General features: G+C 46.9%; 1 protein-coding gene and 1 long non-coding RNA gene across 5 annotated transcripts; both read right to left on the bottom strand.

Annotated features, from left to right (window-relative positions):
* Positions 1 to 13,292: 13,292 nt before the first annotated feature.
* Positions 13,293 to 16,318, bottom strand: LOC105513363 (prohibitin-2). 4 transcript variants are annotated; one of them, XM_011944235.1, is made up of 5 exons: positions 16,078 to 16,318; positions 15,843 to 15,927; positions 15,159 to 15,238; positions 13,931 to 14,241; positions 13,293 to 13,825 (listed from the first exon to the last, which is right to left on the bottom strand). In XM_011944235.1, the coding sequence occupies exons 1-5, from the start codon at positions 16,202 to 16,204 to the stop codon at positions 13,634 to 13,636; spliced, it is 795 nt and encodes a 264-aa protein (XP_011799625.1). In that variant the 5' UTR covers positions 16,205 to 16,318; the 3' UTR covers positions 13,293 to 13,633. The 4 variants fall into 4 exon arrangements, with proteins under 4 accessions (XP_011799625.1, XP_011799622.1, XP_011799606.1 ...); XM_011944232.1 differs by having other exon boundaries at positions 13,293 to 14,241; XM_011944216.1 differs by having other exon boundaries at positions 13,293 to 14,241; positions 15,843 to 16,306.
* Positions 16,319 to 45,910: 29,592 nt separating this feature from the next.
* On the bottom strand, positions 45,911 to 57,488 carry LOC105513357. The gene is made up of 3 exons (XR_001002004.1): positions 54,915 to 57,488; positions 47,538 to 47,679; positions 45,911 to 46,314 (listed from the first exon to the last, which is right to left on the bottom strand). It is a non-coding gene; the product is annotated as an uncharacterized LOC105513357 (long non-coding RNA).
* Between the last annotated feature and the right edge of the window lie 14,228 nt (positions 57,489 to 71,716).

Below are 71,716 nucleotides of genomic sequence, written 5' to 3'. Positions count from 1 at the left end.
TGTAGAGAGAAGTGGTGCTGCTGAGGCAAGGTGCTGTGAGAGGACACCGCATGTGGCTGATTCTGCAGCAATGGTCACAGTGAAAGGTCGGGCTGAGAGGCTGTGAGGCAGGACATATGAGTGTCAGATTCACAATGCAGTCGTAACAGGACAAGAAAGCACAACCACCAAGGACTGTGCTCAGCATCAACTGGCGGAATACCCAACTCCACTGCCCCCAAAAGAGAGGCTTATTTTTCTCCTATAAGAAGAAATCCAGAAATAGGCAGCTGCTGACATAAGTTCAAGGATGTCAGTACCAAAATCTGAGACTTCGTTAGTCTTTCCCTTGTGAGTGCAACATGGCTGGTGCGGTTCCAGCCATCACATATACACTTCCAGCAACAAGGTGGAAGCATAGTGGAGGTGGGGACAGGGTAGCACCTTTATCAGGTCAGTCAAAGCTGTCTCCAGGAATACTCCAGTGAACTTCCACTACAGTATATTGGCCAGAACAGTCATAAAGCAACACGTCTAAGGAGGAGAGGACAGTGGGACAAGGGACGGGCAGCAGGCAGCCAGCAGTCTACCACACAGACATAGCCTCATTTTCTTTTTCCTTTGTAGAGGAGTTGACTCCTGTCCCTGCCCATGCTACACACTTTCTTTGTTGTTCCTAACTCATGGCTGGCTTGCATGGTCCTGGTCTTTGGGACCATTTAGGGTGAATATCGGGCTTCTCCACTGAGACCAAATGGATGCAGAGGGATGGAAAACAATCAGGAACTCTCCCATTTTATCCCCTCCACTAATTTCTCCTTTGAAAGAAGTCTCTCTTGCAGGTGAAACAGGCGTTATCTGATTTCATCAGTAACTGAGTGCCATGCATAATGAGAATGATGTATTTTGATGTGTTTGTTTTTCTCTCCTGGCCAGTGAGCAGTTTCACCAGGTGATGGGCCTGCAGAAGGGTGCCAGGGAGAGAGATGGTATCCAAGGGTCCCACAGCTGTCCTGTGTCTGTGTGGGACACTGGGAAGCCAGCAGCCAGGAGTTCCTGCTATCTGCATGTCCTGACCCAGCCTCCACCCATCCCAGTTTGGTTAGGTTCACAGTGCCTACCTGTCATTCAGGGTCTCTCCAACCTCCCCAGGCAGGAAAAGGCACATCTTCCCAGTCTCACCAGATGGCCCAGCTGTCATTCATGGTCACCATCTTAGTCTGAACTCCCTGAAAAATCGACCCCGAGTCAAGGATTTCAGTGAAGATGGGGGAGGTGGGAAACGAGGCAAGGAAGGGCAGGAAGCTTACGCATTAGGGTCCTATCCTAGGTTCCACTGTGAGCAACTGTGGCTCAGTCCCACTACAGGCCTTTGGGAGACCATGTGGGACATGCCTCAGAGTGGCCCCTGAAGGAATGGGGAGCTAGGACATTTATACACCAACTCCATCAGCTGTTGGTTGAGGGCTGCGCTCAGGGGCTGTAATCCCCCAGTGTTCTGGATGCCACATGGCAGGAAGAACAGGATGCAATTGCCAGAAAAAGGCCCCAGGCACAGACATGCAGGCAGTTCCCAAGGACAGTGAATCTGAGAGTGGCTACAATGGCGAGACCAGGGGCATGTGAGTGGAGCTCCAACAGTGATTACCACAGACACAAGGACTGTCCCAGCTGGAGGAATTAGAAGGGACCATCCCAATGGGGTGCTATCAGCATGGGTTGGAATGACTTTCCTTGTGTGGGACAATAGCTCTTTGCAGTATGTTGGCATCCCTTGTCTCACCCACTCAATGCCCATCATACCTCCTAGTCACTATGACAACCAAAAGTGCCCCCACAGATTTCTAAACACCTCTTGCCTCCAGTTAAGAACTCCCAATACAATCAATCCCTTCATTTTTCAGGTAAAGGACTGTGACTCATCCAGCAACTCACAGCTAGTTGTGAGAGACCAAGGTAAGTCTGAAACGTGGGTTTCCTGAGTTGTTATACTTGATTTAAAAAAAAAAAAAATGGGAAGGCTTAGTACTCACTTATTCATTAATTCATGTATCACAATTTATTTAGATGTCCTGTCTGAGCTCTAGACCCTTCTCTCCCCTCACTCATGTCTAACCTGGTGCCTTTCTGCTATGGCCTCAGGCCTGTGCCCAAGGATTTCAGCAGCATTAGTACCCTGTTGCCAATGGGCTCTGTGTGAGGGGAGGGCTGCAAAGTGGCCTAGCACGGGCTGTGGCTAGATGGGAACTTCACTCTCCAACATGGCTGCCCTAAGCCTCTCCTGTAGCTGACCAAGGTTGCACAGCCGCAGTGATGGTAATGAGGCCCTAAGTCTCTAACATCATGCTCCCGGGAGGGAGACGCTACCCAGCAGCCCTCTCCCTGCCACCTCCACACCATCCATCTGCCACCCACTTGCAGCCAGGCCCGGGGCCACTCTCCACCCTCCAGGCCCAGGCTTCTCTGTGACTGGCAGTCCATTCAGGCCTGGCACAAGCTCCTGGCATCAGGTGCAGCATGAGTGCTGTGCCAGCCTCGGAAATGATGGAGCATCTCTGGCTGCCACCCCAGGGCCCTGGTTACCCAACCCACCTCCAGCCAGAATCCACCTGGCTCCCTCTGCTCTCTGCTAAGGGCTGGAACCAGATGGCGAATTATTGGGGCTGATTTACAGTGATAGCTAAGTTGGCTGAGGATGAGATGTGGATGCCAACAGGCACTGAGCAAGGGGCCTGCTAGGTGCGGGTGGGGTAGGGATGGGGACAGAAGCAGGGAAAGGAGGGGTGATCCCAAAAGAGAAAGTGATGCAAAGAGGAAAGAAAAAGCCCAGGGCCATGAGAGGAGAGAGGAGAGGGAGAACAGAGGCTGGGAGAAGAGGAAGAGGGAGGAAATGAGTGTAGCCGCCATTAATTGAGCTCTTACCATATGCCAGGCATGAATGTTCTCATGGCCCTGTCTAATATGATAGCCACTAGCCACATGTGGCATTTTAAATTAAATTAAAATTAATTATAACAACTATAATTACAAATGTAGTTACTTGGTCACGTTAACCACATTTTGAGGGCTCGATAGGCGCATGTGTCTAGTGCACTGGACAGTACAGATAGAGAACCTTTCCATCGTCCTAGAATGTGCTAGCGGGCGGGCAGTAGAGGGGAGGCAGATATTAAGTAACAACAATGCATGTTGCTGATACGCACGTATATCTCTATCCATCTATCTATCTCTACCTGCATATATATCAGGCACTGTTATAAAAACTCGACATAGATTTATTCACTTATATCCACCGTAGATGGCAGGTTTTTCTATCAGAGGTCGGCAAACATTTTCTGTAAAGAACCAGATAGTGTATATTTTAGGTTTTGTGGGCCAGATAATCTCTGTCACCACTGCTCAACTCCACCATTGCGGTGTGAAAGCAGCTGTAGACAAAGCGTAAATGAATGGGCATGGCTGTGCCCCAGTAAAACTTTATGGGCACCATGATGTTTAATTTTCGTGTGTCACAAAATATTTTTCTTTTGATTTTTCAACCAATTAAAAATGTAAAAACCTTTCTTAACTTGAGGGTAGACCAAAAACAGGCATCGGGCTGGATTTGGTTCATCGGCCATTGGGTGCCAACCCCTGATTTACATCATCCCCATCTCACAGATGTGGAAAGTGGGATATAGAGAGACCAGCTAGGTCACTGGAGGTCCCACAGCCACAAATAGCAAAGCTGAGATTTGTACCCACGCACTTGGGCTCCAGAATCTAGGCCCTCAGCCTCCCCACACACCAATGAACAATGTAATTTCTGGTAGTGATCATTGCTTTGCAGAAACTAAGAGTGTGATAATGATAGCAAGCAGGGGAGAGGGATCGTCTAGATCAGGTGAACAGGAAGACTGTACTGAAATGAGTGAGCTTTCAGCCTAAGGCAGAGTAACAAGAAGGATGCAGCCATGGTATGACCCAGGTGACAACGTCTCAGGCACAAAAGGGACAGTGGGTGTCATACTCTACAGCAGGGTCATGGGTCAGCATGGCCGGGACATGGAGTGAAGGGCAATGGTTGACTCCAAGGACAGGGAGTTGGGGATGGAGTGAGGCTCACAAACTCTGATAAAACAGACACTATTTTAAGTGCAATGGGTAGTCACTGGGGAATTTTAGCAGGAAAATAGCCAATAAAATTCATGGTAAAACCAAACGTCACCCTAGGTACATAAGAGAAGAGACAGGAAGCCAGTTAGGAAGCTGCTACAATTGGTTACAGAAGCAATGGTGGCAGTGTGGAGTGGGGCAGAGGCTGTGGAGATGTAGATATGAGAACAGATTTCAGTTATCTTTTGAATTGGAGCCAACAGAATTTATTTTTCATTCGGATGTGATATGTGAAGGACAGGGAAAAAGTGGAATGACTCCTAGTATGGGGGCCTTTAGCAATGGGTGGAAGTCAATGCCATGTAGAGACTGGGAGGACAGGGAGAAGTACAGGTCTGGGGTGAGGAAATCAAGATTTCTGCTTTGGGACATGCTAAGTCTGAGGTGCCATTGGACACCCAAGCAACAATGGCAAGTGGATGGTTCTATATTGGAGTCTGGAGGCCACTGAAGAAGCCAGGGCTAGAGATATAAATTTGGGGAGAAGCAGCAGGTAGGGGGTTGTTAAAATCATGGAATCAAAGGAAGGTACAGGTAGGGAAGAATAGAGTGCTTGGAACTGCACCCAGTATTGGAGGAAGGGCTGAGGTGGAGGCTCCAGTAAACGACAGTGAAAAGAAAATGCTGACGTCAAGCTGAGAGAAGAGAAGCAAAGACTCAGATAAAATGTTTATACTATATTTAACAAAATATTGACATTTGTAATATAGAATTTTTATAAATAATTATAAAGGCAAGTCTACAGAAAATGGGTGAAGAATATGAACAGGCAATTTATAGAAAAAAAAAAGGCTAATGTGTTAGATAAGACCCAGGCAGAACACAGAATTTGCACCCTGATGGTTCAAATGATGGCAATTAAATAAAGCATCAGCTTGTAAAGACATGGACAGAGTTAAAGGAATAGGCAAGGGATAATGAAGTGCCCAAGGCTGGCAGCAGCAGGAAGCTGTTATCACTCCTATGGGTAAAGAGACAGAAGAGGCCAAAGAGGTAGAAGTTGGCAGAGAGGCCACCCCATAGGAGCTGAAGTTTTAGAACAATGCCAATACCAGAGGCATGGGGATGGAGCAGGAAAGGAACACCCTGACCTCTCTCTTCTCTCCTCCCATGCTTCAACCTCCTGTCCCCCAGCATTCCGGGAATCTATCCCATAGACAAAGTATCAGCAGAAAAATCTTCATGCTAGCATTGTTTAGAATGGAAAAAACTGGGAATGGTATTAACATTTATCAATAATAGTGATGATGATGTTGATAAAGATTATGAAAGCCAATAGGTGTATGATGTGTGTGCATGTGCACTTACTATGTGTCAGGCTTAATTCTAAGCAATTTCCATGCATCATCTTGTTTAACAATAATCCTATGTGGCAGGTACTATTATTTCAGTTTACATAAGAGTAAATCAGACATCAATAAGGTTCTGGTGAAATTATGGTATGGGCATTCTGTGGAACACTGTGCAGACATTTAAGAAAGGAAACAAGTTCAGATACATGAATCTGGAAAAGAAACACATTGTTAAGAAAAAAGTAGCAGAAATATTTGTATAGTGTGATCCCTTTTATATTTTTAAAATAGCAACTCTGTATGTATTTCTATGTGTACAGAAAAGATCTAGAAGGATATACTCAACAAATAATGGTGGTCACCTAAGCAGAGAGGGTAGGACCAATGGGAGTTGAAGAGGAGTGGCATTTTTATTTTACATATACTCAGTAAATACTGACATATTACTTATGGATGAAAAAATGAAAGGATAAACTGAAGAAGTAAAAGAAAACAGAGGACAAGAACAAGTCCCACTGTTGAAACTGGGATTTCAACCAAGCAGGCTCTTTCCCAGTACTGCTGCATTTTAGCTGCATGTTACTGGGCGAACACATTGCTTCTCCAAGCTCAGTTTCTCCATCTATGAAAGGGGAATATTAATCACGGTACCCACCTCCTCCAGCTGGCATGAGGTGCACATGAGAGACACGTCAGAGAGTATACAGGAGTCTTGCAGCCTGGTGAAGAACGCCCTGCAGATGCTCTACAGGGCATGTCTAGCGTGTGCTGTGCTTCCAGCCCCTGGGAGGCTTGAGGAAAGTGCAGGTGGCAAGTGGAGAGGGATTGGAGGGCTCACTTCTGTGATTCTGTGGCTGGGACTCTAGTCCCTAGAATTTCCAGGGCACTTTCTTCCCTGCTCACACAGAGCTCAAAACCCAGCACTCGAGGTTGACTCCACCTGCATGCAGCCAGCATGTCCTCTCTGTAGAGCAGGAAATGAATCATGTCTAGAGGCTCTACAGCCACATCCCCTGATCCGAACTGGGAATAGAGGCCACAGTCATTCAGTAGAAAAGTGAGTTAGAGAATCATACACGTACGCCTCTTTGACCTTCTAGGAATTAATACTAATGTTTTATAAAGTGTTGCCAAGACACTTTCTGAGGGCCTTTTAAAATAAAGTTCATTTGCAATTCACACATTGAGGTTGATAAGGAACTAAGTGCTGCCAAGAGAAAGAGTTGTGTCTACACACTCCCCAGTAAGCTTGTTCAGAGGGTTATCTCCACCTGATGCTCACTGACATGGAACTAAGCTTTACAGCCCCAGGAACTGTATTGGTGAAACAAAAGTCTGGAAAGATAAATACCAAACTTATACCAGTAGTTAACTCTAGGGTACGTGTGTGTGTATGTCTGTGTGTTTATGAGGGGGTGAGACATTCCTATTTTACTTCCAATATTGATGCAGTGCTTGACTCTGTTGTGATGAAGTTTTTTTTCAGATATTTTATGTGAAAAAATTAATAAAATAAGAAAAAAGGAATGCACCAAATAGGACTGTTCTGTGGAATACACAACATTATAGATGTATGAAGAAGGACTTGCACTTCCTACACATGAAAGCAGTTACCATTTATAGAGTCCTGATTTGGTGCCAGGTGCTGTTGTAAGTGCTAAGTTATTGAGTCATGCAGATGACTCCACAAGGTAGGCGTTATTCACCCCAGTTGCAGAAGAGGAACGTCGGGGCAGGGGCAGAGGGACACCCTAATTCATCAGTCCGTGCATTTGCAGATTAGTGTGATATCACAGAGCAATGAGAAATGGATTTCCTCCTCCCAGACAGAGTCAAAGAACCTCACCAGGAGGCTCTCCCTCCCTACCCAGCTAAGAGTCTTCAGACAAAGCCCAACAGCGTCTGTTCACATGACACCAGGGAGCAACACGCCAGCAAAATTAGAAACCCCACCATTCTGCCTTGCTGGAACGAGCCAGGGAGGATCATCAATCCTCAAGATGAAGCTGCGAAGCAGAGCAAGCCAGGTTTGGCCCTTTTCAGGGAGGACCCCAAACAGGGGGTCTGGGCTGTTATCCCCTGGACGCTGGTCTTGTAGCCAGCGTCCAGGGGATAACAGGGGCGGCAGCCCAACAGGGTCCCCTTCTCCCCACGGGGGCAGGCAGCAGGCTCACAGCTGCCCTCTCCCAACATTAAGACGAATTTATAGGAGCGCCAGCAGGGTGTAAAACACACGAGGCTGGGCTGTTCCTCACTCCAGCCTGGCTACGCTGAGCTGTAGCTCAGCTTTTACATTCAGCCCCCTCATTCCCTCTCCAATTCTGCTTCCTCACCTGCTTCCCACAGCTGAAGCCAGAAGAATGCCTTAAGGACCCTTCAGTCACCGACAGAACAAGTCTGGCCTGGAGCCGCTCTCTTGGTGGCCATGCCCACCGCAGCCCCAGGACCCCTGGACCCTGTGCCGGTGGCTGTGTGCCCTTCCCTGGCTCGGCTTCCCCAGATGTTCTTTGCGGCTCTGCCTCCCCTTCCTCACGCCTCACTGGTGGCAAAGAGCCAAAGCTCCCACACACAGTCAAGTTGGCAACCCAACTACATGGGATTCCTATGGCTGCAGATGGCCTGAGACTACTCTCAACCTTGACAGGATTTGGGGACTTGAGATTAGTCAACCAACGCTCAGCCCCTGGACGGGGTTAGAGTCACTCCTCCACCTCGTGGTCATTGTTGGAACTACACCCTGGGAAAGCCTGTCCTGAGAGGCGCTTACTCCAAGGGATGATGGAGGAGGTTTGATGACGATGATGATGATGATGATGATGATGATGATGATGATGATGATGGTGAAAGTGATGATGGTGATGATGTGACGATGATGGGTCAGGAGTGTAATCACTTACCTCTTGCCAGTTTCTGCTTATATCACCTCAAAAGGGCTTTTCCCTGACCACCCTGTGTAAAACAGCACCACCAAACACTCTCCTTAAACCTGCCTTACTTTTTTTGTAGCACTTATCATCTAAAATATTATTAATTTGTTTATTTGTTGTTCGTGTAAGCTCCAGGAAGGCAGGGGCTGTGTTTTTTTTTCACTGATGTATCCTGCGTAGCTAGGATTACCTAGCATGCAGCAAGTGTTCAATAAGTATTTGTGAAGTGAAGGGGCTGGTAAATGACTCCCCAGTCTCCCCCTGCGCCCAGTAGTCCTCCCAGCTCCTGGCAGGGCTGCAGATCCCTCTCCCACAGATCCAGTTTGCCTGTAATACTGGGAACAATCCCCATGCTCGTCTGGGAGATGTAAGGACCCTGTGTTAGTCTGTTTTGCATTGCTAAAGGAACACCTGAAGCTTGGTACTTTATAAAGAAAGGAGATTTATTTAGTTCATGGTTCTGCAGGCTGTACAAGAATGGCACAGGCATCTGCTCAGCTTCTGGTGAGGCCTCAGGAGGCTTTTATTAATGGCAGAAGGCAAAGGAGGAGCAGGTGTGTCATATGGAGAGAGAGGGAGCAAGACAGAGGCGAGGAGGTGCCAGCCCCCTTTTAACAACCAGCTCTCGGAGTGAACTAATAAAATGGGAACTCATTCATTACTGCAAGGATGACACCAAGCCATTTATAAGGGATCCTCCCCCGTGACCCAAACACCTCCCACTAGGTCCCATCACGTTTCAGTGTGAGATTTGGAGGGGACACACATCCAAACCATATCAGACCCCTAGGTCTCAAATCTGCTGGTTTGGCCCCTGCCAGCCTGTGGTGGTCTTGTCCTTGGTGGTCAAGCTCCTACCCTTGGTCCTCACCTTTAGTGTCTGCATCCCTTGGTGTCATTTGCTGCATCTGCATCCTCCCTGCCTCATCCCAGTGGCCATGTGTGTTGCCCGCCCACTGAGTGTCAGGCCCTGGGCTGGGTGTTTTGTGTTCACTACCTCTGATCTTCATAGCACCCTGCACAGTGGGCATTGATTATCCTCATTTTTAGATGAGAAATTAGTTCAAAGAGATTGCACAACTTTGCACATGTGATTTATGCCACCCCTGTGTTTTCCAGAGATGGTTTCAATGATGCTAATGGGTGAAACAAATGAATAAAAATATACATAAAATAAAGTTTCCACAGTGAGAAATTTTAGAAAACAGTGGGTTCAACAAAGCAGAATTCTTTCTATCAGGACTTCTTAGACTCTTTAAAATGACCATGTGCATGGCAGCCCCCCAGTGGGGAGGGGTATTTGCAGGGCACAATATTTCCCAAACCTATCTGAGTTTGGAACCACTTTTCCAAGGAGCATCTCACAGGACATGGCTTGAACAACAAGTGCAAGATCGGTTTCAGTCCTTCTGGTCAGGAATCAAGATCAGTGCATCAGGATCGGTTTCAATCCTCCTAGGCGGGAATGTCAGGGATGCAAGAGGGTGACTGTCAGGCCACTCCTGCATATCTTATCTGATCTCCACAACAGCTCCATGAAGAAGAAATCCTTATCTTCACTTTCCAGATGGGGAAGCTGAGGCTCAGGGAACTAAAATAATTTTTCTATGCTGCCCATAAATATCTGAAGCTAGTGGAGTGTGACTATTCACCGGGTGCTCTTGAATGATGGCGAGGGGGAAAAGGATTAAGACAGTTCCCTGTGAACCAGGAGGCAGACATGGGGTCTACAGGAAAGAAGTTCTGGGAGGAGGACGTGACTGTGTCCAGTCTCTGGGGGTCACCCCAGCCCTGACACAGGATGACTGCCACCACACCTTCCACGCTCTTCGGTCCATGTTCTCAGGATGCTCCTGCAGTTTTAATTAAACGCTGCTTATGGCGGCTCATTAAGTAGAAAAGAGTTGTTCTGTATCTAAGTAGCCTCAGGTCTCTTCACCGCTTTTACTGCTCAAACAACATTGCAGAGAATTTTATAGTGTTTGGACTTGGTATTGCCTCTAAGCCTGGCAGGACCTCCAGGCCAGGGCTGTGTAGCAAATCACTCTGCTCCAAGGACACTGTCCTCACTTCAACAAGGATTCCTGGTCAGGCCCTGCCTCCCTTCTCTCTTCAGACCCCCTCCCACCCCAGGGAGGGGCTCGGCCTGCCCTAATGTTGCTGCCAGAATCCATGATGATGGGAGGTAGGAAGGCTTTGAGGGGTTAAGCTGTGTGTACCAGTTCCCATGACTGGAAGGTTGTCTCATTTCTGAGCTCTGATATACACCATTTGGCAACTTGGTCCCTTGTTAGGTTATTTCATAGGGAAGGATCAGGAGCCTATTAACAATATTAGTTTATCCTCCCACAGCCCTTGCCACAAGCCAGGTGTTGTTCTGAGCTCTTTACCTCTAGTAACTTGCCAAATTCTCACAATAACCCTGTAGGATAGGTATGGTTGTTATCACATTTAATAGATGGGGGAACTGAGGCAAAGAGGGTTTTAAGTTTCTTGCCCAAGATTACAAACTACTAATTGGTGAAGCCAGGATTCAAATACAGGCTCTGGCCCTGAGTCTCTGGTCTTGCCCACTGTGTTATACCATCTGCTAAAAACCCGACTTCCAGGTTTGGCCTTGCTCTTTGTCAACTGCCCTGAGTAGGGACTGTAATTCTGCCACTGATTCCCAACTCAGGGATGACAGCTTGATTGACTGCTTATCTAGGTCTCCAACCATCACTTAATCCTGGATTGGCATCACCTTTAGCAAATTGTGTTTTCCAAAGATGGCACAGCAATATCTTTAGAACGTTCACATTCACCCTCTGAATCTGGACAGATCTTTGTGACTCCCTCTCCCAGAAAATGTAGCCAAAGTGACAAAATGTAGCTTCTGAAGCTAATACAAGTGTCATGCACTTCTGCCTTTCTCTTTGGGGAGTTGGATGCCATGTTGTGAGGAAGCCCAATTAGCCTTTGGAGAGACCCATGTGGAAATAAACTGAGGGCCCATCAAGCTCCAAGTTGACAGCCAGCAATGACTTGCCAGTTGAGTGAGTCACATTGAACATGATCTTCCAGCCCCAAGTTGAGTCACTCAGCTAATGCTATGTAAAACAGAGGCAAGTTGTCCCCACCAAGTCCTGCCCAAACTGCAGATTCCCGAGCAAAATAAATAATTATTGTTGTTTTAAGCCCCTATGTTTTGGGGCGGCTTGTTACATAAACAGCAGTAGATAAACAGAACACCAGCTGTGTCTGCCTTTGGGGACATTTTGTGATTCTGAGTTATCTTCCCTGACACACCCTATTTTACTGCTGGGCTCTATCGGCCAGGCCAGACCTCTCCCAACTTCTCTGTCCCCACAATTCCTGCCCTCTCTGAAACAGAAAGCAGAATGGCTGGTGCTTTTCCATCTGCCCATCTCCCTGCAGGTCACAAGGCGCTGCTGGCCTGGGCCCAACTGCCAGCCATCTTCCCAGCAACACTCAACCTCCAGACTGACTCTGAATGCCAGGGACCAGTTTCCTAGGCAGTGGGGCCATTTTTTCACACATTTTTTTCACACATTTTTTTGCCTTACCAAGAAAGTTACTATTTCTCCTTTTCATTGAGTGTATTACATCAATTATTTTTTGTTGTAAAAGTTATAGTTAGTTATTTTGCAAATTATCCAGTCTATTTTTATTGTTTTTCATGGATCTGGTACATCTTGAGTCCCCTTTTAATTTTAAAACATATAAAACATACTACTTTCATACTGGGTGTGATGGTTAATTTTATGCATCAACTTGACTGGGTTAAGGGCTGCCCAGATAGCTGGTAAACTTTCTTTCTTTCTGTGTCTGCGAGGGTGTTTCCAGAATACATTAGCACTTGAATCTACAGACGGAGTAAAGAAGATCTGCCCTCACCATTTTGTGGGGGCATCAGTTAATCCATTGAAGGCCCAAAATAGAACAAAAAGGTGGAGGAAAGGCAAACTCCCCCAGGCCTACCCCCACTTCTTGAGCTGAGACATCCATCTTCTGCTCACAGAAATTGAAGATCCTGGTTCTGGTCCTTTAGACTCAAGGATTAACCCCCCTCCTCCCCATCCCACCCCATCTCGAGTCCTTCAGCCTTGTGGTAAATTACATTACCTCTTTCCTGGTTCTCCAGCTTGCAGATGTCTTTATAGGACTTCTCGGCCTCCACAATCGCATGAGTCAATTCTCGTAATAAATCTCCTCTTGTATATCTATATATATCCTTTTGGTTTTGTTTAGATAACCGTAATATGCTGGGTAACGAACTATTACAATACTTCCTATTTTTTAAACATTTTTGTTGTTGTTACTCTTACTCATGGTGGCTTGTTTCCCCGTGGGTTTGGGGATTTTAAACTGTGAGCTTGTGTCCTATCAGCATTTTATCCGTGAAAATTCTTTGAGATCTGCATTTAGAGTGTATTCCTCAGAAAAGATTTGTGTTTGCTTCTGCAAGGCTCCTGGTGACATCACCAAGGCAGAATCACTGGCAAGTTTCACAATGGTTTATTAGATTAAATATGAATCTTTAAGGACATGCCACCATGACCAGCATAGATTCTTTCCAGTTCCCCTGAGGCCCACTTTTCCTTTCCTTTACTATTGCAAGTATTTTAGGACCCCGTCTCTACAAAAATTTTTAAAAATTAGCAAGCTAAGCATGATGGCATGTGCCTGTAGTCCCAGCTACTTGGGAGGCTGGGGTGGGAGGATCACTTGAGCCTGGGAGTTCCAGGCTGCAGCGAGCTATGATTGTGCCACTGCACTCCAGCCTGGGCAACAGAATTAGTCCTTATCTTAAAAAAAAAAAAAAAAAATAGATTTTGGAAGAAGCATTTGCTCTATATTCTACTCTGGTTCCAGTGTTCCAATGTGTAAAAGTTTGCCACATTTTAACCTGAGTTAATTTTCTTAACTACCTTGTTTCTTTTTTTTTTTTCAGGTTAAGTAATAAAAATTTATTGAGAGTTCTGGGTTGGTGGTTATCTCCTCCCTGCCTTGAGGGAGGGAACAACACTGTAGGAAATCACTGAGAAATCACACAATGTCCCAACAGCCCCAGTCAACACAGGGAGGAGGAAAGTAATTCCCCAGAAAAGGGGCTGGTCTTCAGTCTTCCTTAATCCAAGAGGGGTTCAGGGGATTGGTGTGGGGGACCATCGCATGATACTGGGGCAGGGTAGGGCTGTGCTGGACCCCTGGCTGGCTCCTCAAAAACTGGAGAAGCAGATCCACTTCCTCTGGGGGTGGAGTTCTTGGTGACTAGGCTCATTTCTTACCCTTGATGAGGCTGTCACTTCCTCTGGTGAAACTTTCATCCTGTAGGTTCAGCACGAGGTTGTCAGCCGTGAGATAAATGCGATTCTGTGATGTGGCGATCGTCTTGGAGATATTCTGGGCTGCTCGGATCTTGCGCAGTTTGATGTAGCCAGGGTTCTTGCTCAGTGCTTCTCCAAGCATCTTGGCAGCCTCGGCCTCACCCTCGGCCTGCACAATCTTCTGCCGCTGCTCCTGCTTCGCTTTTTCTACCAAGAATTGGGCCCGCTGGGCCTCCTGCTGGGCCACTTGTTTGGCTTCTACAGCAGCTGTGTACTCTCGGCTAAAGCTCAGCTCTGTGATGGCCACATCATCCAGGATGAGGCTGAAGTCCTTGGCCCTCTCTGTCAGCTCCCGGCGGATCAGCAGGGATACCTGGGCCTGCTGGGTGATCAGCTGTGAGGCATTGAACTTGGCCACCACACTCTTGAGCACCTCGTTGACAATGGACGGCAACACTCGTTCCTCGTAGTCTAGCCCTAGGCGCTGGTACATGCTAGGAAGCTCCTGCGCATTGGGTCGAGACAGCACTCGCAGGGAGATGTTCACCATCTGTAGGTCTGAGATTGAGGTCAGCAGTGGCTGGTCAAGGCCAAACACACTTTCCCAAGCATTTTCTCCTTCATGTTCCTCCCTATATGCCCTGTGCAATGATGTACAGCCTGGCACTGCCCTGGGGGGAGGAGAGTTAATCAGGCTGACAAGGAAGACATGAGGCAGCACAGGTGAAATGCACCCTCATCCACTGTGACGCCTGGAACTGCAACCCCGTCACCAGCAGAGCCGACTGCTCTTTCCCCCTCTGTACTCCAGCAACCTCTAACGTGGGTGCTCTCACGCTGTACCATAATCACGTCTCCTGTAAGGACTTGGGGGACAAGAATGTGTTTAATGAATCTTTTATTCCAGGGCCCAGCAGTCTAGTAAATGAATAAGCCACCTGCACTAGGTATAGTACAAAGAAGTACATTACAGGTTACAGGTGAGCTATCTCACCCAGGGTGTATGCGTGTGTGTGAGTGTGTGTGGGTGGGTGGGGAGGAGGAAGAGGTCTGGAGAACTCAAAGGCATGGCTTTTATGTATGGTCTAGAAGGAGAGAACAGGTGAACTAGTCAAGGGTAGGGACAAACTTCTCCAGAACAGAGTATACTAGTGGATGTGACTGTAGATATAGTAAGTCACGCAGTTAGAAAAAAAGGCTTTAAAACAAGGCTTTGATCTAGGCAGTGAATAAAACAAGGGACAAACAATACTCTTATTGAATATGTGTCAGGGAGGAGACAGTAGAAAGCACGCAAACACAAGGTGTTCAGAATGTGCTGCTTTGACCCCGGGAGGCAGGTATTTTTGTTACAGCTCTTGCAGAAGTGGAAACTTGAGGCCTAAAGGCCTGACACTACCATCTTCCCCTGGGGTTTCTTGCCAGCTCCCTTGATCATCCCACCTGCCATGTGATTACCAAGTGCTCAGACCTACCTTTGGAGCCTGTAGGGGAGGAGATTTTTCGAGGTCTGGCCCGAATGTCATAGATAATGGGGTACTGGAACCAGGGGATCCTGCAGGGGACAAGGATAGGTATTAAGAGGCCGCAGTTTCGGCCAGGCGCGGTGGCTCAAGCCTGGAATCCCAGCACTTTGGGCAGCCGAATCATTTGAGGTCAGAAGTTCGAGACCAGCTTGACCTATACAGTGAAACCCTGTCTCTACTAAAATACAAAAATTAGCCAGGCGTGGTGGCGGGCGCCTGTAATCCCAGCTAATGGTGAGGCTGAGGCAGGAGAATCGCTTGAACCCAGGAGGCGGAGGTTGCAGCGAGCCGAGATAGTGCCACTGCACTCCAGCCTGGGCGACACAACAAAACTCCCGCGGCCCCCTCCCCAAAAAAGCCGCAGTTTCACTAGCTTTGCCCGGTTTTCCCTCACCACGCGTTTTTTGGCCTGCTCCTCCCCATGACCACCGACAAGGAGAGATTCTCTTGTCCCTTTGGAAAACAACAGTTCATATGCTGCTGGAGGTTCGCGCAGCACCCACTATCCTAGGAGCAGAGATGAGGAGGAGGGAAAAGAGCAGCGTTGAATCCTGTTGCACGTCCCACTATAGCCACCGCTGGGTCGGCGTCAAGGGTGAAAGGTCAGGGTCAGTAAGCTCTGCCCGCCATTACCTGAAGTGAAGGCCCTCGGCCAGGATAGTGTCCTGCTGCACTCCACCGATCCGATTGAAGAAGATGGCTCTGTGCCCGCCTTCCACTGTGGGGAGAGGGGTGGTGATCAGGCCAGGCCGCTGCTCACAGTAAATGCTAGCTAGGCTCGTGGTGGGGCGCGGGGAGCGGTGAGACATGGCAAGGGGTTTGGGGGAGGGACTGGAAGCGTCCGGCGAGCGGGCGAAGGTTTGCTCACCAGTGAACACGGATTCGCGGACACCGTAGGCCACGGCGCCGGCCCCCAGCAACAGCTTCAGCGCCGTGCCCATGCCCCGGGGCCCGGCGGGCAGCCGTCCCGCCAAGTCCTTCAAGTTCTGGGCCATGTCTGATCTTGAGGCCGGCGGCACCAGAGGTCAGAAGGGGGTGCCGACCCGCCTCTACCCCGCTGCAGCTTAGGTACTGCACCCTTCACACGAGGGTTCGGGCCCGTAATGCTCTACCTTGTTTCTTATGCAAGGTACCCCAGGCAGCCTTAAAACAGTGGGTACCTATGGAGGAGAATGTGTTCAAAGAGGGAGGTAAATAAACCAAAGGAAACAAAAAAAGAAAAACTGTGCCTGGGTTTATACCTGTTGGCAAGAAAAATATTCCATATGACTACAACTAAAGCTCTTTCCTAAACCATTTAGTAACTCTTGGCGCCATCTCCATAAGCAAATTACAAATTTATTTTATCTTTTTTCTTAAAGTAAGTACGTTCCTCAACCTGAAAATGGCTTAACATCTACCTTAAGTTATTATAGGCCTTAAGAAGCAATTCTCCAAAAATCTATTTCCTGGAAATTATGAACTCAGCTCTCTCAGTAGTTCAGCATTCTTTTCTACCTGGTTAGTTTGCAAATGTGTGGTTTGACAATCTCTACATTAGAGCTGGTGTATTTGCTAACTATTGTCACAATAATGCTATCTAATAAACCATCCCAAAACTCAGTGGCTTTAAACCGTGAACATTTACACAGTAGGTCGGTGATTTAGGTGATGCTTAGCTGTGTGGTTCTTTTGGTCTCAGCCAGGTTTGCTCGTATGCCAGGAGCCTGGAGGTGGGCTAGCAATTGGCTGCTGTAAGCTACCCTTGGCCAGGAGGACTGAGAAACATGGCTCTGCTCCATGCTCTCTCATCCAACAGGCTGTACTGGGCATATTCTCAGGGCAAGGTCAGTGGTTCAAGAGAGCACCTTTTCAAGCCTCTGTTGTATTTTACCCACATATACCTCATTGAGCAAAGCCAGTCACATGGCAAATCCAGAGTTGAGAGATGGAGTGTATCACCCCATCAGGGGATATACTGGTGGCAAAGTTACATAGCAAAGGGCATGAATACCAGGAGAAGCAAAGGATTGGAGCCCAGTGATGTAATCCATCACAGCTGGTGTTCAGGCAGCCCTCTCACAGGAGCCATGCCAGGCAGCTGGTCTAATGGTCCATTAGGGTGTCCTTTGGTGACCGGAGCAGGAATGAACAGAACCCTCCTCCCTTCTTCCTCAATCCTATTTGGGCCTTAGCATCGGAGTCAATGTGTCTGACTGCCTCTCTCACTCCTCGCCTGCCCTGGATTAAAACTGCTAGTAACACAATTTTATAGTTTTCAAGGACCGCGTAGGAAGGCAGCAGTCAAACAGGGCTGATCTCCCTGCATCGAACACGTCCACTTCCAAGCTCAGGCCAGGATGGCTGCTTAGGTCTCTGGGCATGTTACTGAAAATAAAATGTGGCTGGAGTTCAATCACTTGAAAACAACACCATTTCTTTCCTGAATTACCTGAGGGCATGTTAATAGATGGCTTGTAGAGAATCTTTCAAATCTTCCATTCATCAATACCATGCCAAGGAAGGAAGCATAAATCAGAAAGCAGTTATGAGAAATTGTATACGGATGCAGCAAAGCTCAAGGTCAGTAGCCAGACCATGCACCTGCCTTCCATACACCCAGAGCCCACACCAGGGCTGGGTGCACAACTGTGTGCCTAATAGGCGACCCCTGGCCTCTACTTCATAAGCAGAGAGCTGTTACACTTGTAGCTTGAGAACGGTGCAGATAATACCTGCGAGGGCTTCCGTTTAAACCCTCGGTATAGAATATATTTGTCAGAACTGTCACGGGAGCAGCTGACAGAAATCTAACTCAAGGTAGCTTAAATAGAATGAGAGATTTACTGTCTCGTGAGACCAAATAACGATTAAGGCCAGCAAAGAATACCTGGAGCCACAGACACAGCTGTCAGAAGCTTTGCCTCTTTCCTTCTCTCTCCTCTGCTTCTCAGCTTTTCTCTGTGTGAAGTCTCATCTCACCATTTTTCTCCACATTGTAGGTAGATGTGTCGGGAGTTGTTGAGAAACTGATCACTGACCAGCTCTGAACCCACATCCATCTGGAAACTTTCTGGCCAGGCAGGAGAGGGCTCTCTCTTCTGAGCTCATGCTTGAAAATTCTAGGGAAAGGGTCTGATTGGCCAGGGCTGCATCATGTGAACCATCCTGGGCTGATTGCTGTGGCTGGAGTTGGGGTTTGCAACAGGGGTGGGGCACCAGTGGTTAGCAGCTCTCATCAGAACCACATGTGTTTAGGAAGATGCGGAATACTGTTCTGGGCAGAATGAGCCACGCATGTCCACCTCAGAGGGCTGATCATTCTAGCACAGGGGTAGCTCTGAAGGTCCTCACCATGAGGCTCCTCACCTACAGAGCCTTACCAGCTTATGGGTGACGAGCACAGATATAGATTTTAAGCCACCCTTTTCTTGAGAAGAGGCTGGGCTTGGTGAAGTGAAATATGAATGAAGAAGGAAAGTAGACAGGGACTATCATTTTCTTAAGAGTGCCAGATACTGTCCAAGGCACTCAACAAGGCTTATCTCTCCTGCTGATCACCTGAGAGATATTATTCTTTTTTGTTGTTGTTTGAAACAGGGTCTCTCTCTGTGACCCAGGTTGGAGTGCAGTGGCACAGTCTCAGCTTACTGCAGCCTCAAGCTCTCAGACTCAAGCAATTCTCCCGCTTCAGCCTCCTGAGTAGCTGGAACTGCATGCAAGCACCATCACACGCAGCTAACTTTTGTATTTTTAGTAGAGACAAGGTTTCACCATATTGGCCAGGCTGGTCTCAAATTCCTAGGTTCAAGTGATCCACCTGCCTTGGCCTCCCAAAGGGCTGATATTACAGGCACGAGCCACCACACACAGCCGAGAGATATATTCTTGGACCCATTTTACTAGTGAAGAATACTGAGGCTCAGAAGGGGAAAGTGAATTACCCAAGGTTACACAGTGATGGAGTGGGCACTTGAAATAAGCCTTCTTGACCACTCCACATCTGCTCAGCTCTATAAATAATCTAACCACAGTGTCAAACTCTTTCTAAGCATCAGCAATTCCACTGCTGTGTATTTACTCTAAAGAAATGATGGCTTATGGCCATTCAAAAACATGCAGGAGAATGTTCCAGCAACTTTATTCCTAATGGCCCCAAACTGGAAACAAACCACTATCTATCCACAATAGAATGAATAATTTGTGGCATATTCATACATGGAATACCACACAGCAAGGAAAAAGAACACACTATTTTGGGAGGCAGAGGCAGAGGTGGGTGGATCGCCTGAGGTCAGGAGTTCGAGACCATGCCTGGCCGACATGGCAAAATCCCATCTCTACTAAAAATACAAAAATTAGCTGAGTGTGGTGGTGCATGCCTGTAATCCCAGCTACTCGGGAGGCTGAGGCAGGAGAATTGCTTGAATCTGGGAGGCGGAGGTTGCAGTGAGCCAAGATCATGCCATTGCACTCCAGTCTGGGAGACAAGAGCAAAACTCCATCTCAAAAAAAAAAAAAAAAAAAAAAAAAGAATGGACTATTGTTACATGCAACAGTGTGGATGAATCTCACAGATATTTTGTTGAGTGAAAGAAGCCAGGCACAAAAGAGAACATACTATGTACACTCACTTATATGAAGTTCAAGAAGAGGGAAAGCTAATCTTGGTGATGGGGACCAGACTGGTGGTTATCTCTGGGGTGGGTAGAGATTGGAAAGGAGCACCAGGAAGCCTGGGAAGCTCAAAAATTAGATATCTTGATAGGGGTGGTGATTATTGCAGGTCTGTACACAGATAAGAATTCATAAAGTTGTACATTTATGTTCTATATACTTTATGTATATCATACCTTAATTAAAAAAAATTCATTCACAAGTTTGATAGACAAAAGTTCTAAGCCCTTCAAGTCTATGCTGTTCTTTATTTTATTAATTAATTTATGTTTTCCAAAGACAACCGGAGGATTCCCCTACCTGAGCTCCCATTCACTTCTCCGCGTATCTCTGCACAGGTTCTTTAGCTAGACCTTAATTGAGAGACCACTCTGGGGCTCTCCTCTCCCCTCACTCCATCTCCCAGATTCCAACAAGGGAAATCCCCAGGTTCCAAAGGGACCTCCTCCTTTTCTGAGCTCCACCATCAGGATACGTTGGGGCTGGGGATGGCAGCTTTCAGCACACCTTCCTCCTGAGCCAGGTTGTTCTTATGAGGCCAGAAGGAACCAAAGCTCCCAGGGGCACTGAGCTGGGGAGTGGATGCCTGGCACAGCACCATCAGTAGGAACATCTTCATGGAAGGTGATGGAACCAGACACAGGATCCACGCCCACAATGGCCAAAACACAGTGGGAAAGGGCTCCATTTTGCACGTGCACTGCAGGTAGCTAGTTCCTTCCTTATCCACCGAATTACCTTGATCCTGCAGATATCTGTCTCTTCACCAGTAAAATGGACTAGAATACCTAATCACAGAGTTATCTTGAGATAGAATTTCAAAAGGAGACTTTACAGAAGAGCCCATCTAGTTTACACAGTACCTTTGTGTAGATAAGAAAAAAGAAACTCTTCCTCAGGACATTTCATTGCCACCCACTGACTAGTTATCCTAATGTACTGATTTCCCTAGAATAAGACACATTAGAGCCATATGCCATAAAATGGTCATATTAAACTTTCAAATCTACAACATCTCTTATGTGACTGGTAACCACTAGGGTTGTGCAGTACACAACCTGAACAACCATAACATGGCCCTATTTTCAGGACATGATGCACTATGCACAAATAAGGAATCTGCCCTCTTATTGTGGTCAGGAGCCTTAGGTAAGTCCCTTTGTTCTTGTAGGGCATTGTCCTTGATTTGGACTAAATTGTGCTCCCCTTCCAAAATTCATATGCAGAAGCCCTAACCCCCATTGTGGTGGTATTTGGAGATAGGGCCTTAGGGAAATTCGATTTAGGTGAGGTCATGAGGGTGGGGCCCTCATGATGGGATTAGTGCCCTTATGAGAAGAGGAAAAGACACCAGAACTCTCTCTCTGCACTGTGAGCACATAGGAAGAAGACTTCAGCTGCAAGCCAGGAAGAGACCACTTGCTAAACTCTGACCATGCTGGCATCTTGATCTCAGACTTGCAACCTCCAGAACAGTGGGAAAATAAACTCCTGCTTTTCAAACCACTCAGTCAATGGTATTTTCTTATGGAAGCTTAAGCCAAGACAGTTCTCATCATCTGTTAATATAATTTTCCAAGAAGAATGTATTGATAATTACTTAAGTTGTTATCTCTCTCAGGGACATCTGAATTCTAGAGTCTATTCATATCCACGTCCCAAAGAGTGAAGTGCTAATGACAGGCCTTGGAGCAGCATTATAGTCAGTGGGGAGAGATGGATTCAAGGGAGATGGAGGGTGTTGGCACTCTTTGAAACAGCCTCCCTCCTTCAATCACACTGTAGGCAACAGCCTCTTCTGCCCATGCCTGAAGATGGCCAGGGATCTGGGTTCTGAGGCCCAGCTCTATGGGGAAGGAGCCTGATCCTGCAAGATACAAGGGGATTAAAGTCCCCAAGGCAGGAGTTTTCCATCCTTGCAGCCTCCTTCTGGCTATAAAATTAGACTTGCCAATTCCAAAGGAGCCATCTGGCAGGTGGGAAGAGTAGAGAGTGGGCCCTGACCCTCCAGGGACACCTGGCCTAGAGACAATGAAGAAAGTCATCTAGTGAGCTTCCACGTGCCTCCTTCCCCCACAGCTTCTGTTTTAGCATTTTGGGAGGAAAAAGGCGTTCTGGTGATGAAAGTGGGTCCTGCTGGGAGGAGAAGATGGCTGTCGTTGTAGAGTGCTGCATCCCTGGGGGATCCACAGGCCCCCGAGCTCTGTCAGCTTTCCTGGCTAGGGCTCAAGCTGAGCCTCACGCAGTTCCTTGTCCATTGGCATCTCCCATGTGGCCCCCATCTCCCAGTGTGGGCACTGGGGAGACAAAGCTGTGCAGGAACCCCCCGCCCCACCCACCCTGGGGGACCACAGCCCGCCGTGGGAGTTTGGCTCATAGACAAATCATTACCGAAGGTGTGAGAAGTCCTGTGGGAGACGTAGGGAAAAAGTAGGTGCTGGGAGAACACAGAGGAGAAAGTGAGGAAGCCCTCTGGGTGGGGCACTCAGGGAGGAGGTCCCCAAGGAGGTCACCTTTGAGCTGCATCTTGCCAGATAGGCCAGAGTTCAGCAGGCAGAGGGTAGTGTGGGACCAGCCAAGGGGCATGGGGAAGGATTTGGCGATGGACAGACCCTGTGTCCAGAGAGGGGCAACGTCCTAAAGGACAGGTGACTGGACTGAGCTGTCTGGACTTTATCCACAGTAGGCATGGGAGCCATAGAGGATTTTAAACAAAGGCAGCGGTACCTTCCCCAGTGGGGAACGGCATGTTCTTACCTGAAACCTTGGATCTCCCAGGAAGAAGCAGCATGAGTCTGGGCCCTCAGACCATCCTCCTTGGATCCTGCCTTGCTGCTGGCATCTGAAGCCCACTCCTGGGCTGTATGCTATATGAGCTGAGGCCCATTTTTGCTATAGATTCTCACAAGTCTTTCTGAAAACCTGCAGTGCAGCTTCTCCTATCACAGCTGAGGTATAGGATATTTCATCTCAGTTGGGAAGGGAGATGTGGGTCCAGGACAGGGAGCAAGACCCAGCCACCACCAGGGGAGAAGGGAAGAGAGGGAGTGAAGAGGGCAGGACCAGATACATCTCTGGGCATAGGTCCAAAGTAGAGGAAAGTGTTAGAAGCCTGGTAAAGGCCAGTGTTCATTTATCTGGGGCCAAACAGGGGTGTGGGCATAGCTCCAGGGTAATGGCCCTTGATTCTCTGTTTATAAATAAACAGAAATAAAGATAAATCTTGGGAGTTGATTTAGGTATACTGGGTTATGATTGGAGGTGTTAGTGCCTGTTGGGACCACACCCTCCATCCTCAAGGGGAAGGGGTAAGGGTTCTCCTAAAGAGAATGCCCTTACGTCCTTTTCAGTCATACCTAGAAGAGTAGAGTCCTTGGTTAGAGACCCGGAATGCTGAATGCAGTTTCTAGACAGCCAGAAGTAACATCAATCTATCTCCAGGTCTTGTCCTCCTGGGTCTCAGTCATAAAAGGGCTCTTGCCCAGACAGGAGTTCTCTGCAGTAGGGACCAAAGTGGTGCCCACACCACGAGGCAGGCAGGGAGTGGGGATGGAAAGGGGCCAGACCACCCCAGAGGAGGAGAGCCCTGTGAACCAAATGGGCCAGTTGCATGGGATTCTCTGTATTTCTTTTCTTCCTATTATGTCCCTGAGCTTCCCATAAGGCCTTAGCTAACTGTCCCATGGTAATTACTGGGAGGGCCTCAAGGGAGGGTGACTGTGGGGACAAAGGTGAGCACTCCAGCTCTCACTGCACTACCTCTCTGGTGATTCAACCCACCTCCATCCCCACCGCCCCCCGTGGGTGACTTTGAAGGATCCAAGTTGTCTTAATGGGAGATGATGGTCGTTTTGTGATTACAACATTTGGGAATCCAGGAATAGGTGACCTTAGAAAGAAGAAACTATTAGTTCATATTGAGAAAGTAGCAGAACTCCCTACCCACTACCCACCAGTCTGGGGGCAGGGCCAGAACTGGTCCTGGGCAGGGCAGGGATGGGAGGGAGAGGCTGTAGGGTCCCAGCCACAACTGTATCAAGTCAGGGTCTCAGGCTCTGGAACAAGACATTTGTATTCCTCTTTCTCTCCTAAAAATGTCTATACAAGAATACACACGTACCCGCATGAATGAACCCAGGCAGGCAGGTACGCAACATGTGTTTTTAACCAAGGAAACATCCCCTGCTCCACTCCCAACAGACAGAGCTACAGGAAGGGACTCCGACTTCCCAATAATCTTGCAAACTAATGAGCTTGACTTTAACTCCATTACCAGGGCTAATCTGTCCCGACTCCCGCCTGATTTGCACAAGAAATGGGCTCATTCATAATGGATGGTGTGTGCACTTTGCCGAGTCCCCCAGAGGTATCAGTTAAGCAGTTTGCAGTGGCACTTTCCTTCAGCAGAGGGAAGGGGCTGAGACAAGTCTCCCAGGAAAAGGTCAGGCCCGAGGGAAAATGGCTAAAATGACTCCTCCCCTCCCCTTCACCCATTGGGCTGCCCTGCGCCTTTCACTGCTCCACTCTGCCGGCTCTGCACCGGGCTCACAGCCTTCAGCACGTCTCCCCTGGGTAGCTCCACAGCTGCTCCGGCCAGATCCCTTCTGGATTTACAGACAGGAGGACAGGGAGTCTGAGAGAATGACTTTAGAGGGTAATAGTTCTTCTAGGACTGTGGTTCTCAAGCTTCAGGGTCCATGAGAATCCACTGGAGGGCTTGACAAAACTCAAGCTGCTCCCCTACCCGCTACCCACCATTCTAGAGCTTCTGACTTGGAGTTCCAGGTGAGCTTGAGAATTTCATTTCTAGCAAAGCTTCCAGGTGCAGCTGCTGTTGGTCCGAGGACCACACTTTGAGAACCACTGGTCTAGCTCCTGACTTGGCACCAGAATCCCTCTGCCACCTTCCTCATAGGTAAAGTCAGAAATTGCATGTGCTTCCTCTTCTTAGATGCCTCTTCCTACCAGTCCCCACTCTCTCGTGCTTTGTTTTCTTGTCTGTCTGTCCTTCCAGACTGTAAGTCCCTAGAGAACAGGATGTGTCTTAGTTTCCTGTGTGTTCCCAGGACTGTAAACATACCAGGAAAAGCTTCAGCAAGAGGTATATACCACTAGGGGAACACTGGTTACCCACCCCAGGAAGAAGCAGAATCAGGGTGGGATGTTACCACTGAAGGACTGTTACTTTTTAATTCTCGAATCTGCTATATTGTTTGGATTTTAAAAATGGGAATGATTCATGCATAAATGGGTGATTAAAAAGTAATGGAAGAAAACTGATTTTATTGACTAAAGCATCCTCTCTGAAGGTACTAACTCTGCTGTCCCACACTCCCACGGAGTCCTCAAATGTGTTCAGCTAAATAGCATTACTGCCAGGTGCTGCTGACAGAGCTTTAAATATACAGACTTATTTAGTACTTACAACAGCCTCATGAGGTGAGGACTATGTCTTATCCCTGTTCCTCATGTGAGGAAGCTGAGGCCCAGGGACGCTAGTTAGCTTACCCAAGGCCAGGTGTCTCATTTGCAATAGGGTTGCGTTCACCCCTCAACAGGCTAGTTCTGGGAGTTGTGATCTTGACCCCTGGTGGGGCTGTACCACCTAGAAGTTGAGGTTCATCAAAAGATGGAATCTTATTTATTTACACCTAACCCACTTTGCTCTAAAGAGGATTCAAGGAGACTGCTATCTGATTTAGTTATCCAAAGCTTATATTGCCCAGAAATGTTACCTTTAATTAAATTTGTGCTAGAAACACAATACAAAAACACAGGCTCAAGCATGTGAACTTACCAAATTAAATAAAAAAAAAAAGCCATCAAAGTAGACATGATCAATGGCTTCTGAGGTTTTCTGTTCCTATTGTTTTTTCACCAATATACTGGCAAGCATGCAGCAGCAGGTGCCAAAAGGATAGAAAAATTTATAGAGGGAGAACTTTTTTTTTTTTTTGAGACGGAGTCTTGCTCTGTTGCCCCAGGCTGGAGTGCAGTGGCGCGATCTCGGCTCACTGCAAGCTCTGCCTCCCTGGTTCAGGCCATTCTCCTGCCTCAGCCTCCCCGGTAGCTGGGACTACAGGCGCCCGCCACCGCGCCCAGCTAATTTTTTGTATTTTTTTAGTAGAGACGGGGTTTCACAGTGGTCTTGATATCCTGACCTTGTGATCCGCCCGCCTCAGCCTCCCAAAGTGCTGGGATTACAGGCGTGAGCCACCGCGCCCGGTGAGGGAGGACTTTAAATACAGAACATCCTATTCATTAACTTGATTTCTTTTGTGCATTGAAAAAAGAGCTGCAGGATTCAATTTTAGTGGAGGAAACCCTTGACCTTGCTCTTGGAACCCCTGAGTTCCCTAGCAGCAGAGCTTAGAGCGTCTGGCCTGGGGCATATTTTGTAATCATCTGAGGTGCTCAGCCCCCATGCAGCCTAAGGGTGAATTTCTGCAGGGACTGGGAGGGGCGGTGTCTGGCATTGCTCTGTTTAAACAAACTACCTCTGGGGATCGTAATGCACAGTCACGGTCAAGAGCCACTGAGAAGATCCCTTGCAATTTTCAAGTTTTGATTCTCACTCTAAAATCTCAGTTTTCTAATATTTTATGATCGTATCCCTCTCCCCCAGCCCACAGTCCTGGCCCTGCCTTTCCAATGGAAGTTGCTGGGTTGGTCTGGAATTTAATCACCTCCTTGGAAGCAGAGCCCAGCTCCCCAGGGGGCTGCTTGTTCGCCCTGTGTGAGGCCAGCAGGTTTATTTATGGTTTCTGATTTTATTTAATTCCCCACCTCAGAGCTGTTCTTCTGCATACAGAGAACTCAGGCTGTCTGCTACCTGCGCTCCGGGGCTGCCATGAGCTGGGCTTGGATGGATGTGTAGCTTTAGTCCGCAGAGTTGGCTGAGAAGCTGGTCACCTTCCTGGGGGTGATTTATGTGAAGCAGCAAAGCCCTACTCTTCCAAAACATCTCCCCCAAAGCTTTCCCAACACAGGGGGTATGAATGGATAGGGCAACACAGGCCTTGCCTGCAGGAAGTTCTAGAAAAATTCTGTTCTCACTTGGAGGGTTCAACTCTGCCTATTTTACCATTTGCCTTGGGACCCACCCAAGAGGGCAGCAGCTAGATCTTGCCCTGATGCATGTTTATTGCCCTCCATGGCCAAGGGCCAATGTGGAGGACACAGCTCTTTGGAGGGTGAGCGCAGGTGGTGGAGATCACAAAGGGTGGGTAGGAAGGAGACCACCGTTGGTATCTGATTTCAGTTTTTCATATTCTTTGCCTCAGTTAACACCCACTCTCTCTTCCCTTTTTCCTCCCCACTCCCCCACGAGGGTCTCGCCATGTAGATGGTACAGCAGTCAGGGTCTAAACAGGAAAACAGAAATCAAGTTAACGGCAGGACATGACAGAAGGAAGGTAATGCAGGGACCTGGTTATAGGTGTTGGAGGAGCCAAGAGCCAAGTGGGACAGTGAAGAAACTTCAAAATCAGCAACCTCAGGAAACTCCTGCCAGCTCGAGGGCTGGTGGCAGGGGAGTGGTGTTGACAGTGCCTGGGAGCCGGGACCATCCATGAGAGCTGGAACCATGCCAGCCTATAGGGCAGGAGCTGAGGCTACTGCCAGAGAAGCCGCCTCAGAAAGGAGAGCAGGACAGACACCTGCTGCTTCTTCCCTGAACCCTATACTCCCCCAAGGGAGACAGAACCCAACAGGCACAGAGTCTGGAGTTGCAGAGAAGGGTGGGTGGTTGTATGTTTTGAGGAAGGGACTTGAGGACAAACAGGCAGGTGACCAATACCAGGGAATTACCAGACCACTGTGTACTGAGATTGTGAAGCAACTTCTTTAGGATCCCGCAGCCTGGTTAGGGACCTGGTTAGGGACCTGGCTGGGGATGGAGCCAAGGATTTTAACCCTGACTCCCCATCCTGGGTAGGATCGCTCAGGCTTTCTGTCCGGGTCCTCCTTTCTAGGCCCAAGAGCTGCTTTGCAGACAGGTGGCTGAGGAAAAAGGTGTGGTCCCTGGCTGCTGGAATCAGTCAGTGTGAGACGAGGGAGGGGTTGTGGGCAACAGCGCCTCTGCTTCCCCTCCACCTCTTTCACCCTGTTCCCACATTTCTTTTCATCTTCTTCACCTTCTGGGCACCCCTCCCACCATGTTCTTAAACTTATATCTTGGAGGTAATGGCAACTCCCAACCTTTTCTCTCTGGGTTCCAGTCACATGAGTTGCTATGGCAGAGAAAATGCTCTGTATTCACCTCCCCATTTCCTCTGTCTGAGCACATGGCAGGGTTGTATCTCCCAGCCTCCCTTGAGGTGAAGTCGACCCATCCATGTGACCCGTTCTGGCCAATGAGCTGTGAGCAGTGGATTCCCTCTGGTCCAAGGCACTTAAAACCAGGTGTGAGTTCTCTAAGTTCTCCTTTTCCTGCCACAGTAAGCTGAAGCCCACTTGTGTTGACATGATATCACTGGACAGAAGGGATCCCCAAAGAGAGGACAGCTGCCTTGGAGAATTAGACATCTTACACTGGAATTTACATGTGCAAAAAGTAAATTTTTATTGTATTAAGATACCAAGATTTGGAGGTTAATTTAAAAAAAAAAACAACACAGCATAGCCTGGTATTAACAAAACACAGTTGCTATATGCTATAATGATTTCTCCCAGAAAGAGAGTGAGACCCCTCTTATATTCTTCCATAGGCCCCTGGGCGGCCCTTGTCCAGTTTAAGGCTGCAATCTCCGTGGAGGCATCCCCAAGCCTGGAACAGTAGCTGGCACAAAGGAAAAACTGAGTAAATAGTTGTCGACTAAATGAACAAATGAGTGAACAAATGAATAACCCAGGACCAGCTAAGAACATCTTAGAATGAGATCATGGCTTATCCTGGAGCACCAGAAGGAAAACACCCAGTCCAAGATGGCAGAAACAGAATTCAGGGGAACCTTGACAGATTGGAAAAATGATCCATTCGGGATGGGTGACATACAAGGCAAGGCTTGTAGAAATTCAACACAAGCCTCATCAATCCAGGGGGAGGTGAGAAGAAACCCAAGGGGACCCAGGATTGTAGGGGACCAGGAGTCTAATAACATCCTTAGGGAAGGACCAGCCTCTTCCGTGCTGGGACAGGACCCAGGAAGGAGGAAGTGGCACATGCCAGGCAGGGTGTGATCATCCCACTGCACTTGGCCTTCTCCCGGCATCTAATTTTAGCTGTCACATTTAAGAAGGATTTGGAAGTTCTGGAGCAGAGCCAGAGCCAATAGGAGAAATTATGAAAGGCTGAAAAAAATAGAACCTGTAGGAAAAGTCCAGAAGAGGTGGGAGTTAAATGGGGCTGGGAGAGGCAGGTGTATGCAAATGAGCAGCTCTTTAGTTTGAGGATGGTGGGGAGACCAGAACTGGGGGACATTGATTTATACAGCAGCAAGAAAGGTTTAAGTTAGACTCCAGGAAGTGAACCTTGATGAAGGCTTCTGGTGAACTAAGTACTTTCCTTGGCTGCCCCTCTGCTCAGGAGGCCCTGGTAGGCCCCTCCCTTTTCCCACAAGGGGCCAGGCACAAAGATGACTGGGAAATGTGAAGTCCTAGAGGGCTGTAAAGGCAGGAGATATCTGATACTGTCCTTAGGTCATATGACAAGGAAGGAGCCTGAGCAGGGTCTGTCTGCTCTGGTTTCTGAGCCTGATGCAGGGGCTGGAGCAGATGACTTCTTGGGTGTGGGGATTCCTCATGTGGCATGGGGAAACAGTGACGTTTCAGGAATTGGATACTTTTCACATTCCTCTAGGTTATCTCCCATATGGCTATCTCCCTAGAAAATGTCTCACATCAGTTAAAGCAGTTGATGCATTCTAACTATGACCCTGGGATCAGCTTTAGGAAAGGGGTCGCTGAAGATTAACGGAGACTCATGCATCCCAGGATGTCAGAACTAAAAGGATTGTGGCAGATTAACCAATCCAACCTCCCATCCCTTTACAAGTGAAGACACAGAGCTCTGGGGAGCTTTCAGAAATTAAAACATTAGTGGCGAAATCAGCAGCATACCCCGGTCCCTGGACTTCTGACCCAATGTTCCTCCAACCAGCTCATGTTTGACTCTCAAAGTGAGAGCCAGGAGGCCAGGGGAGAGGTCAGAATGAACACAGGAGAAGGATAGAGGCCTGGAAAGGGGTGATGGGGCCAGAAATGGGGAAGGGGCAGGAAGGACAAGAGAAAAGAAAGCTTTTCCTCTCTTGGGCTAAGTGGTGAGAGGAGTCAGGCAAGATTTTCTGTTGTTTTAGAGAGAGCTAAGGGTAGAGGGCTGGTATGGGAGGCAGGGCTGCTGAGGAGGGCCTCTCACAGGGGGCTCCTTTGGGGTTGGCACTTTCTGAGCTGGCCGGCTTCATCCACCCGCCTTCCCTAGATTTCCCCACTTCCTATATTTTCACCTGCCCCTTCCCCCGGTTAATCTCTGAGACCACAAGAAGAGTGGGGTTCTGGGGGCAGATAGAGGAAGGACTGTGAATGGGGTATGATGTCCTAGAGATGCCACCTGGAAACAGATGTATATACCCCAGAGTATACCTGAGCCCCCACCAGGTCCCTCACCAACATCTCAAAGCACAAAATGGCATCCCATGTACTGAAGACCTACTCATGGTAAGGGCTGGAGCAGAGAGGAGGATCAAGAGGCACGCAAGTACGAGTTCCCTGCGGGAGAAAGCCAGTTTGGTTTCCCTAGCTGGAGGGCATCTCGGTTCTCAGGCTTCCATGAATGTCTGAGCAGAAGCCGTGCACCAGTGTCCCTCTCCAAGGTCACATGCCTCTAGGACCTCTGCGTCCATCCTCCTGCCTAAGCATTTCCCTGACACACCTCCAAGTGGCATCCTTCTCTCCACAAGGAAGCAGTCTCTGGGCTTCCTCCAGCTTTTCTCATGCTTTTAAGCTAAGCCACAGCCCCTCACTGGGATCTTTGGAAGACGGACCACTCCTAGCTGTGCTGGGGAAACTGCCAATGCAGTGGTCTCCCCACTCCTCTCCTTGTTCCTAGAGACCCTATTCTATCTTACCTAGCTCTCGGGCCCACCTGTCCTCTCCTCTTTCTTCAGTAAGAATGCTGCAGCCACCCCTGCACCTGGCCGCTAGAGGGCACCATGCCCTCACTGCCACCCCAGCTCTCCAGCCCACTCCTACCTCTGCCTTCCTTATAGTCCTGCCAGATCGCACTTGGCAGAAAGGAGCCAACTAGGAAATCCCAGGATAATCTAAGAGGTTTATGTCAAAAGGTTTACAAGGGAAAACATAGGTAAAAATAAGTGCTTGGCACTCTGCCAGCTGCAAGGGATTGAAAGGTGACTAAGACCCCTACCTGCCCACTTCTCAGTCTCAAAGAGGAGACAGGTAATGACTGTGCAGTAAGTGAGCCCAGGAAGGTAGAGAAATGCAGCCTGCTGATGGAACAGCCAAGAGGGGCTCCCTGCCCCCAACTTCAGCAGGGGCTCACGGAAGATTCCTAGAGGATTCCTGAAAGGTGAGTAGGAAGCAGCAGGTGAGGGAGGCAAGGGCAAATCAGGAGGCAGGAACAGCAAGCCCAGGAGTGAGATCAGCATGAGCAGAGGCCGGGAGGCATGACCGATTTAGAGTGGAACACAGGGTAAGTAGACTTATGTCCTATTCCAGACACCAGGCTCTGTTCCTCTCCTTTCCTGGTCTGAGGAATGCCCAACTGTGGGAGCTTTCAGTGCTACCCTAAGAAGCCTAGAGGAGTTCCCAGGCCCTCCTGCAGCCCTGCCCTCCTCCTCTTCTCTGGAGAGGATCGGAGTGTCCAGGTTTGGGGGAAGGTGCTATCACTCAGTCCTCATGGTGCTCCCTGGATGCTGACCTCCTGATTCAGGTTGTTATTATTCTCATTTTGCTGATGAGAAACCAGGGGCTCAGGAAGATGCAGGAACCTGCACAGAACTGCACAACAAAGCCAAGCCCCTCAGCCAGGACTTCTGCCCCCAGCCCCTGTGGCCTGTGCTGCTCAGGAGAAGGGACCGTATGGAAATCCCTCTCTCCCCATGTGGTTCAGAAGGCTGACACTAGCCATTTGAAGCAGATTTTTTTTTAAATGGAGGTTTTCCAATTACAAAAGTAATGAATACTCATTATTTTAAAAATCAGACAATATAGAAATTCACAACATTGAAAGTGAAAGTCTCTTATAATCCCACCTCTCTCTCCCCAAGATAACCACTCTTAACAGTTTGATATGTATTTTTCCAGACTTTCCCATGGGTTTGCAAATATGATTGTACATTTTTAAAAAATGATATTATGCTTTGCTGCAATTTGCTTTCTTCAACTTAACAGTCAGTCGTGAACTGTTCACATGCCTGCATACTGATCGATAAAGTGGGGTTTCTTGTGATCCCCACTTATTGCTGAGGAAACCAGGCTTCCTCAGGGAAGATAAGTTTCCCCAACCACACAGCTCAGGAGGGACAGACTTACCAGCCCAGCCTGTCAAGATCTGGGGCAGCCAGTGGGGAGCTGCCCATAGCTACACCCGCCCACTCACTGCTTTTTCTCCCAGCAGCTTTCTCACCATCCTCAGCTGCTGAGAATTTTTAGGAATGGATTTCTGTGTCATTTCTAATAGATCAGGAATATCCTAGCAAGACAGATTGCCTGAGCCTGTTAGGTGGTAAAATCCAGGCTCATCCCTCTTGTATGCAGATCATTCCTTTTCCCCAGGAAGGAAGCTCTGGGTAGCAGCTCCCCGGGGGTGGGAGGTAGGGGGTGGAATGAAGCAGCACAGGGCCGCTGACCCACCAGCCTCCTGAAATAGCCAAATATCTGGGCTGGGGGAGGCAAGTGCCACGAAATTCAGTCAGTAGCATCCCTTCACCTCTTGATCCTCAACGTGTGGTCTCAGGAGTAGCACGGCATCCCTGGGGAGCTGGTTAGAAATGCAAAATCTCAGCCCACAGGGCAGACCCACTGAATCAGAATCAGCATTTTAACAAGATCCCGGGGGGAGCCCTATGCATACTAAAGTATGAGTAGCTGGGGTTTGGCAGTATTCTGGTTCCTATAAAGCCAGCCCATGACTTCTTTTCCAGAAGTTTAGTTGATGCACTTGGTATTAGAAACTTAATAAGAGCTAGCAGTTACAGGGACGTTTCTATGTGCCAGGCAACATTGCAAGTGTCTTACTTACATGAATTCATTTAATCCTTACAAGGATGCTATGAGTTGAGATACCATTATTATCCTGATTTTACAGATGAAGAAACTGAGGTACAGAAAACTTGCTTAATTTGCCTGAGGTCACATGCTAACCAGAGGGTAATCTGGGACTTAAACTCAGGTCCTCCAGGATCTTAACCACCACAGCACACTGCCCTGCAAGTAGATGCACCCATCTGGCATGGAGCAGTTTTGACAGGCATCTCCAGAGTGACATTTCCAAGTGGAGCTTGCCAACACATCTTGCTTTTCTCCCCCACCATCTTCCCCCTTCCTAAAGACTGGTCGCCTTGCAGAAGCTGCCAGAGCTCAGCATGAACCTCGCCACTGCTTTTGTGGTGATGCTGAGACCAAGAAGTAATAGCAGCTTATTACATCTACAAAACCCTTTATCATCTATGATGTCTCTTTATTCTCCAAGAAGCAAGTGAGATGACGCAGGTGTTACTATCCTCACTGGAAGAACAGGAAAGGAGCCTAGAGACACCCAGTGACTTACAAGGTCATGCAGAACAGAGACTAGCAGCCAGGCCTCCTGACTTCTGGAGCATGTTTCTTTCATCTCTCTAGGATGCCCTCTTCTCTAGAAGACTCTATACCAGTTCTCTCCACCCTGAAGGCGGCCAGCATCTCCTCTCAGTGCTTCTGCAGCTCTGCAGGGGAAACTGGGTCCCTGATGAAGCTTCAGCCTCTCTCCCAGGCCGCCTCCTGCCTGAAGCAATTATAAATCAGGGCATTTTCCTTTCATTCAGACCTGATGTTTAATTCATCGCTATTCCGGCTGCTTTAATGCAGAGAACATTTATTCAGTGGAATAGCTTTGTTTTGCCTTCCAAGCTTTATTCTCCTCTTTAGAATACCATTGCTATTGCAGAGGGGGCTTCCTGTTAGCCAGCTTCTGAGACCCTCCCCATTCTGCTCCCCGAGAGTGGCCCAGCCCTGCCATCTTATGTGGACCTACCCCTGGGCCGAGAGTGAGCTTCAGCTCCTGAGAATGAGGAGTCCAGGCTTTTCTGTCCTTGGTCTAAGCACCTGACATTTTCAATTTGCTCACCACCCCCCTTTCTCCCAGGCCACATGCCTGGTGTGATGAGCTGCCTGGCTCCTAGATAAGGCTGCTACTGCCCAGGACACAGGAAGTTGGAAGGGCCTGGAGTGGAGCGGGGGTAGCACAGCTGTCGTGCTTCCTTCTTGGAGCTCCTGCCTTGTGGCATTGACCACATCTTCAACTTCTTGCATTCTAGACAAATCTAGAACCTTGGACTCCAATCCCTGAATGCTATGCCACCTCCTGACAATAAACCTCCCCGGTGATCATTTCCATTGTCCTAGATCTCAGACTGCTAAGTGTCTACAAAATACCCATTCCCCGGTGATCATTTCCATTGTCCTAGATCTCAGACTGCTAAGTGTCTACAAAATACCCATTCCTCCTCTATTTTGTAACAACAAAACCCTCAGCTAAGCACCAGGCTGGAAACCCAGTTTACATATAAAACTACATTGCCCAGCCTCTCTTGTAGCTAGGTGTGTTCATATGACTAGGTTCTAGCCACTGACAGCTAAGTGGAAGTGTTGTGTGGGACTTCTGTGAAGCCTTCCTAAAAGAGAGAAGGCACAACTTTCTGTTTTTACTAGCTTTTCTGTTACTTACTAGCTGGAATGTAGATGTAAAGACTGGAACTCTAGCAGCCATTTTGAACCATGAGGTGGAATCCACATATTGGGTTTAGGAGAGACACAAGGCAGAAGGAGATGGGTCCCCGACACAGAGGATTCATCTTTCTGAGTGGCTGGCTCATCTCTGAATTTCCTTTACAATAGAAATAAGCTTCTATCTTGTTTTAGCTACTTTTATTGTATGTCTTTTAGACATAGGTAGCCAAATTAGTTCCTAACTGATGAAGACACAGCCATTTACCACTTTCTTGATCTCCATGATGGAAGCTGCTTGCCTGCCAAGCTCACTACCTAAACCAGTTTCTGATACAAGATTTAAGAATGTAGCACCTAATAGAAATGAAGGACAGAAGAGCTACAGAGGAGGGATGTGGAGTCGAGGACACAGAGTGAAGAATGAGCAGACATAATTCAACTTGCTCGCAGTACAGATGGGAAAACTGCGTTTCGGAAAGAATTAGTCATTAGCCCATAGAGCTAGAGCTAATAAGTGGCAAATTCAGGATTCGATACCAGAATTTTTTGCTCAAACCAACACTCCATTACCACTTAGAGAGAGCTTGGGACAACGCGAGGGAAGACGTGCCACATCTTCCAATCTTGCCATGGTCTGGTCCTCACTGTGAGAACTGGAGCTTGTCCCCACAGAGCTCTGCTCCTTTCTCCTTCTCTTGTGACGTGCATATATTTATAAAGCAACAGACTTATTATTATCATACAAAGCAGATGCAGGGGAAGGAATCAGCCGCTTTTGGGGCAAAGCCACCTGGTAAGAGGTGAGCTTCCTCTGCCCGTCTCAGGCTGGAGGAGGGTGGCTTCCATTCTTCCATACCCTGCTTCCCACCCTGTAGGTACAGAGCAATGGTTAAGCTCAGGCTTTGAAACCAGGCTGCTCTGGTTTGAATCCTAACCCCACCACTGACTGACTCTGTGACCTTGCCTCCCCATGCCTCAGTTTCCTCATCTATAAAAGAGGTGATAATTATACCCACCTTCTAGGGTTGCTGTGAAGGTTGAAATAATAAGGGCGCAGGGTGTTAGTTATTACTGTTTTCCAGAATTACTATCTTCTAGATCGAGATCTCCTTGTAGTAGACACACTGACATGGTTGACATTTTAAAGTTTTGCTTGTTTTTCATGTTATAATATGGTCATAAGTTCCTTGACGGCATGGAGCATTTTAGTCTTTGTTCCTCAATACTTAGACTGGTACCTAGCACACAGTAGATACCCAATAAAAACGTGCTCAAGAGAGCCAGGCAGAGCTGAATTCTTTCCGCTTCTGAGGAGCATCTTCTATTCTCCCTCCCGTCTCCCTCTCTCCCTTCTTCCCTCTCTTTGTCTGTCTGACACTCTTTCTGTCTCTGTCTTTCCCTCTACCACCTCTCTCTCTATTTAATATACTCCCTCTTGCTCTTTCTTTCAACCATTTCCCCCACTCCGTTCCGGGCTTCACACTGACATGTGCGCCCCTGTCCCTGGCTGCCCCATCTCCAGAGCACGATCATATTCTGCTCCAAATTTGCCTCCAGGATCAGTCCTCCCGGGAGGCCTCCTATCACTCAGCCTTGAGGACACTGCAGCATCAGGGCTGGATGGGAGCCTCACTACCTGCTCTATTCCAGCCTGCTCACTTTTCAGATGAGGAGGCCAAGGTACAAAGCACCAAGAAAGTTGCTTCACAGTCACGTGGCCAGCTTGTTCCAGAGCTAGGATTAGAACCTGGGCTTTCCCACTCTCAGCCCAATGCTCTTTACATTAGCGCATTCACAGAGGCAGTGGCAGAACCCTAGTAGGAGACCACTGAATGCTTGTTACATGAATGAATGAATGAATGCTGTTGGAAGAGGAGAGCTACTCAGACAATACTACTTGTTTTTCTACAGCTCCTTTTGACCTGCTCTACCCCTGCCCCACCCTCCACATGCCTGGGGTCCCCAGGGGAGGTTTTTGGCACTGTTAGTCTTGCCTGTGACCCTTCCACCACCCCTGGGGAGTCAGCGGTCTTTCTCCCTCCTCTCACTCCTGTGTGCATAAAGGCCATTTTCATTGTTCTCTGTGGAAAGATCTTTAGAGGATGGAGGCCATTCTCTGAGAACAAAGCCTCCTCCTAGGGAGTGTTGGCCAGGGCTCTTGTCATTGTGGCTTGCTGTCTGCTCAGAGCCTGTGTTTTGACCAGAACAAAGTGATTCCGATTGGAACCCTGTAGCTTGTTGCTGGCTCTGCCTGCTTTTCCTGCAGATGTGTAGCCCCATTCTGGCCTCCTCTCCTCTCAAGGAAAGGGGAGTTGTCTTCAACTGATGGCCCCTCCCCAAAGCCCAGACCTGTCCTTCTCCATGCCTTTCCCCTCTACCCTACCCGGCACCTCCCAAACGCTACCTGCCACTGCAGTTCCTTGTTGAACTGTTCTTGTTTTAATTCCATCCCCTGCAATTGGAGCCTGAATAATGAGTTATTTCACAGGATGATTGATCTGGGTATTAGGGCATCATTTAGTTTGCCATTACAACAGCCAATTTTGGTTACATGCTCAGCTGTGAAGGGGAAATGGGCCAGCCTGCTGGAGCTTTCTAAAGCATGGAGCTGGTGAGTAGGGGGATGGGGTGCGGGGCAGAGGTGGCAGGTGGGCAGGACGAGGGCGTCTGGCTTGCTTCAATATGTCTTTATTCTTAGAATATGATGCTGGGAAAGAAATTGTAAGGATTGAAAAGGTATATAACCCTTTCTCAAAGGGACAGGAAGAGTGGAGTTTTCAGGTTGTAGAAGCCAGGAGCGGAAAGGTCTCTCTTAAATAACCGAGTGAGTGAACCCCAAATTAAAGAGCATTACAGACTCTCCAGTATTTCAGGATGACAGAATAGTGGTCCATCCTTACTCGCCAGTCCCATACCAGACCCAGTTGCAGAAATTTCCGTGGCTCCCCCATTTATTTTCCTCATAGCACTTCTCACAACCCAACACTTCCCTTTCCATTTACTTTAAGTGAAGTCTCGCCTATCTCTTCCTCAACGAGAATGAAAACTACATGAGGGCAAGTACCACGTCTATGCTGCTCATCTGTTTCCCCAGGGCCTGAGACAGTGCCTGGCACTTCATGGCACTCAGTAGGCATTTGTTGAATGAAGTGAATGAGTATCAGAGGGCACTGGTTTCATGGATCTGAGTATGGGGGACAAGGCATAACACGCACGGTGGTCTCTGACCCCCGCACGAAGCACATGCGCGGTGGTCTCTTACTCCCCCTCACGCGCGCGGCGGTCTCTGACTCCCCCGCACAAAGCACATGCACGGTGTTCTGACTCCCCCGCATGCGCACGGTGGTCTCTGACTCCTCCACACATGCACGGTGGTCTCTAACTCCTCTGCGCCCCTTTTGAGCATCTTGGGAAAGCAGTAGACCCTCTCCCCAGGAGAAAGTGTATACACATCTGCAATGCGGTATTTTGCAAATAAATTCTAATAGTGAATAGAAACTTCTGCAGAAGCTGCAGTTTTCTTTAGAACCTGGGTTAAGAACTCCTAGCATAGAACTACACAGGGAACATTGAATTTGGAGTCAGTAGACTTGAGGTCTTCCCTATGGAGAAGTCACTGAACATTTCTGAAGTTGTTTTTTCTTGCCTATTTCACAAACATCCCATACAATGTTTGTGAAAATGCCTTGTTATCTGCTAGTTGTAATTAATAGCATCACTGGCCATTTCAAGCCTGTCTATGAAAAAGTGAGTTTCCTAAAAAGAAATTAAGGAAGGCTGTCCTATGGGGAGGTATAGTTTTGTAATCACTCTTGGCTGTAGCCACAGAGGGGCCATCCCCTGCAGCCCCCGGCCCCGCAAAGGCCCTCCAATATTCCAACTATCCGCAAGCTTTAAGCCTGGCCTGTTAGAGAAATAATCAGATGACCTGGTCATGATTTGCCTGAAGCATTTGGGTAACAGTAGCAACAAAAGTTGAACAGACTTTAGCTACATTACCAAAGCTATTAAAGTTAAAAACCACTAAACAACCACAGCTTGCTTCCAATCATCCACCCCACAGGGATGCAAAACAAAACCAACAAGAATGTGTTAGAATAAAATGGACACTGAGTCTTATTAATGTCTTGAGTTTGTCTGGAGCTCTAAAAGCAAACCCCTGGCACAACCAGTAGGCATTGTTGAGCAGCACAAGGTCCTTCCAAGAGCATCCTTACACCCCCACCCTAGACACCTTTAGGTCCTAGGCTAATTTTCAGGATCCATGATTAGAAGGCATTTGTGAACACAGATGTGACATGGGGGATAGTGGATGGGGAATACCTCTGGCATGGGAGGTCAATGAGTCAAAGTTGAAGACCCTGGGGCAGGCATAGCAGCCAGAAGGATGGGGGCACCAAGTGGGAGCTAAGATATGGGACCAGGGGAAGCCCTACATGTATGAACAAGGGCATTGACTGTGAGTCAGTCTTGGGGGCAGAAGTAGACAACAGCATCAGAGTCTGCCAACAGCCCTCATTCTGCATTGGCAGGCTCTACAAACAGAGGGAGGTTCTGCAAACAGTGCAAGTGCATTAAATAGCTTCAGATCCTCTAACCAACAGCTTGCTCTATACACAGAGAACGGTGCAGTCTTCAGGGATCTGGTAAGCAGACGGCTATAGGATTTGTACCCCAGGATTAAAGCCAGAAACCAAAAGACCATCTGCCAGTACACATAGGAGGGAGGATGCAGGTCATTTTCATGTCTAGTGACATTGTAGGTAGGTTCATTTTCCCACAAGACCTGAGGTCTTGACATCTCTATGTGGCTTTTGCTGTCCTCCCCTGAGAAGATCAGAGAGTGGGCAAGTTCCTGATTCCTTCCCGTAGCACAGCATAACAAGTTTCTCATTGGGAATCGCTAGGTGTCTGGCTGTGGTGGGTGTGGACCATGCATTATTAAGAGAGAGGCGAGGCTCCCTGTAGAAGGCTGAAACCAGTGGCCATTGCATTGTGCGGTATTGCTCAGCCTTTCCAGTTTACAGTCCATTTGGACATCCATTATTTATGGTAACCGAGTGGCTATGAACAAGCTGAGACTCAATTAAGGTAACGTCCCCCACGCAGAAACCATGGTTAATGCTGAGAAGTTATTCCAACTCCCACCTTACCATCGCAGAGCTGGAGACACAAAGAGACCAAGAAGTGGAATTAGAGAAACCCAGAGATGGAGGCAGAGAACAGAGAAATGAAGAGAGGCAGACATCCCCCCTCCCAACACCTGCCCACAAAGCCAGAGGCTTTTCCCACGAGTCATCTTAGTGCTCTCCTGGCTCTCCTGGAGTCCCCTGTGCCCTGTCTTACAGGAGAAGAGTGTTTTGGCTCCTGGAGGCCTGAAATTGATTATCCCAGTCTCCACTGTCCCCATCTCTTCCTTCCCTCTTAGTGTCCATCCTGTCCTGTGCCCCAGGACATGGGAGAGATTGGATACATCCTCAGAGGACTGTGGATGGTGCCTGCAAGGGGCACTGGGTGCCAGGGACAAGCTGCTGGCAGTTCTAGAGTCCATGGAGCTGGAGGACAGGAGAGGGAAGGGAGAGGTGTGGCCAGGGAGGGGCTCTGGGAAAGGTATTGCTGGGGAGGGCTGGAGGTGAGATTTTGGTGCGGAAGTGGAGAGGAGAGTAGGCGGCAGAGAAGTGACTGAGGAAGGGGAAAGACAGGCAGAGAGGGAAGAAAGTGGGGGAAAATGCAGGGGAGGTGGGAGAGAGGGAGGTGAAGGAAGAGAGAGACAGAAGAGGGGAACGGTGGAGGTTGGGGTGGCAAGGGCAGAGAGAGGCAGAGTGTTTCAGAGCTGGCAGAGCCCGTGAGGACAGGCATGGTGCTTAGGTGGGAAGCCCTTGAGGAGACTGACTGACAGTGGCTGCCTAAGCATCGCAGAGAATGGCAACAGAGTTTCCTGAGTGTTCTGGGCCCTGAGTCCCAGATTCCTGGGTTGGGGCAGTCTGCTGGCTCCCTGCTCTGTTCCCTGCTCAGGAGGCTGGCCAGGTGTAGGAGAACCTGCGGGGACTGCTCTGCAGGCAGCAGGAGTGGCTGTGTCAGCTGCAGGGTCCAGACCTGACTCAGGACAGGAAGAGCAGGCGGCAGACCTGACTGTCTTCTGTCCCTCTCATGGCTGCATCTCCGCCATGCTCACTTCTCCTCCCTTTCATTTCCCAACTGGAACCCTGCAGGTGGCCTGGGGCAGGGTCCTGCTCAGTTCTTTCTTGTTGATTATAAGTCATGTCCATCTACCTCCTCCTGCTTTGCCCACTCTTAATTGAGATACAGTTTCATGGTTGTTATTGTTATTATTATTTTCATCATCATCTTTATTACCATTATCTTTTAGAAGCTTGTAAGCTCCCTGAGGACAGGAGTCTTATTCACCTCTATGTGTGCACACATGTACAAATCACACTAACTCATAAACACCCCTTAGTTATTGACAAAGACCCCATGCTTACTTCAGGGAGTGCTGTACCAGTCAGGGTGTTTGCAAATCTACTCTGGCTAGCTTAAGCAGAAAATGAAGATGTTAAATCTTTGTGGGAGATAGACTCAGACTTTGGGAGCAGCTACCCAGTCAGGAAAAATGCCCAAACCAACCCCAGTCTCTTCTCCTACAGACCTCAGAGCTGCCGTGGACTGGCACATGCCTCAGAGCTCCCACTGCTGATACAGGGTTCTGGATCCTGGTGCCTCCATCTCTGCTGCCTCCAAAGCCAGACGCCTCTGCCCCTGCCTTCACCAGGAAATAGATGCTGCATGGCATTGGCCACTGCTTGCCTGTCTCAGGCTGAAGCCTCTACTGGTGGGTCCCATTGGCAGAGTCCATGTCCATGCCCTTGTCATAGCTACAAGAGACACTGGGAAAGATGAGTCTCTGGTTTCTCACTCCAAGAGGCAGGACTCAGAGTGGGAAATTCTCCAACAGGGGAGTGGTGTCCAAGAGACGTGGGTGGCCAGAAAGCTTGCTGGTGTTCTCTAGGCAGTGAGGGGCACCTGCCTATAGGACTGCACTGATGGTGGTGGATGTGGAGATGTCTATATCATTGGCAGCTACCATGGAGGGCCTGTTGTCTCCCTGGGGGGAACTGGGGGCTCATGTATCTAGGCAGGGTGAGGCAGGCATTGAGGATGAGGTGGCTGAATCCAGGCACAGCAGAGCCCCACTGGTAAGCAGGTGAGAATATACCCTTGGCATTTTCCCACCTGCAGCCCACCTTCTGCCAGGGAACTGTGCAGAACTGCTGGAGGAGGGCTAACAAAGCTGGGGGGACAGCAGGAACACCCCTTTCCAGGTGTGTCTGCTGATTAAAAAGGGATGCAAAGTGAGGAAATGAAATCGGATCTGAAGGTGCGAGGCAGGGCAGCCTGGCTGTGCAGATGTTCCAACCAACCTGCTCACCGAGGGGATTTCTGTTCACCCACTGCCTGTGTTCCCATCCTGCCAAGGCCATAAAGACAAGAACACTCCCTACTGGATCTCTAGAGGTGAAAAATACTCGTGCTGAAATATCAAGCACCTGGTAGGGAATGGGGGTTTGAGGGTAAGGCAACCCCCTTGCCTTGTCCTGGGCTGTCAGTCATTCATTCCACCCCAGCATCACAGAGGTGGGGTCCATCTCCCCCACATCACCACCCATAGCCCCCCACTCTAGATCCTTCCCCACACATGCCCAGGCAACCTCCTGGTGAGAATTACACCTGAGTTCCATTTATCTTTGTGGCTTTTGGCTAAAGGGATCCACACGCAGCAGGCAGGTTCATGAGCCTAATCGGGCCTGATGCATCTCTAACCAGGCAGGGAGTGTGTGTCTGGATTTGTTACCCGACAGGTACAGATGTTGGAGGCTCTCATCCATGAGACGGAATCACTCTTGGGGATTGAGAGGCTTAGGCAGTGTCAGTCAGAGACAGTCTATACATCTCAAACTGGGACAGAGGCTGCCGGCAAAGCTCTCTTCAAACCACTGGAGTCAGCAGCCCAGGGCTTCATAAACCAAATTATGAGAGCAGAGCTGAGAATTTGTAAGGTGCCTCCTTTTTAAAACCTTTCATGTCACCTCCTCTCTATCAGCTAGCGAGTCTTTCCAGGGCAACACAGGTAAAGGAATGAACAAAGTCTCAGACATAGAGCATCTGGGTTGAAACCAGCTCCACTCTCTACTAGCTGAGGGGCCTTGGGCAAGTCACTTACCTGCTCCTGGTCCCAGGTAATGCATGTCGCCCGTGGGCTTGCTGTAAGCAGTGAGTGGGATTCTCTAGGCAGCCACTCCGTCTCTCATGCTCCTGTAGCACTTCATTCCTCCCTGTTAGGCAGAAACTGTCTAGCACTGGACATATTACTTAACCTCTCTGAGACCCATTTAGTGCCTGTCTACAATGGAGAACTGTGACAGTGCCTACTTGGTCGGGCTGTCAAGAGGGTTAATACCTGCAAAGCCTCCTGACAGCCTGGTGCATGGTGAGCCCTCAGGAAATGGTGGTGGTTTTTGGTGGTGGTGGTGGTGGGGACTCCAGCATCCCCCTTTTCGGGATGAAAGTTTCCTGCTTGCTTGTTTTGCTTCTCTTGCTAGCCAGGGAATGGATCGGGTCAGGGTCTCTATGCAGCCTGCATCCTGGCAAGCAGCCAACATTCAATAAATCTACGTTTGATAAATTAGTGAAAGAGACCATGCCATACAAAGATAACACACCACCGCTATGCTGCATAGTGACTCTGGGTAACTGCAAGACCCCTGCGGCCTCTCGTCCACTGTGAGGACTTGGGCAAGAGACTGCACTGCTATGAGCCTCAGTTTTCCCATCTGTGATGTGAAGATATATGATATTCAGATATAGTAGAAATATATATATATATATGTCTTATCCCTAGTTTCTTGGCATGCAGCTCCTAAAACCCGTGGGATCTCCAGAAGTGATAAGTCTTTTTGTATGCTATGGTGTCTGGGGGCTCCTGGATAGCCTGGAGATTGGGGGACTGGTTGCCAGGGAAACCAACCACATGATCAGAGGGTTGAAATGTTCAGCCTCACGTCGCAGAAGGGGAGAGGGGCTGGAGATTGATTTAATCATCAATGGCCAATGAGGTGATCAATCATGCCCACATAATGGAGCAAAACACCCAAAAAGATGAAGTCTGGAGAGCTTCCAGGTTGCGAACACATCGAGGTGCTGGGAGCATGTGTGCCCCACCCCACCCACATACCTTGCCCTGTGCATCTCTTCCTTCTGGCTGTTCCTGAGTGGACAGTGAGGGTGGCTGTAAATAAATTAATTCCCATGAAGTGTGATTCGTAAGTTCTACCTTTCCCAGGCTACTTGCATGCATAAGAAAGAAGTTTGGAGATGGCACTCTTCGCAAGTTAGCATAGGGAGTGATGAGGACTGGAGAGAATTCGAGAACAGTGTATTTGAAATTGTTAAACAGTACGTTGGCAAAACAAAACGTTTGGTTATGGGTCCCCAGTTTGCAACCTCCAAGACAAAAGTGGGCTGGAAGGGTGAAATTCTAAGCTGAGAGTTAATCAGGACCAGAGTTGCCACACTTCCCCTTCAGATCATGCTAGGGCGGCTCTGAGTCTCTAAAACCTGTGAGAAATGCCACAGCTGGGAACCTTTCCTCTCCTCCTTGATTCAAGGAAGTCCAAGAGCCAGGGATGGTGCCCCTCACACTGCCAGGAAGGCCTGACACTATCTCTCCCCATGGCGTGAGCTGAGGCCAATCCGCTCCTTATTTAGAAAGAGCTGGGACTTAAATGTCAGTGGATGATATGGGAGCAGCATGACAATTACCAGCTTAAACTGAAATAAAGGAAAGAAGGATTAAACAATGCCCCGCACCCATCAAGCCAGGCCAGAAGAGAAGAGCGAAGCCCTCTGTTTCTACATTAACTCCTCATCAGCGAGGTGCAGGTCAGAAGGGTGGTGGGGGAGGAAGCTTGGGAGGGGAGAGTGGGTGGGAAGCTGAAGGAAGGTCGGAGGTGGTGCTGACTTGGTCTCCCAGACTCTCAAGGAGGGGGCCCAGAAGGCACCCTCCTCCTTTTGGTAGTACACTCAGTGGTTGGACCTGTGGTTCCAAACTAGGCAGACTGAGTTCAAATCCCAGCTCCTCCACTAACTAGCTCTGTGATTGTCCCAACTTCCTCAACCCCTCTGAGTTTCAGTTTCCTCATTTAGACCAGTGGGATGATGATAATTCCTCTTAAGATTAAATGGGGTAGTGCCTGTATGTCACTGGGCAGGCAGCGATACTCAGCAAATGATGCCTCTGCCAGTCAGATGCAGTCAGGAGTTAAGAGCCAGGTACAGCACAGATCACGCCTAATTCCATTACCTCCAGTCGTTAAGCTGCAGATAGTCTCTTTTATTTTAATCTTTCTGTAGGGGGAATGTGTGGTGCTCAGATGTAGGTCCAGCAGGAACTTGGCACCTTTGCAGCAGCCTCTGCCTCTCCTTTCTCTTGAGTGCAGGGCTCAGCTGGGCAGGCGTGCCAGGACCAAGGCCTGGGCCTTCATCTTGGAGCCCCTCTGGGTTGCTGCAGCATCTCCTCTTTTCAGGGTGAACTGCTCTGGGGCTGGGAGATGGTGGAGATGCACCCCACAGGGCCAAGGCAGCCTGGGCACTTTCCCCAGGAAATTCTTGACACTCTGCACTTTTCCAGCTGGCCTCCTTTAAAGGGACCGCTCATCTGGCCTCCCCTGGATGTACTAGAATTGGCCCCACAGGCTGACCCAGCTGGACCCCAGGCTCTGGCTGAGCGGTGGCCTGGATTTGTTTCCCCATCTCCTTCAACTCTCTGCAGGGGAGCAGCCCTTGGTTTCTGAACAAGGGCAGTTCTAGGTCACCTTTGAAAGGACCTGCTGGGATTTCTGCAATGCTCCCCTCCAGCATCCGCAGCGGGTCACTGAAGCCCAGCTGATGGTCTGTCCCTGCCTATCCTGAGAGCCTCTGCCCCTGAAGCTGGCAGTTTTTCTCAACCACATCACATCCTCATCATAGACACCAGGGTCAGAGTCTTCCTTGGCCTCTGTATCAGGCCCAGGCTCCTCCTTTGTTCAGCCCAGCATCCACCTGTCCCAGCTGTGTCCTGTATATCAACCAGCATTCTGTGTAGAAAGCAGAAACACCCAAAGTATCCAGCAGAAAGAGATTTAATAAGGGAAATAGTGACTTACAGAGTGATCAGAGGTCCTAGGCAAATGAAGGTCAGGACCACTGCTAGGCTTTAGGCTTAAGGTCACATCCCCACAGCTGTGAGCCTGAGACCAGGAGACAGCTGCTGCCCCTGCAAGGACCACTGGTGTGGCTCCAGCTGCCCTGCATTCAGGAAGCTGGTGACAAGACCATGGATATACCAGTTGCTGCAAATCCTCACATTGGCAGGAGCCTGCGGACCGTCCAACACACTGCAGAGGAACGCCTCTGCCTCTCTGCCACTGTCCAGAGCTCATGGAAATGCCTCTTGTTGGCAAAACCGAAACTGCAGCCAGATCCAAACAGCAAGAAACTCTGGGAAATGTCATTTTTGTCCTGCTAGCCCCTGTGATACAGAGGGAACATAAAGGGTATGAAACAATGCTAAGTGCTGGTAGACAATACCCAGCACAGCCCAGAACTCAGACCCCAGCTGGCCCGCAGTCCCGGCCTGCTGTAGCCCCACCCAAGCCTATGGCTGGTGCTGACTCCTGCCTCTGCTGCATCGCCCCACGCAGCCTCTGTCCCTTCGCCAGGTGGAGGATTGGCCCCCTCCATTCCCCAGCCCACACCCAGCTCCTTCAGCTCTTAGCTAGGTCCTCCTAACCCCAGCATAGCTCCTGGGCCTTCCTGGGGCTTTTTTGGGATTGAACCAATCCAAAGGCTGGCTCCGCTGGAGGCTGGCTTGGGACTCAGATGCCCATGCTCTAGCTGTAAACACAGAATGTCTCTGAGCCACATTCCCAGAGTACATTCACCTGGGAGTCTCATCCAGCTGTGAGGTTCTGAGATTTCTAAGTATCTTTCTTTATAAGCAGAGTGGACATGGACACACACACACACAGTCCTCAGGGAGCTACAGCTTTGCTGAGTCAACCCACAGTCACTGTCCAACTCTCCTCTGGAAACGTGGGCAGAAATAGGTGCTGAGGGAGGAGGGGTAGCTCAAGCAGAAGGCAGGAGAGGCCAGGGGCTGCCCCCCTGCTTAGCGCATCCCCCATCACTGACTTCTGGCTTGAGTGGGCTGGGAAAACCCGCGGAGGGCAGGCTTGGGGAGGACAGAGGAGGCTGGGGCAAGAGACGTGGTAAGGGCAGAAGTGAAGCACTCAGGCCACACGAGAGGAAAAGCCACTGTCTGTGCTGAGCTGGACCTAGGGGCTCAGCCCCCAGCCTCCCTGCTGTCCCCTGCTTAGCACCACCTCAACTAGACCTCCCCCAAAGCAAAGCTATAGCCATGCCAATGACCTTGAGCTGCACTTTCAGCTTAATCCGCATCAGTGTCAGAGTGAAGGCCTTGCTGTCAGTCCAGGGTATTTATAACCCGCTTGCCAGGTCCCACTACCTGGCAGCCGCCAGGAAACTAGGCCACAGGAGTCACAGAGGAGGCAAGCCCTCCCCCAGCCCCAACCCCAGCCTCAGACAGCTCCTCCGTGGCTGCTGGCACCCGCCCTGGCTGTGTGCCTCCTCCCCACGTCCCTGCTCCCTGCTGGCGATCAAAACCCGCCAGAGTTCCTAGTGCCTGGGGGCATGTCCACAGGCCTGAGTACAATGTCCACGGCTTCCACTTACCACTGTCTTCCCTGCCCGCTCCTTGTGGCCGTGTGGTGTGGTCATGAAGGCTCCGCCTGCCTGGGGTCAGGTGCCGGTTCCACTGTTCTCTGTGTTGACCTCAATAATCTTGTGTGACTTTTCTGTGTCTCAGTTTTCTCATCTGTAAAATGGAATTAATAATGAAGGCTCTATGAATAAAAGGCTCAGAATGGTGCCTGACACATCATAAGGGCTCAGTATGTGCCAGCTTATTTAGAAAGGTCTATCAGATAGCAGCAGAAGCCCCAGGGCCAGGCTGTTCAGGTTCAAATCCTGGTTTGGCCACTCACTGGCTATGTGACCTTGTGCCCATTAATTATCCACTCTGGGCCTTAGTTTCTTCCCATGATATGGTTTGGATGTTTGTTCCCTCCATATCTCATGTAGAAATGGGATCCCCAATGTTGGCAGTGGGGCCTGGTGGGAGTTTGGGTCATGGGGGCGGATCTCTCATGAATGGCCTGGTGCCCTTCTTGTGGTAGTGAGTGAGTACTCGCTCTGAGTGCTTGCGAGATCTGGTTGTTTAAAAGTGCATGGGACCTCCCCCTTCTCTCTCTCTCGCTCCCTCTCTCGCCATGTGATACACCTGTTCCTGCTTCATCTTCCACCAAGAGTAAAAGCTTCCTGAGGTCTCACCAGGAGCAGATACTGGGCCATGCTTCCTGTGCAGCCTGCAGAACTGTGAGCAGATTAAACTTTTTTTGTTCTTAAATAAATTACTCAGCCTCAGGTATTCCTTTATAGCAACACAAAAACCATGTAAAATCGGAAATGATAACAGTATCTACCTCGTGAAATTGTAAGGATTAAATAAGCTCATCTGTAAAGCTCTGAGAATGGTGCCTGGCACACAGTAGGTGGTCAATTAATATTAGCTCTGATAATGATAATGATTAGCATCATCATCATCATCGTTTATTCTGGAATGATTTTCTCCCAGCCAGGCTGCCCTCTCTTCTTCCTGCCTCCACACTTTAGCTGACACAAACGTTCTCCTTACACACACTCTCTCTTCTTCCCTCCCAATTCAAACGTTGCATTTCTTTCAAGCCTTACCTCCTCCATGCAGCCTTCCTTGACCATTTTGGTGAGCTTTGCACTGTCTCCCTTACCCAAACCATCTTAGACTAGATCCCCCACGTGATTCCCATGAGTAAACCTAGACTCCAGACCCTGAAGGCAGAGGCTCTGCCAAGCCCACTTCTCCTTCCTGCTTTATGCTGAGCTAACAGCGGTGATGTCAAAGATGTCGTGGATCAGACGTGTCCTTGCTGAGTGTCCAGGGCCCTCTACTCTCGGCAGGGGTCTGATTCCTGGGATGAGGGTACAGTGTGTCCTGGCCCTCAACAGACAAGTGTGTGTGTGGGCACACACACACACACACACACACGCTTGCGACCTGTAAAGTAAAAGCTAGTCGTTTCCCCAGAAATAATCCCACATTCTGGTCACTGACAACCAAAATGTATTTTTTCCCAAGCCCAGTCATTTTCTGGATTTTCTCAGTTTGAGAGAGGACCAGGCCTGTATGCTGTGTCCTAGGGGTGGACCCGAAACCCTTCCCCACCAGAAAAGGGCAGGTAGGAAAATGTCTTCCTCGGACACCCAGGCACAGTAAGCCCAGGGACACAGGGCTCAACACGGGGAGGAGGGCAGAGGGGGCGGGGGCGAGGATCTGGCTCAAACATCACAGTCCTTTCCTTGAGGAAGAAAGCAGCACTCCAGTGCCACTGTGTTCCCCTATTGAAGGCCCGATAAACAGCAGGTCAGCCCAGCAGGTCAGCCCAGCAGGTCAGTGGTTCTGACCTGGCACCGTGGCTGTGTCCGGCACTCTCAGCCTCGGCCAGTCAGAGGCTTGCTGACACTGCCTCCTTCCTCCCCTCCTCCCCACAGGCCTGTCACTGTGGAGAGCTCTCCTCCACCCTCCTCCACTGCCTCCCCAGCAATTTCCTCTCCTCTCAGGAGCAGCCTGGCCAGGATCAACGTTGCTCAACCTACAGGGGCTGCCTTTGGTGGGAGCCCCCCTTTTTCCTATGTGCTTGGGGAAGGGGTGGGGGATAGGAAAGGGGTCAGCAGGGTTGGGGAGGGGTCCTTCCTCAGTCCTCATTGTCCCCTCTGGGGGTTGAGGGCGGTTACAAAATGGATGAGGATGGGAAGAGGCCCTCCTGCAGTGCCCTGTGCTTGGCCCTCAGGCCGTCCCCTCACCTGTCTCCCCGCTCTAGTCTAAGAGCACCTAAAAAGGAGTCTCACTCTAGCTCTCATGACCCATAACTGAAAATTAATCCCCTCCACGTCCTTTCTAAGTTATCCCAGAGAATATGCCATGTCAAAGGCACATTTGTCTAATGGAAGGAGCCCAGGCCAGGTGAGAGGGGCGTTGGGGAGAGAAGCCTTAAAAAATCCAGCCAAGCATCTGTGGTTTGTGCTCCACGTAGAGTGAAATGTGGGCATTTCTTCCACTAAACGGCATGGGACTAAGTGAAGTGATACTAGCTGGCATCTATACAGCACACTACAGTTACAAGATTCTTGCCCCACCCTCTCAAGTTTGTTACCCTTCTGCATTGCAAGAGAGCAAGGGAAGGCTGTTGAACTCCCTTTGATGTGGAAGGAAACAGAGCCTCAGAGCAGCTAGGAAGGGGGGATCAGAGGCTGTTCGTGCCCCACCCAGGTGTCCTTTATCAACTGGGCACTCACTCCAGGCTGCTGCAGTGTTGGCTGCTAATAGCTCATAAGTATACCCTTCTCCTCCACATCGCCTTAGCCAGCAGGAGCCACTTCTCTGGGAGATGCTTTGGATGTTAAGCCCTCTACCATAGCCCCTCCCCCGGGAACAGCCTTTAGCTAAGGCCTGACTGCTGCAGCGACAGAAAAACCACCCTCTTGTCTTCAGGTAGAACAAACTCCACGCGCTGTACACACCCCGAAGCCCCTGTGGGTCTGGCCCAGCTAGACCTCCCCTGAAGCGGCATCTTTGTCTGGACCCTTCTGCTGCTCCATCATGCCCTACAATCCCTCCCAGCTTCTCTGCAAGCACTCACTCAACAAACCACACGCTGGAATATCCTCTCCAACCCTGCTTCTAGGGAACCAGACAAAGGGCTAGTACACACAGCTTCAGATCCTGAATCCGGATGTTCCTGAGACAGTCTGGTTCCTAAGCATCCTGTGGGTGTCTGTTGTGGTGAGAACCTTGCTTTCTTCCAGGACCTCAGCTCCCTCCCTCTCCTCCTCCCAGGGGAGAAGCTGGTTCTTAACACTTTGACTGCGAACTGAGGGATGAAGCTGCCCAGAGCCCCCGGCACCTCCCAAACTCCACTGAAAGCTCCCTCTCTCCCGCTCCCACCCCGGCTGTGGCAGCCAACACCATGACTCAGGCCCCATCCCCACAGCCCTCCATGGGCCCCCAGATTGCTACCCAGTGCCCTGGCATGTTAAGCAGTACAGATGGCAATTAACTGCGTGACAGGAAAATATCCCGACACTAATTATTTCAGGGACAAGGCCGGGGACCATTAATAAGTGATGAAGGAGTCTTTCCAGAGGCTCTTTGGCTGGCCCCTGCACCAGCCTGCAGAAGGCTGGAGACTGATGAGGACCCTTCCCCATGCAGAGCTCAGTGGTGTGGGTGGGCAGTGAGACAAGTGGCAGTGCCGAGGGAGATGCCACACATTTTCCAGGGGAAGTCAAGCCGCTCTCCCCAGCAGTTAAATCGACAACTGTTAAGGAGACAGTCCTCATCCTTCAGACAGGCAGAAAGCAAACAACAGTGGTTCCCTGGATCTTCTCTGATGAATAATTGATTGTAGAATGCAATCTCATGAATGAATTCCGGAAGAATCCCCAGTCAGCCCCTTGTACACTCTCACATCTGCCTCCCCTTCCCTGGCCCAATCCAAGAGGCAGGCACAATTTCCATTTTCCTGAAATGATTCTGTTTCCTCTGTGCCTGCTTCTAACGTGGCCCCCGGGACAACTCCCACAAGGAGCAGCAGTCAGAGGCCAGGAACGAAGAACGGCGTGCCCAGATGGAGGGCTGAACCACGCTGGGTCAGCCCTGGGCTTTGACAGTGCCTCTCTCCAGCAGCATATCACAGCAAGGCAGGGAGAGGAGAAAAGCTTCGTACATTCATAAACCCTTTCATGTGCCAGAGTGAATGCAAATGCAGACACTCTCACACTCACACTCACATGTACACACTAACACACATACCCACTCTCACACCCACACTGACACACACACATGCACAGACATGCTCAACACACATGCACACTGACACACTCACACATACACACTCTTGCATACACACCAACACACTCACACATGCACACTGACACACTTATATATACATGTGGACTGACACATACTCATGCACACTGACACACACTGACACACCATTGCTCTTGTGTACACATGCACACTGATACATATGCACTGACACACTCTCACACAGACACACAGATGCACACCCACACACACACTGACACACATGTACACTGACACACACTGACAAACTCGTACACTGACACACATATGCACTGACACACACACATTCAGTTACACTGACACACTAACACAAACACATGCATACTGACACACGTGCACTGACACACATACACACTGACACACAAATATGCGCTGACACATGCTCACATTCACATAGCCTCACACATACACACACACTGATATACACATACTGACAACACACACACATACTGATACATTCTTCCTCACACACCCTCTCACACTCAGATGTACACACGACACTCACACAGGCACACATACACTGACACACATATGCATATGCACTGACACATGCTGACACACACATATACACACTGACACACACACACACGGATACACACTCCCACACATACGTGCACACTGACACACTCTCATTCTCCCTCACACACATTCACACTCTCACACTGACCATACACTCACACTCACACATTCTCACACACTCTCACACTTACACACGTACACACTGACACACAGCCCTTTCTTTCTCTCTCACACACACATACAACCACTTGAACAGACAGGGGCTCCCATACTTTAAGAGCCGAAGTAGGCCGGGCGCGGTGGCTCACGCCTGTAATCCCAGCACTTTGAGAGGCCGAGGTGGGTGAATCACGAGGTCAAGAGATTGAGACCATCTTAGCCAACATGGTGAAACCCTGTCTTTACTAAACATACAAAAATTAGCTGGGGGTGGTGGTGCACACCTAGAGTCCCATTAACTTGGGGGACTGAGGCAGGAGAATCGCTTGAACCCGGGAGGTGGAGGTTGTAGTGAGCTGAGATCGCACCACTGCACTCCAGCCTGGATGACAGAGCAAGACTCTGTCTCAAATAAATAATTTAAAAACAGAGCCTAAATATGAAGGAGATATTTATGGGGGAAGAGATATTTGCTTCACAAAAGGATTTGCAACAGGGATTCTTTCAGTAATAAGAAACCAAAGTGCATTGAAATGGAATTTGATTTACAAAAATGTGATTTCTCTGTAAATGTTCAGAAACCCATGCCTTTGTAGGGTACGGATGTGTGCTTGTAAATATGCAGAACTTGTCAGTGCCCCTCTCCGTGTAGTTCGGGAGAGGGGGCAGGGATGTCAGATGGAAATCCTTGCCAAGCCTGCTGGATACACACTCAGGGGTCTGATGGCAATCTAGCTTGGAGGATCACAAATACCATCTCCTTCTGCACCTCCAGCTTGCAAAGGGGAAACCAAACACTTTATTCCCAAGGCTACCATAATCCAAAAATGCAAGGTGTGTTGTGCTCAAAAGGTCTTCATCTCCGAATTTTTTCCTTTTATCCCCTAACTCACTAACCAGCCCAGCCTCCAGTGGATGTTTTGAGTGGGGTTAACTAAGAAAGATCTTATCAGTTATCTCAACTGACTTCTTCATTGATGACTGATGAAAAAAATGAGGCAGAAGCTGCCCCAAACCAGCACCTACTAGACCCTGTGCCCTCCAGCCTTCATCCTCACCAGCCATCCCCATAGTTGTACGAGGCCGAAGCCAAGAGAAAAGGCTCTGGGCAGCACAGTCGCGCTGTCCTCTCTCTTCCAGCCCCATGTCTCCCTCCCTCTCCCTGCTTCACTCACCTTCTTTCTCTGCTGGAAGTGAACAGATGAGTCATTTGAACTTTAGCTTCCTAGGCCGCTTTTCTGGATGAGTTTGGAACTCACTCTTTTTGGGTAAGGACCCCACCCACTAATTAAGACCCCCACCCTTAGGAGACAACTCCTGGGCTGGACACTAACTTAGGGTCTCACAGGACTGTCTTGGTAACGTCTTAAAGGAACTGGACACTTAGGGACTTGAAGACACACCAGGGAGTAAAATTCAGGTCTCTGATAATTTCCAGAACTTGTTCCAGCAGACAAATGGACTCTTCTTCAAATTTAAGCTCCTTTCTTGTAATAACAATAAGGCTGATCACAATAGCCTTATTTTTAAAAATAATGTTTGTTTTTTAAAAAACACAGCTGATGTATATGCCAGCTATTGTTCTAAGCCCCTTACATATGTGAACCCATTCCGTCATCACCATAATGCTCTCTAAAGGAAGTACGGTCATTACCCCTCAGAGGCCCAGAGAGGTTCGGTAACTCCCTCAAAGTCACACAGCTAGTAAGCGACACAGGAGGGAATTGAGTTCTGACTCCCTGAGCCCTGCAGACATCTCTATTTCTGACCTCAGATCCTGCCAATGTTTCCCCACCCCCACCCTCTTCTCTCCAGCTACAAACACACCAAGCCCATTCCCCACAAGGCTTCTGACTTTGCTGTTTCCTCTGCCGGGAAGGCTCCACCTCCAGCTTATCCTGTCTCCTCAGTTGGGCCTTGCCTGACAACTCCATCTAAAGTAGCCACAGTGGCCACCCCCACCCTCACCCACCCTTCATTTACTAGGCATCGATCTGCTGTAATTCCATCAGCATTCCTCACTACCTCAAATGATCTCATCTGTTGGTTTACTGATTCCACCACAACGAAAACTGCATGTGTGCAGTGATTCTGCCCCTCCTCTTCACTACTGTGCACTTTCATCTATAACACCTTGGCTTGGCACAAACTGGGCATGCAATAAAGACTGATTGATCAAGGAGTGCTCTATTCACAAACCAATATGCACACCCACTCACGTGCACACACACTGCACACTGGCGTGTGCATGGGAATGCATTCACATTAGACCACAGGCAGATGCCATGTCAGTGATACAGTCCTCTGCAGTATAACACTGATAGATGTGGTGAGGCCAGACTGACATAAATGGGCTTTCTAGCAGTAGATGCTAAGAAACAGAATTCCTCCGAGGACAGATCCATAATTACCCGGCTTGGAAGAATGCAAAACAGAAAATAGAGCCTCTGTGTAGGAGCCCCAGCATCTCTACCACCTGGTCCAGGCCTTTTGTGTTGGTTGCCTGGAGAAATGGAAGACGATTAAAAGGTGTGAGAAACGGGCCCCTTTAGAGTCTTTGGAAGGGGAGGATGCTAGACCGGTTGCTCTAGTTACTGAATTGAGCTTGCTAAATATAGCTGGCTCAGACATGGGGCATTGAGGAGGCAGGTCTGAAATCAGATGGGGTGGAAGGGGCTTCCCAATTCCCTGCCCTCTGCCTTATACTCCCACCCCAGGCCCAGTTTGTAGTGAGGGGATGCCCTTGACATAGAAGTGGAGAAAGAGAGAGAAGCAGATGCCTAAGCTTATGGTTGTTCTGATCCCGTGCCTGCCCAGAGCTGGGCATTCCATTCTGAATGGCAGATATCTGAGGTCAAGGTACAGCCAAACTCTAGCAGATAGGACCCTTGTTCTATGGTACTCAGGCTTGATCAATTTCAATGCTGCACAAAGCCTTCCTGTGTGCATGTGTGAGTGTGGTTCATACAGTGGGAAGGGCAAGAAGGTAAATATGATGTCTTTACAGAGCAGAAGTATGGGGGTGTTGGTAAGAGCAAAACTCTGGAGCTGTCACTAGTGGCATGGGGCTGAATGGGAACTACCTCCTCAGCCCAGCAGATTCCCAAAGCCCTGCTTCCACAGAAGAAGATTCCTAGAATCATGTAGTAGGTGGAAAGGGCTGACAAAAGCTCTCCATAGCAGATGGCCTGTGGAGCCCAGGCCCTCCGAGACATTTGGCAAGCCAGGGTGCATGCTTCTGGAATCACCCCACTGCCAGGTGCCCAACACACACCTCCCCCTTGTCCTCTTGGGCAATCCCAGCCTTTGGAGCTCCTGGTTCCAAAAGCTCTTCCTTAGCCCCAGATGATATTCCCCTGGACTCTTAGACAGAAAGCCTTAGAATGGTCCTGAGAGTACCCACTGTGGTGGCCTGAGATTCTCCTTATCAGCTCATGAATAACCATCCGACCCAGGCCCTACCAGCCCAGAGACCTTGTCTGTAAAATGGAAACTACAATGACCTCTTCAGAGGTTATTCTGAGGGTGAAATGAGAAATGTCAGTAAAGCATCCAGCACAGGTTACAGGTCCAGTCAGCAAAGATGGCATTAGAATGTTTGCCATATCTTCTTTTTCTCTTCTCTTTGTGTCTCTTTGGATTTTGTATTTCCTACAGGAAGGAGATGTGGTCAAACTGTGATGTTGCTTTCTACCTCCTTAAACTACCCTAAGAAGCTTCCTTCTCCACCCCTATCTCTAGTGAAAGCCTTCACCAACCCCCCACGTTGTTGCATATGGCGGGATTTCCTTCTTTGCTAAGGCTGAATTCTACTCTGTTGCATGTATATTCCACTTTTCTTTAACCGCTTCTTCGTTAATGAACACCCAGGTCGCCTCCACATCTTGGCTGTTGTGGCTAGTGCAATCAACATGGAAGTGCATGTTTGAGATCCTGATTTTAATTCCTTTGGATGAATACCCAGGAGTGGGATTGCTGGATTCCACTTATATGAAGTATCTAAAATAGTCACAGAAGCAGAGAGTGGAATGGTGGTTGCCAGGGACTGGGAGGAGGGGAAGATGGAGAGTTGCTATTCAATAGGTACACAGTTTCAGTTATGCAAGGTGAATACATTCTAGAAATCTGCTGTACAATGTTGTTGTACATTGTTATAGTTAACAATACCTTATTGTACATTCAAAAACTTGTTAAGAGAGCAGATCTCAAGTTAAGTGTTCTTAATACAATAAAAAAAAATGATCAAAATCACAATGCCCCATTCTGCTGGTTTCTGTGTGGGAGGCTGATTGATCTTGCTGCCTAGATGGGGATAGTAAGCCAGGCTGTACCTGACACTGTATTGCATCAGTGTTGCTCTTCCTACTGCTGCCTTTCTTCCAGACGTCTCCTGACTTTCTTGTTCTTTCACAAGAATCAAAGCCTGTGATTATTGGTCAAGCAAGAACACAGGGCAGGAGACAACCTCACCCATCCAAAGAAATGCATGCAGAAAAGCCACCTTTTCCAATTCTGGGGAGCAACCACCTGACCCTACCCAAGCTCCCTCCTTCCTGTCTTATACCATCTGAGCCCCAGGTACATGTAGAGGGATCTGCTCATACAAAGGACATGGGGACTTTGTTTCTGCCCCTCCACCACCCAAGGTGTCTAGTCTCCAACTTCAGTGGGGAGGGAGAGCTAGGGCACCTAGAGAAAAGCCCCATTGCGGCCTCCTTTCTTGGAGTGAGGTTCCCATGACTGCTCACAGGGAAGGACTGGGATGTGAGCTGGAATCCCAATACGAGGAAAAAGTGTGCCCCCATCCTCCTTGCTCCTCGCTTTCCTTTCCTTCCCTTCCTGCAGCTCCGCTGTGCCCCTCCATTTACATCCATAGCGGGGAAGCTCTTTACCTGGGCAGGCCCCCTGTTTCTCAGCCAAGTGTCCCAGTACTGCCAGCCCTGTCTTGAAGTTGACCCCAGAACATCTTCTCCCGTGGTTCAAAGGGCCTGGCCAGCCACTCTTGTTCCAACAGAGCCACCCTTGCATCAGGATGGTGAGAACAGGGTTCTTGAATGAAAGTTTTATATTGTATTTCTTACTGCTTGAAGTTGTGCTTGGGGGTGAAGAGGATTAAGACAAGAGTTTATTGTTACTTTCCACCTCAACCAGATGGACTGTATCTGAGACAGAAGGAGGATGAGAATAAAAGGGAGGGACTCCCATCTCTCCTAGAGGATCAATGGCCTCCTGTCACCCTGCAGGCTCCCTAGAGCAGAGCTGTGATGTGCTGGGAGTGGGGACCATCTTCTTATGCATGATTATGTTTTGCAGAGGAAGTTCTAGAACACTAAGGAATGGCTTCTTTACCACTGGCACACTAGGCAAGGCTGGGGAGAGCTGTGGGGTAGTATTCTTCCCTGGTGTGGTTTCTTGGTGATTGTGCCAAGAATAGTGGAAAGGATGACTCTTGGGTCACAGATGACTGTGGCAGCAGTGCCATCCTCATGTGGGTGGGGAGGTGACTCCCAGGGAATTGGGACCCTATGCTTATGTTGTCCATGTCTGAAGTTATATCAAGGGCTCTTGGATGCCTTTCAGTTGACATTTGGGACAGTGAGGCTCAATTTCCTGCTGGGCCTGGGGGAAGTAAGCAGCTGGCTCCACTTCCTTAGAAATTTTCTCCAGTCTAAGCCCTGACTCATAGCTGGTTTTTCCATTCAGATGATGACCACAGCCCACTCTGGATGCCAAACCTGTCTGTTCTCAGGGATCTAGGAGGGCAAGAGTGGTTCTGGTCAACCTGGGGAAGCCTCATGGGAGACAGGCAGGATTACCCACTCTCCCAAGGCCCTGGCTGAACTCTGACATTCAACATGCCCAATATTACTCAGGAAAATATTAGTACTCCTTAGCACAAATGTCTTACAGAGAATTCTAACATCAGATAAGGAAGACCAGGCTGGATGGCCTCTGAAATACTTGCTGTGCCAGTTCAGTGATTCTAGAACCCAATATGCCCAATGTTATCATTAATATGCTGCCATTGATTACAATGTGCTCAGTGATGCATATAATTAATATAATGGAGGCCGTTAGCACTTCCACTTCTCCAAGTCTATGTGTTATGCATTTAATTACTTTAGCACTTCACAGTTTATAAATATACAACCCCCTGAGCTAGATCTTTCTCCAACACCATTTTACAAATTAAGGAACCAAGGTCACAGAATAAAACCCCACTTCCCTCACTCATGAAGAGATGAGCAGCTTCCCCCTATCTAGGCTGCTGAAGGACCTTCTTGTTCTCCCCAGGCCACCACCCTATAGCCCACACTGTTTGCCCTCCCCTACAAGCTCACACAACCACATCCCCCAAACTCCAAAGGAGTTTGCTCCCCCAGGCCTCCTTGGTCCTCAGAAAAAAAGTCACTTTTTTTTTTTAAGAAGGAGTCTCACTTTGTTGCCCAGGCTGGACTACAGTGGTGGTGTGATCTCCGTTCACTGCAACCTCCACCTCCAGGTTCAGGTGATTCTTCTGCCTCAGCCTCCTGAGTAGCTGGGACAACAGGCGCGTGCCACCAAGCCTGACTAATTTTTGTATTTTTAGTAGAGACGAGGTTTTACCATATTGGCCAGGCTGGTCTTGAACTCCTGACCTCATGATCCTCCCACCTTGTCCCCGCAAAGTGCTAGGATTACAGGCATGAGCCACTGCGCCATGAAGTTAAGAATGAAGAATAGTCATTCTTAACTGGATGGAAAGCTAATTTCTTCCTCTTCTAGGCATTAGTTGAGCTTTAATAAATGAGACAAGCAGGTCTGAGAACCACTAAGAGCACCCGTGAATTCTTCTGGCTGTAAGAACCACCTTGGACTGAGTGATTTTCTGGCCAATCCATCCTTGCCCAGGTGGTGTGTTCCTCAGAGTCACAGGTACCTGGTAAATTTGTGAAAACATGCCTATCTGTCAGCTCGAGAAGTTAATTCTTCAGGGAGGCTTGTAAAGACCTCAGAGTCATGGGCCTATGTTCTTTCATTTCTTACAACATGGGGAAGAGTGTCTAGCTATCAGCGAGTTACTAAATGTGAGTTGTTTTGATTTCTACATCTCCCTCACATTGCTGCTGGGCTCTGTCTTCTACAGTTCATGGCCCATGTGTTAGGATCCATGACTTGGGACATGAAGGACTTTTCTGGGTTTCATACTGGGGTAGGAGAATATATTTACTGAAGGCTTACTCAGCCCTGTCCCTTACTAGGACTGTGACCTTGGATGTCTCTTTTTAACCTTTTTATATCTTAGCTTGTTCATCTAAAACATGAGTCTTTGTGTCACGGGCTTAGTGAGGATTAGTTATCACAGCACATATGAGGTGCTTAGCAGAAGTTGTGTAAAGAAACACCAGTTTCTCCCTTTCCTACCCATAAAGCCCCATTTACGTTGCTAGGAACCTTCCTTTTTGTAGAGCCTTAGAATAGTCAACTGAGATTAGCAGGAGCCCCACCTCCTGGGCTTCTATCTTTCATCACAGGTGCCATTGCTTGGTCCACTGTGTCCTTGAAACATTTGGTAAAGCCACATCTTAGAGCATCTCCTCCACTTCCCTCCCCTAGGCTGAGCAAACCTAACTCCCTTGAGATCCAGCTTTGTCCCAGCCCCACCCTCCTCCCCTTCCTGTGTCATGGCTGACTCAGGGACCATGACAGGTTTTAGAAGGCCAGTGGCTCATTATCCCTACCCTCTGCACTTTGGCCCCTTGGGCCGGCTTTAGCTCCTCATTTGAGGAGGCCTGGGTGGGATGATGGGCAGGGCCCAGCCATGGGATATTTACAGAGGGGTCTGGAGCCAGGCTCCCTGATGTGACAGCTGCTGTGTCCTCAAGAGCATGTGTACCCCCATACCTACTGATCCTGGGCTAAAAAGGCAACAGGTAAGAGGGAGGTTATCAGGAGTCCTGAGGTGCCCACAGGTGGCATATGACCCCCAGCCAGGAAGAAAGAGCACCCTGAGGCCAGAATATAGGTTTCCCTTCCTCAGAGTCCTAGTCTCTGCTTTGTTGTTGTTGTTGTTGATGCCACATTTACTGCCACTGCTACTCCTCTCTTGCATTCTCTGGTGGCTGGAACATGAGAATGGAGAGAAAGTAAAGAAAACCATCAGGGGTCCCCCAAGGCTCTGGGTTTTAGGAGTCTCCTTATCCACTACTTGAGCCAGAACCAGAGGTTTTCTTCTGCATTTCCCTGTCTGCACCACGCTTCTCACTCCTGGGTTTCAGGCCATGCTGAGTTCTGCTCTAGAGATTCCAGAGGAAAAAGTGTGCACAACTCACCAGCAGTTTTGTGGTACTTGGAATCCTGGCTGTTTTCAGCCATCCACTTGCTGGTATTTACTGTTCAGATCATTCAAATAGCTGCACCATGTACTCTATCGAGGTTGTATCGTCAGTGGGAGAGAGAGGCTGCCATGTGTTTACTTCCTCTTACCCGGAACAGAACACAGTAAAATGGTAAAGCCCTATCAAGTCCTTCTCCTCCCTCCAGAAGGAAGGAATCAAGCCCTGGCTTATTGTCACATTGTCCCGTATCCCTATAAAAACACAGTCACACCTATTCACTTATTCATTCATGTAACAAATATTTCTTAAGCACGGATTCTGTGCTAGGCCCCTTCTAGACACTGGGTATACAACAACGAAAAAACAGACAAAACTACTGTCAGGCAAGGCAGTAACACTTTATGAACAAGTAATGTCATATATAATATGTGGATAATAAGTGCCATTGTGAAAAATTCAGGAAGGTAAAAGGATGGGAATGTGTTTTGATACAGGTGGACAGGCAGGACCTCTTTGAATAAGTAATGATATCTGAAGAGAAGGTTAAAAAAAGGTGATCTCTCCAAATACCTGAGGCATTCCTGGAATGGAAATTGCCAGCACCCTTTAAGAGATGAGGGCACGCTCCTGGCAGGTGTGTGGGAAAGCCAGGAGCCTGTGAGCAGGACTGCAAGTGGCAAGGAATGCAGTTGAGGATGAAGCTGGAGATGGGCAGGAGAGGGAGCAGGTCACATGGGCCGTGTAGACTGTCATTAGGACTCTGACTTTTACTCTGAGTGAGATGGGGCATCAATGTGGAGCTTGATGCAGAGTGATACTATCTAACTTATAATTCAACAGGATCCATCTGACTGCTATTGAAAAGAGATTGGGATAGGGGAGTGGGGCCAAGAAGGAAGCAGAAAAGTCATCTAAAAGGCTATTAAAGTAATTCAGGAGAGAGAAAATTGCTTATTGATCCAGGGTGATCGAGGTGGAGGAAGTTAGAAAGGCTTGGGTTCTGAATATATGTTGAAGGTAGAATGGACAAGATTTGTTGACAGACTAAGCTTGGACAGTGAGAGAAGGTGAATGGTCAACTTGGCATTGGCACAGAGATCATCTGGTAATTCCTGCTGACCCGGGTATCTCCTACCCAACATCTGTGACATCATGATATCCAGCCACTTAATGAAGAATGAAGACTCCCTGGAAGAGAGACTTCACTACTTCATACAACAGCCTTTTGCAGGCCTCTAACATTCTTTCCTATGCTCACTCAAAATCCATGTCCCTGTGTCTTTCTCTCACCACTCCTAAAGCAATACAAAGCAGGCCTCCACCACCTCCCACAGGACAGTCCTCCAGATTCCTCCGAGGTTATCCTTGAGACTGAACTCTTCCACAGTCGATGATCCCCATTAACGCTGTTTTCAGGAGGAAGTAGCTCTGGGTTTTCTACTAAGTAAAAGGATCAGGAACTGATGGCCCTCTGAGCTCCTTCTAGAACATCATTCATGAATTTTGATATGTGATTCATGTTCAGGCCATGAATCTAAATTTGGCAAATGCACTCATCTCCATCCTGTTTCTTAGGTAGGAGATAGGAGAGTTAGCTTAGCACATGCTTCCTTACCATTAAGGAAACCACAGCAATTAGAAGAGCCCTTCCTTAGACATCCACCTCCATGTCTCCCCTACTCCATAAGCATCCATACCCACACTCTGGTTTACTGCCCATTATGGTAAATGGACTATCTATATTCCTATTTAAAAGCCATCTCCACTGTTCTACTACATCCTATTCCTTCTTACATATTCAAGAAATTGATGTTTCTAACAGGTGAAAGGCACCATGGAATAGAGCTAATTTTTTAAAATGAAATACAAGCACTCTTTATATAAATAAGAGAAAACCTAAATTTATGGAAGAGTCAATGTGCCTGGAAAAATTGACTGAGAATGATTAATTCTGAGACATAGCCTATACAACTATTAGGCTATTAAAGAGAAAAAAAAATACTCATGGCCTCCACACACAACAACCATAATACCTAGAAAGATATGAAAATTATATAAGCTTCACAATATTCAAGAAAAACCTGCAAAGCAAGGCAAGAGTGGAACATTATTTTCAAGTAATCAAAGAAAAGAAATTGAACTGTGAGCCATGGGCTTTATTGCAGCAAAACCATCATTCAGTTATTAAGACTATAGAAAAATAAATGATATATTCAAGGAATGAGAGAACTTTGTACACATGAACCCTTTCTTGAATAATCTGCTAGAGGGAAACACTGGCAAAATAATGATGGTGAGCATGTAGTGTATTTACCGTAGATCTAAGATTTAAATAAGAATCGGGGACAAGGATGGAAAATAATTTATAAGTGTTGTATGTTCTAACAAGGTAGAAAGAATACAACTTAAAATTTGAGCTGAGAATAAAGACAGAAAGAGGAAAGTAGAATAAGATCATTGTTGCATAGAAAACAGGCAGGTATCAAATTATACTATTTAGAATGAACAATCCACATAGTAAAAGGTTAAATAAGAAAAAAGATGAATAAAGATATTTTAAAAGGTAACTACTAGAACAAAAATGTACATTTTTTTTAAATCTCAAGGGAAATCTTTTAAAAAGAGCAAGGAAGACATATCATATAAAGAAAGAAACACACTAAACATAAAAATACATAGAAAAACATTGAAAACAAAGTGATCCAAATTAATTTTAATGAAGAAGAGAATGTAAAAGAGAAGATGGGAAAAGTCATGCTAGCTAAACAGGAATAACTCTAAAGCAGGAGTAGCTACTCTAATATCACCCAATGCAGAATTTAGAACACAGAGCATTAAACAAGAAAAATAGTAGCATTATAATGCAAAAACCAACGATCTACAATAAAATATATTATTTATTAAATAATATCGATGTAATTAAATAATATCTATGTAAGAGATTATACAAAACCCATCTATATGTAAAATAAAAATTACAGCAGTGCTAGGATAAATAGAAACAATAATGATAAGATAGTTTTACACATTACTTTCAGGGCAAGAGAAGTCATGTGAACAAAAAATAAATATGGATAGAGAAGACTTAACCAATATCAATGATAAATTAAATTTCATAAATATGTACCAAATGCTGTACCCTTTAATAAAGAATATTTTCCCTTCTCAAGCAGAAGTGAAAAATTTATTGAAATTCCTCCTATGTTAGATCACAAAGGAAATATAAGTAAGTTCCATGGTAGGAATATTATAAACAGAATTATCTAATCACAATGCAGTAAAAGTAGAAACAAAAGGCAAAAATTTCAAATGCCCTTCAAAAGGTAAAGGAAAAGAGACTAACTTCACTCTCCAGCCTCAAACAACAAAAACATCTGAAGGGAACATTTAAAACAATGATTTTTAAGATACTGGACATCAAACCATGAAAGACAGTGATCCTGAAAAATTGGAAGACAAATGAGATAGTTCTACAATTTCACCAGCTGAGCCCCTTGAGTGGATTTCCAGGCCTCAGTGCAGGAAAGGGGAGCCCAGGTAGACTCTGACTTGAGGAACTGGAAGTCTGAGAAGATCAGGATGGCCATAGTTCATAGGACAGAGTACTGGAGAGAGGAGAGCGGCAGAGGGTCTCCCTAAAGTATTCAGTGGAATGCGGATCAGTACATACATGCAAGGAACTATCCAAAGCCACATAAAGACTTACCTGAAAGGATTAGAGGAAACACTGCCAGGTACGTTTACAGGGCCAAGAATTGTGTCTGTTCTGAATAATTGAGCTGGAAAATCTCATAATTCATGCAGAATTGTGTCAAGTACTCATGAGGATCTTACCTCAGAATACTCTAGACTACATGCTGCTATCATTCCACCTAACTAATCTTAAAAGCAAGACATGAAAGGATTAACTGTTTCCAAGTAACTTAACAGCATTCCAAAACAAAGCTCAAGAGTATTTATAGGGAATATATAAATGTCCAATACCCAATAAGTTAAAATTCATAATGTCTGGCATCCAATAAAAAATTGCCAAGCATGGAAAGAGGCAGGAAAATACAACCCATAATGAGGAGAAAAATCAATCAATTAAAACCAACCAGAACAGGACACAAGTGTTATAATTAGCAGGCAAGGACATTGAAACAGTTATGATTGTAATCCATATGTTCAAAAAAGTTGGTATAGAGACATACAAGATGTCTAAAATTTCTAAATTGAACATCTATAGCTGAAAACTACCATGTTTTTCATGAAAAATACATTGAATGGGATTAACGGCAGATTAGACATTAGAGAAAAGAAAGATGACTGAATTTAAAGATAGCAACAGAATCAATCTAAAATAAAACAGAGAATATCTCTAATGTCTGAAATAATAAAAAACAAAATGAAAGGAGCATCAGTGAGTTACAGGACAATTTCATGTCACCTATCATACCTGTAATTGGAGTCTCCAAAGAAAAGACAGGAAAGAGACAGAAAAAATTTGAAGAAAAATAACAGCCTAAAATAATCCGAATTTGATAAAAACTATTAATGCACAGACCCAAGAAGCTCAAAAGCCCCAAACACAAGAAACACAATGAAAACTATGCTAAGCCAAATCATAATAAAATTACTGAAAACTAGTGATAAAAAGAAAACCTTAAAAGCAACAGAGAAAAAGATAACTTACATAAAGAGAAACAAAGATAAGGAAGATAGCAGCTTTTTGTCAGAAGCAATGAGAGCAAGGAGACAGTGTAGCAACATCTTTAAGGTACTAAAAGAAGTAAACTGTCAATGTAGAATTCAAAAATGAAGGCAAATAAAGAATTCTTTAGACATGCAAAAGCTGAAAGAATGCATGCCAGCAGAGTCACACTGCAAGATATGTTAAAGAAGGCCTTTCAAGCAGAGGGAAAAATAACAGCAGACTGAAATACAAATCTACCCAAATGAATGAAAGGAGAGGAAATGGTAGCCAGGTGGATAAATATAGAGATGTTTGTTGATGTATGATGGAGTGCATCTCCATAAACCTATCGTAAGTTGAAAATACCTTAAGTCAAAAATGCATTTCATACACCTAACCTACTGAACATCATAGCTTAGTTTAGCCTACCTTAAACATGCTCCGAACACTTAACATTAGCCTATAGTTGGGCAAAATCATCTGGCAACACAGTACACTGTAGGAGTATTGGTTGTTTATCTGCCTGACTGTGTGGCTGACTGGGAGCTGTGGCTTGCTACTGCTGCTCAGCCACATAGGAGAGTGGAGTTTTCTATTGAATGCATATAGTTTTTGTACCATCATAAAATCCAAAAATCATAAGTTGAACCATCATTAAGTCAGAGACCATCTGTATAGGATTTTCTTATTTAAGTCTCTTTAAAAGATAATTGCATTTAGAATAAAAATAACTGTAGCGTATAATTTATGATATATGTAATAGTAAAATATATGACAGAGATAGTTTAAAGGTCAGCGGGAGATAAATGGAATACACTATTAAAAGGCTCTCATACACTATGTATAAAGTAGTATAAACTTACTTGAAGGTATATTGTCATAAGTTGAAGTATGCTGCAAACCCTAAAGCAACCATTGAAATAGCAAAACTAAGTATTACAGATCAGAAGCCAACAAAGAAAAGAACACTGAATTAACAAAACAAAACAAAAAATGCTCAATGAATTCAAAAGGAAGCAAAAAAAAAAAATGAGGAAATTGAAAATAAAGAACATATGGGACAAATAGAAAACAGATTGTAAGCCAATATACTTAAACCTAATCATATCAATAGTCACATTGCCTGTAAATGCATGTGGCCACACTGCATGCATCTAAACACTCCAATAAAAAGGCAGAAATTATTAAAGTTGAGGAAAAAAAGCAAGCCTCACTATTGCTGCTGACATAAAACACACTTTAAATATAAAGACACAAATAAGACAAAGGAATAGGAAAAGATATACAATGCTAAAACTAATTCTTCAAAAGCTGGAGTGGTTTGTTAACAGCAAACAAAGTTCATCTCAGAACAAAGAATATTACCAAGGATAAAGAAAGTAATTTAATAAGTTTCAAATGATAAATGATAACTAATCAGTTGGAAGGACATGCACTCCTAAATGTCCATGTGCCTAACAACAGAGTTTCAAAATACATTAAACAAAAATTGGATAGAAGAATCCACAATTATAGCTGAAAGTCTTAATACCCTTCCCTCAACAACTGATACAACAAATAGAAAATCGGTAAAAATACAAAGGATTTGAACAGCACGATCAACCAAGTTGAACTAATTGACATATGTAGAACACTGCATCCAAAAAACAACAGAATATGCATTCTTCTCAAGTGAAACCAAGATATTCTGAGCCAAAACAAATCTTAATACATCTCATTGAAAGACATAAATTCCCAAACTTTATGTAAGAAGAAATAGATAACCTGAATAGTCCTATGTCTACAAAAGAAATTTAACTTGTAATCATTAAACCTTTAAAAAAGGAAAACTTCACAGCCAGGCAACTTCACTGGTGAATTCTATCAAACATTTAAGAAAACCTTAATACCAATGCAACACCAACTCTTCCAGATAATAAGAGAAGGGAGTACTTACGAAGTCATTTGATAAGACAACCATTACCTTGACATCAAAACCAGACAAAGATATTACAAGCAAAGAAAACTAAAGACCAATATCCCTCATAAATATAGATATAAATATTCTTTACAAAATTTTAGCAAATCAATACAACAAAATATTAAAAGAACAGTATGTCAAGACAAGTGAGATTTATCCCAGGAATTCAAGGTTGGTTCAACATTTTTAAAAAATCGATCAATAAAGTTTACCATATTAAGAAACAAAAAACAAAAAGCACGTGATCATCCTTGCAGACACAGAAAAAGCATTTTAAAAATAGAATATCAATTTTTGATAAAAACTCTCAGGAAACTAGGAAAGGAAGGAGACTTCTTCAGTCTCATAGTGTCTTTTAAAAGCCTACAAATAATAGCATACTTAATGGTGAAAGACTAAATGCTTTCCCCCAAGAAGAGGAACAAATAAGGAGATCTGCTCTTACTATTTCTATTCAATATTTACTGCAAGTTATAGCTAGAGCCATAAGGCTAGGAAATAAAATATAAAGCATTCAGGTTTGAAAAGAAGAAGTAAAACTGTCTTTATTCACAGAAGACATAATTGTCTGTAGAAAATCCGATGGAATAGAGTGGATTCCTATGGAATCCACAATAAGAATTACTAGAAGTAATACATGATTTTAGCAATGTTGTGTAATACAAGGTCATATGCAAAAATCAATTGTATTTCTGTATATTAGTAACAAATGATAGGAAATTGAAATTTTTAAAATGCCATTTCTAATTGCATCAGAAATGTGAACTATTTATGAATAAATCTGACAAAAGATGCCCAAGACCTTAACATTGAAATCTATAAATTGTTGATGAGATAACTTAAAATAGACATAAATAGATCATATTTATAATTAAGAAGACTCAATATTATTAAGCTGTAAATTCCCAAATTTACAATTAGATTTAATGCAACCCCAATCAAAATTTCAGTAGGCTTTTTTTTTTTTTTTTCAAATGGCAAGCTGACCTTAAACTCAGTATGAAAATCAAAGGACCTAGAACAGCCAAAACAACTTTGAAAAAGCAGAACAAAGTTGGAGGATTAATGTTACTTGATTTCAAGACTTAATATAAAGCTAGTGTGTTAGTTTGTTCTCACATTGCTATAAGGAAATACTAAAGACTGGGTAATTTATAAAGGAAAGAGGTTTAATTGACTCACAGTTCCACATGGCTGGGAAGACCTCAGGAAACTTGCAATCATGGCGGAAGGGGAAGCAAGGCACCTCCTTACAGCATGGCAGGAAGGAGAAATGCCCAGTGAAGGGGGAAGAGGCCCTTATTAAAACCATTAGATTCCCATGATAACTCACTCACTATCATGAGAACAGCATGGGGGAACTGCCTCCATGATTCATTACCTCTACCTGGTCCCTCCCTTGATACATGGGGATTATGGGGATTACAGGGATTACAATTTAAGATGAGATTTGGGTGGAGACACAAAGCCTAACCATCTAGAGTAATCAAGACAGTGTGAAATTAGCATACAAATGGGCAAATACATCAATGAAATAAATGAAGAGTCTAGAAGTAGGCCCTCACATATATGGACAACTGGCTTTTGACAAAGGTTCAATGATAATTCAGTGGAGAAGAGATAGAGCTTTCAAAAAATGGTTCTGTAACAAATTACAGAATATGATACTAACATAAAAACTGACATATAGACCAATGAAACAAAATAGAGCCCAGAAATACATCCATTCATGGTCGTAAAGGTACAACTTCATTCTTTTGCATGTGGATATCCAGATTTTCCAACACAATGTGCAAAAAAAATTCCATCCATACCTTGTACCATATACAAAAATTAACTCAAAATATATTGCAGATCTAGGCTGGGCAGAGTGGCTCACATCTGTAATCCCAGCACTTTGGGAGGCTGAGGTGGGCAGATCAATTGAGGCCAGAAGTTTGAGACCAGCCTGGCCAACATAGTGAAACCTTGTCTCTACTAAAAAATACAAAAATTAGCTGGGCATGGTGGTGCACACTTGTAGTCCCAGTTACGCAGGAGGCTGAGGCAAAAGAATCACTTGAACCCAGGAGGCAGAGGTTGCAGTAAGCAAAGATCATACCACTGCACTCCAGCCTGGGTGACAAAAAAAAAAAAAAAAGTGTGTATATATATATATATATAGATAGATAGATAGATAGATATAAAATTTAGATCTGCTATATATCTATGTGTGTGCGTATATATATACATTTATATATAAATATATACTTTCATATATATAAATATATATATATATATAGAGAGAGAGCAGATCTAAATGATCTAAATGTAGAATCTGAAAGCATAAAACTTCTTAAGAAAAAACATTTATAACTGTGGAGATCAGGCAAAGTTTTCTTAGGGATGATACCAAAATCATGACCCATATAAAAGGACAAATTGGTAAACTGGGATTCATCAAAATTAAGAACTTCTTTTCTTCAAAATACACTCTTTTTCCTGTATATTAATTATCATTTATTTGAATACCATTTTTAGAACCTGTAAATCTGTACAAACATACATTTTGCAACCTTGATCAAACTATTTTATTTTATTGTAAGAAACTTAACATGAGATCTATCCTGTTAACAAATTTTTAAGTGTACAACACATTATTTCTGATTATAGGAACAATGTGATATAGCAGATCTCCACAGCTTATTTATTTTCCTTGACTGAAACTTTATTCCTGGTGATTAGTAACTCTCCATTTCCTCCTCCTTCTATTCTGTGGCAACCACCAGAGAGCTCATATAAGAAGAATCATGCAGTCTTTCTGTGACTGGCTGTATTAGTCCATTTTCACAGTACTGTAAAAAAATACCTGAGACTAGGTAATTTATAAAAGAAAGAGGTTTAATTGACTCATATTTCCACATGGCTGGGGAGGCCTCAAGAAACTTACAATCATGACAGAAGGTGAAGGGGAAGCCAGGATCTTCTTTACATGGTGACAGGAGAGAGAAGCGTGAGGAAGAGCAAGGAAAACTGCCTTATAGCCATCAGATCTCATGTTAACTCACTCACTCTCATGAGAATAGCATGGGGGAAACTGCCCCCAGGATCCAATCACCTCCCATCAGGTCTCCCCCTAGACATGTGGGGATTATGGGGATTACAATTCAAGATGAGATTTGGCTGGGGACACAGTCAAATCATATCACTGGTTTATTTCACTTAGCATAATGTCCTCAAGATTCACCTATGTTGTCACATATTACATAACTTCCTTCCTTTTAAAGGCTGAATAGTATTCCATCATATGTATATACCATGTTTTCTTTATTTATCTCTCTGTCTGTGGACATTTAGGTTGCTTCCACATGTTGGCTTTTGTAAATAATGCTGTAGTGAGCAGAGGAGTGCTAATACCTCTTTGATAATCTTGATTTTAATTCTCTTGGATAAATATCCAGAAATGAAATAGTTAGATCATATGATAATCCTATGTTTTATTTTTTTGAGGATCTTCTTCTATACCGTTTTCCATAGCAGTTGCACCATTTTGCATTCTCACCAACAATGTACAAGGATTCCAGTTTTTCCACATCCTCTTCAACGCTGCGGTTTTTCTGATAATAGCCATCCTGAGAGGTGTGGGGTGTTAGCTCATTGTGGTTTTGACTTACATTTCCTTGATGTTTATTGATGTTGAACATTGATGTTTAGTAACCTATCAGGTTAATAGTTTTTTTTTTTTTCTCTATATTGAGTTGTAGGAGTTTTGGAGATTAACCCCTTACCAGATACAAAGCTTGCGAATATTTTCTTCTATTTTGTAGTTTGTCTTTTCATTTTATCAATGCCTTCCTGTGCAGAAGCTTCTTAGTCTAATGTAGTCCCACTTATTTATTTTTGTTTTTATTACCTGTGCTTTTCTGTCATATCCATAAAATCATTGCCAAGACTAAGTCATGAAGCTTTTCTTCTATGCTTTTTGTAGGTGTTTTATAACTTCAGTCTTACAATTAAATCTTTAATCAATTTTGGTTTTTGTGGGCAGTGTAAGATAAGGGTCCAGTTTTATTCCTTTGCATGTGAATATCCAGTTTTCTATCATCATTTCTTGAAGAGATTCTCCCACCCATTGTGTAGTTTTGGCACCTTTGTGGATGATCAGTTGAGCATTTATGAGCGGACTTATTTCTGGGCTCTCTATTTTGTTTCATTGTTCTATATGTCTGTTTTTATGCTGGCATTATATTGTTTTGATTATTGCAACTTTGTAATGTAAAA

Source organism: Colobus angolensis, unplaced genomic scaffold (assembly GCF_000951035.1).
Source record: "Colobus angolensis palliatus isolate OR3802 unplaced genomic scaffold, Cang.pa_1.0 Scaffold105, whole genome shotgun sequence".
Classification (NCBI taxonomy): domain Eukaryota; kingdom Metazoa; phylum Chordata; class Mammalia; order Primates; family Cercopithecidae; genus Colobus; species Colobus angolensis.
Note: the sequence above shows the minus strand (reverse complement) of the source record. Positions and strands in the feature narration are given on the sequence as shown.

Coding starts and splice junctions, on each gene's coding strand:
- LOC105513363 (XM_011944216.1), bottom strand. CDS start 16,204: ATGGCCCAGAACTTGAAGGACTTGGCGGGACGGCTGCCCGCCGGGCCC. Junction 15,239..15,842: donor GCCGAGGGCCTTCACTTCAG/GTAATGGCGGGC, acceptor TGTCCCCTGCAG/GATCCCCTGGTTCCAGTACC. Junction 14,242..15,158: donor CTCCCCTACAGGCTCCAAAG/GTAGGTCTGAGC, acceptor CCTCAATCTCAG/ACCTACAGATGGTGAACATC.